Source organism: Chanos chanos, chromosome 2 (genome assembly GCF_902362185.1).
Source record: "Chanos chanos chromosome 2, fChaCha1.1, whole genome shotgun sequence".
Taxonomy (NCBI): domain Eukaryota; kingdom Metazoa; phylum Chordata; class Actinopteri; order Gonorynchiformes; family Chanidae; genus Chanos; species Chanos chanos.
This window is the reverse complement of record NC_044496.1, coordinates 44,591,435-44,646,635: the sequence shown is the minus strand read 5'-3', so window position 1 is coordinate 44,646,635 and position 55,201 is coordinate 44,591,435. Positions and strand designations below refer to the sequence as shown.

The 55,201-nt window shown below is 40.4% G+C and overlaps 3 protein-coding genes across 3 annotated transcripts; 1 reads left to right on the top strand and 2 right to left on the bottom strand.

The window, feature by feature from the left end:
- Nucleotides 1–26,450: 26,450 nt before the first annotated feature.
- Nucleotides 26,451–42,331, top strand: stx18 (syntaxin 18). Its single transcript, XM_030765070.1, has 11 exons — nt 26,451–26,629; nt 35,122–35,189; nt 36,463–36,578; nt 36,784–36,861; nt 38,510–38,576; nt 38,717–38,808; nt 38,946–39,028; nt 39,709–39,767; nt 40,901–40,970; nt 41,113–41,193; nt 41,349–42,331. The coding sequence occupies exons 1-11, from the start codon at nt 26,477–26,479 to the stop codon at nt 41,442–41,444; spliced, it is 963 nt and encodes a 320-aa protein (XP_030620930.1). The 5' UTR covers nt 26,451–26,476; the 3' UTR covers nt 41,445–42,331.
- A 1,915-nt stretch (nt 42,332–44,246) lies between these two features.
- On the bottom strand, nt 44,247–48,369 carry LOC115806050 (neuronal vesicle trafficking-associated protein 1-like). Its single transcript, XM_030766778.1, has 4 exons — nt 48,241–48,369; nt 47,705–47,821; nt 44,834–44,944; nt 44,247–44,447 (listed from the first exon to the last, which is right to left on the bottom strand). The coding sequence occupies exons 1-4, from the start codon at nt 48,367–48,369 to the stop codon at nt 44,247–44,249; spliced, it is 558 nt and encodes a 185-aa protein (XP_030622638.1).
- Nucleotides 48,370–50,527: 2,158 nt separating this feature from the next.
- On the bottom strand, nt 50,528–54,303 carry zbtb49 (zinc finger and BTB domain containing 49). Its single transcript, XM_030765373.1, has 8 exons — nt 54,152–54,303; nt 52,840–53,945; nt 52,582–52,628; nt 52,412–52,485; nt 51,914–51,996; nt 51,537–51,698; nt 50,975–51,228; nt 50,528–50,824 (listed from the first exon to the last, which is right to left on the bottom strand). The coding sequence occupies exons 1-8, from the start codon at nt 54,301–54,303 to the stop codon at nt 50,528–50,530; spliced, it is 2,175 nt and encodes a 724-aa protein (XP_030621233.1).
- Between the last annotated feature and the right edge of the window lie 898 nt (nt 54,304–55,201).

Sequence of the window (55,201 nt, the reverse complement as noted above, 5' to 3'; positions counted from 1 at the left end):
GTAATCTCCCAGTACCACCATGGTACTGGTCCTCCAGTGATGGTGAATTCATTACACTTGTTTTTGGCATTACTGGAGGTTTACGTGACAAGATTATACCTATGATGAATTTGGGAAACTGGCCCGTGCATCTAATACGTAATTCCCAAACGAATTTGGCTCTTATATCATCAGTCAGGCCTAATATTATGTGAGAAAACCTAATGGCAGCAGCAACAACAACAACAACAGAAGCAGCAGCAGCAGCAACAACAACAGCAGCAACAGATTACAGAAATAAAACCTGAACTATGATGATAATAATTTTACATGACAACAGACAGCTGCCAAACTGATGATATGCTGAAGGTCATTTGAAAGTGTTCAGTACCGTTCGATTAGGCCTTAACCCTTAGCTGTTTGCCTTTATGTAGTGCCAGTATCATTAATAAATGACTGTAATGTGCAAGTACTGAAACTTCTCTGTGACATCTTATAGACTGTTTGCATGGAATATTGTCATGACTGTGATGATTTTGATGTGTAGAGTCATTTCACTCAGTGTGCGTGTGTGTGTGTGTGTGTGTGTGTGTGTGTGTGTGTGTTGTGTGGTCATGAGAACTCTGGGCTGTCTGAACTCTGCTCTTTCAAATAATCCTGGTCACACATTCATTTGGCCAATACAACACAAACACTCAAGGTTCCACCCTCCAATCTGTTAAAGATCTTTACTCTTTACCAGACTCCACTAGCAGCACTGTTTACCCCCCATAAAGCAGTGGATTTAGAGGAGGATTACATGCTTGCCCTAATAATAACTTTAAACATATGAAGAGAGTTCTTTCCAACAGAGCTATCAGACTTTAGATGGCTCAAGTCACCTCCTCTGAGAAGAACAGGTCTTTCATGTACCTTGAAGTTCATTTGTTTTGTAACGTAACCAGTAATTATTTAGATCACCTGTGAATGTAAAGACTAATATAGAGATTGCTACTGATGTTTATCTCACCTCTAAAGATACATTTTCTCATTCACTGATGTGTATCTCCTTCCCAAAAATACATAGAGTTACAACACAAACAAGAACCTGTTTTCCTTTCTGTAGTTTGTTTCAATATCTAATCTGATTGGAGAAAGGCATATTGTAGTTTTACCTCATCTAAGAAAAACATCTCCTCCCACACTCTGTCACCTGAGACAACATTGCAAATTAACTCTCAGATCTCGACTGGTTCACTCAGAGCGCCAGGGGTGTGTTTTAACCTAAAATGAAAGCCAACTAAAAGCAGAAATATTTCTGTATCATAAGACAACTCTGCTGTGAATGTTTCACATGGAGTTGTGTGTCACCATTGGAGCTCAGGTTTTAATATTTAGAACCAGAGAACATCGCTCACGATGGTCACGTTCTGCCCGGCTGTCTTTGGTACCTCGATTTGGTCTCAGGAATGCAAAAAAAAAAAAAAAAGAGAGAGCGAGAGAGAGAGAGAGAGAGAGAGAGAGAGAGAGAGAGAGAGAAACTATTATCCCATCTGATTTGAGTTCACTTCTCTTAAGTGCTGTTGTGATGTTTGAAATTGTGTCTGACTGTGGTGTGTTTGTCTGCCTGTCTGTGTCTCTGTCGGTGTCTTTTATTATTGTGTCTGCTTGTATTCAGGGCTGTCAGATAATTGGGGCTGTAATGAATGTTTGGGTGGAGGGTGGGAGAGGGTTTGGGAAATGTATGACCACATTGAGAAATGTAATGGTTGGGTAAGCAGGATCCTAAGGTACAATCAAGGAACACACACACATACACATAGACACAGACACAGACGCAAACACACACACACACACACGTACACACACAGGCACACACACACACACACACACACACACACACACACCACACACACACCACACACACATGCATATGCACGCACACAAAAACATCAGTTGTATGTCTCATCGATACCATTTTCATCAGTGTGTCCCTTGGCTTTGGAGCAAGTTATAGATAAAACTTGTGACAATATGTTTCATACATGTTATTTTTCCCTTTACATTATAGTTGTCAGAACATCTTATTTATCCTGCCAAAAAAAAAAAGTACGAGACACTCAGTCTAAGAGTACTGCGGAAATTAACAGCAGTAGGGTTAAAAGTGCTGTGGATTGAGTTTTCCCCGTGAGAGAGATGAAACAGCAGCAGTGGAATTTAAAGAATATGTCAGAAATGTTGGCCTCTCTTTAAGGCTGTCATGACTCTTAATGAGTCTCTAATGATAGCTTTGATGTGGTTTGAAGTGCATGTCAAATTTGGGTGCGCCCACGTACATGCTTGAGAAATCAATCTATCTAAACCCAATTAATCAAGAAAAGGAAAGGTGAAATGGATGGACATTTTTCAGTCCTATAAAATAGCTATGTTATTTTTAAGCCATTACATCTATGCAATAATGATGCAGTGTGCAATATAAGGTGTGTGTGTGTGTGCGTGTGTGTGTGTGTGTGTTTGTGTGTGTGTGTGTGAGAGAGAGAGAGAGAGAGAGAGAGAGAGAGAAAGAAAGAGAGAGAGAGAAGGACAGACAGACAGAGAGAGAATGAGAGTATGGGACATAGGGTGTGGATGTGTGAATATATGAATATCCTGTTTCTGTAAATGTGTGTGTGTGTGTGTGTAAGGCTGACATGTGTGAACATACAGTATATGTGTTTGAGTATGTGTAAATGCCCTGCGGTCTTTTCCAGCATAAACCTGCCCAGGTGAGACACAGTGGCACCAGGTTTGCTGTATCGCTGCAGGGGTAACAGCTTCTTACCCAGCCCAGTGCAGACACAGTACACATGCACCGAGTCTCTCTCTCTCTCTCTCTCTCTCTCTCTCTCTTTCTCTCTCTCTCTCTTTCTCCCTCTCCCTCTCTCTCTCTCTCTCTCTCTCTCTTTCTCTCACTCTCTCTCTCTCTTTCTCTCTGTCTCTCTCTCTCTTTCTCCTTCTCTCTCTCTCTCTCTCTCTCTCTCTCTCTCCCACTCTAACACACCTAGTTGTAAGGCCAGTTACTCTACTGTCATTGTTAAGATAAATTCCTGACTCATTTACAAAATGGATCACAACGTTGTTGGGAGTGTGTTTGATGAATTAAAATTATGCAAGAGGTAACACAATCAAAACGCAAAATACATGTGAAAGAAAGAGACACATGTTTGTTACAGACACATTTACCACTATCTGATTGTGCATTCTCTTCGTACATTTACCCCCCCCCCCCCCTCCCGGCAGACTGTTGCCGCCTCACTAGTTGCATTGTGGTTTGGTGATGGGATGAGTTTGTATGTGTGTGTATTGTGGTGTGCTGTGGATCGTGTGTAGCAGGAGAATGAGTGAGCTCTGTTCGTGTACCTCTCAGAGAAAGTCATTCCCCATCAGAGATGATGTGGACTTGTTTGTTTTCTGTGTGAACATTCCTGACATCTTTGCTGTTTAATCATCTTTCTGAGGCAAAGTTACACTTACAGTATACTTACAGACATCACACACGGTCCTAGAAACAGACGCACAAATATATACCCTTACGTCACACCCCTTCAAACAGCCGTTGTCAGTTTTCAAGTATTTGCTGATGTTTGTGTGTGTACTCAAGTGCTAAGTGTGTGTTTTAGGACACGGCCACACGTAAGACAACACACAAACGCACACGCGCATGTGCCACACACACACGCACACACATGCACGCACATATTGTCATGCCCCTGTTAAACAAATGAACAACTCACTCCAGCAAACACTGGCAAATCGTTTCTGTGTGCCTTTATGTATGTTTGTGCGTGTAATTCACTATTGATAAACGTCAATTAAAGACTGATATGCAAAGGCTTTTCTTGGTTTTCTGGTCAATCACACTGTTAATGAGCAGTTTGATTACAGTTTGCTGATGAACTGAAAAAGTTAGTCATTTTGGGTGTTGTGTTCTTCATCAGTAGGTTCTGTGTGAATGTCTGCAAATGTGTGTGTGTGTGTGTTTATGTGTGTATGGTATGTACTTGGTGGGCTTGTGTTAAGTTATCTACAGTTTAAAACTTGTGTCAGATCTATTTAGCTGTTATGAAGAAAACATGTATCCCCCCAGCTCAGTAACCTTTCCCCTGTGTGAGTTCAGCGGTTCTTGTCCTTAAACTGTTTACACAGTTTCATTTGGGCAGATTTGTTTGTTTGTTTTAGAGGTTTTCCATTGTAAAGTGGCTGAACGTTGAGCCTTGATCAAAAGCTCTGGCGGACTGATTTGCTCTTTAGAACTTCATGAATCAGCGGTTATGGGAAAAGCCACATGGAAGATTCATTCTCTCTCTCTCTTTCTCTCTCTCTCCTTCTCTCGCTCTCTCCCTGCTTGTCTGTCTATCTCTCTCTTTCTCTCTCTCTCTCTGTTTGTTGGTTGTGTGATGAGACAGAGTGAGTACATAAACAGACCTGAATCATCGGGGATGGGATGTGTTATCGCCCCCCTGTGTCTGGCTCTAGTATGGCAAAGAATGAGTTCATCAGAGAGAGGAGCAAAGCCTAAATGCTCAGACACAGTCTTCAGTACACAGTGTTCTGTCTGTCTATCTATCTATCTATCTATCTATCTATCTATCTATCTATCTATCTATCTATCTATCTATCTATCTATCTATCTCTGTACATGCCTGTCGCATTGTCTGTTTGTCTATATATGATATAGATTATGTTATATTTTATAATATAATGAGCAAAAATTCAAATGGATCCTGATCATGCATTTTGTTTGTTTTGCTCTCTGTGTGTGTGTGTGTGTGTGTGTGTGTGTGTGTGTGTGTGTGTGTGTGATCATGCCTGTGAGTAACACATTTCCTGTGTTCCCTTTCTTCTTTTACTCCTCCATCTGGGTATTTACTTCCTCTCTCCTTTTGGTTTTTGTGCTGTTTTTTCGTGAGCGGCTGAAGTTGTAAACCTCAAAAAGAATGCGGTCCTGTCGTTACAGCGCCTGAATCAGAGCTCAGTGTACCATCATTACCCTAAACCTGCGTGCCATGCTCCTATTACCCATCATGCCTCTCTTTCCCACAGGCAAAGCCACCAGATTAAACTATTAGTGGACGTCATGTTATTAATTAACTCTATGAGTATGCATTGTGCCTGCTGTTGTAAGGTGGAAATCCACACAGTAATACACACATAAATAAAAACATACACACACATCCGTTTACTTTCATGATACCATCCACATATTAGTTATGTTACGGTAAATAAATATAATTGTGCGCATGTGCATCTATGTGTTTGTGAGTGTGTTTGAATGGCTTTAACCATATGTATAGATATGGATTTGGATGCATTTTGGTGTAGACTTACTTTTGCTTTTAGTATTAAAGTAATAATCCACCATTATGGTAATGTAATGAATTTGGAACAAGAGTAGACGGTTGGCCTGTGAAGGGTAAGCCAAGCTGGCTGTGTTGCCTGAGGAAATGTTGGCCATTGTTTTAAACTCTGGATGGAAAATTCAAAAATCATGATGCCCATGGGTGCAAAACAGTTAGAATGCTTGGATACCAACCAGAGAGAATATTCCGTTACTATGTATTTAAAACACACACACACACACACACACACACACACACACACAAGAAAGACAAAACAAAAAACAGCGAAGGGTGAAACCAAGATAATTATAACCTCAAATAAGCGGAGCGTTTTCACAACACAGATATTTACTGTTATTCCTCTTTTCACCTAATTTAACTTAAGCCTCAAAAAATTACTGAGGCTGAACAGAAAATGTTTACATTTGTGGCCTAGCGTTCCTATTTTGCTTTGTCTGTCGTTCCGATGTGTATTGAAATATTAGACAAAAGAATTAAACAAAAGAAATGAGTAAAATACAGTAAGGCTGGCATTGGAACCATTCCACAGGGATGTTGGTCAATGCTGATGCGACAGCATCCATCCAGTGATTCTCTTTTGGGAAGAGGTCTGGGAACTGTGTAAACCTCCCAAGTAAAGAGAACTGACTGTCATGTTACGGTAATCATTCTCACATAAAAATGTGCTTTGTGAAAAAGAGCATTACGCATTATACTGTACCCCTGAAAATGGCCTCACTGAAGCCACAAAGGGATACACCTGGTCAGTACCAATGTAAAGAAATGATACGGTGTTCAGACATTGCTCATTTGGCATTAGTGGACCTAAAAGGTTTCACCGGGAAATCATTGCCCATACCGTAACATAAGCGCTGTGATCCTGCCCGTTCTGTAGACAGGAGGCTAGGAAGTCACGCTGCTAACACAAAATCCTTAGTCATCAACATCACAGCAGGAGCTGGCTTTTTGTTTGGAGCAGGTGATGTTTTCCCGCTCCTCAGTCGGCCTAGCTTTGGCTGATTGCGTGCCCATTGTAAGCTGGGAATGGATTCTCATGTGACTTTCTGGTACTATAAACTGTCTGTGAGAAGAGCTGGCAAGTGTTTTGGAATATGAGTCGTCATTCTGCATACCAAAGTTGCATTGTTTGCCTATTTGTGCCCCACCTGTTAGCTTGGACAAATTTTGATGTTCTCCTTTGATGTGTTACACCAGTGAAGTGTTTTAGCCTGCAGGACTGCCCTGACTGATGTTCTTTTTTCTTTTGAATGGGGTGATGCGTGTTACGAACTGGTCTTTCTGTGTATATACGTTTATCCAATGTGTGAACAGCTCCAGTCTAATGAATCTTCAGGATCACACAGTGACTGAAAGTATTTTAAAACCTCTGACTGGAGGAAACACTGTGTGTAGCCGTTTTCACATATGCACTATGGGCTATGTCTGCAGAATCAGTTTCGCAAGTTGCCCTTTCACACGTGAAGCACACAACAGGAGACTGTCGGTGTCAGACGCATTCTCACCTACTCGAAATACTCCGTTTGGGCGAGGGGTGGCACCTGTGTAGAACGTGCAGGAGGCAGGACATGACGCAAACACTATGCTGCAAAAATTACAACCCATCGAACTTTGGGGTCAGCCCTTACCAACAGAAGTTCCCGAATCTCGTCGTTTCCCCAGTTAGACGTGTTTGTTGCTGACTTCGTGTAAATGACCCTTCTTCTTTACCTCGGATATTTGTATTCTTCCGGTTTCACACCAGTCGCATGTGAGAAACGGCATCAACACGCCCACTTGCTCGCTGTGCATTCTCTGGACTATATTCTGCTCTATTTGCACATGGACTCAATCGAACGTACAGCGACCTTTGCACCGGGGGCTGGTACAATAAAGTCCGTTTAGGACCCGATCCGACTGATTCAGACATTTGCGTTCACACATACAGCCCCTCCGGTTAGAGTCTAGATTATTTTAGGGTTGCTGTGCATGTGTGAAAGGGGCTTGTGTGTGCGTGTTTGTGTGATACACATTCCTCAGAGACAGAGTCAGAGACATAGTCAGAATCACAGTCAGTCAGAGAGAGTGTGTATGCATACTTCTATGGGTTATTTCTCTTCTATTAGGAGGTCTACTACTTACTCTGAGTTAACTTAGCTGGGTTAGTCACTAAACCACTTACTTGGAATACCTGCCCAGGACATGCAACAAATGTTTAAAAACAAACAATTGCATGTAAAGGGAGGAACACATCAAATCAAATGAAGCATCTGGTGATGCATGGGATACACTTGAAAGCAGAGCGATATTTCTGCAAAAGAATTGCCAAAGTTTGAAGCTAGAGTTTGTAGAATACGAAGAATTCCGACTCAAAATTTATTTCACTGTTATTAGTACTGTAACTGTTGTTTAGTGTTAAATTATTGTCGCTGGGTTAGGTTTTATTTATTATGTGAATTTGTTATGCAAACTTGTGTTTTCTATTTATCTATATTTATCTATTTAAGGTGTTAAGTTAATATATTGTTCAATTAGAATTTCAAATATGCCTTAGAAATAAAAAAAGGCCATTCTTTAATGTTGTCAATCTTTGTTTTGTGCCTTTTTTTTTTTGAGTATCGGTTCAGGCACCACTTAAGCAATGGCACCATTTTAAAAGTATCATTTTAGAACCGGTATCAGAAAAAACCCAAACGATACCCAAACCTACTCACAACGTCCCCACAGCACACCTTCAGTCAGTGTCGAAATAGAAAGTATGTGTGTAAAATTGGACAAAACTGGTCCCCACAAGGGACTTTAACATGGTATGTGTCATGTCCCCATAAAGCCTGCTTTATTCAAGATGCGTGAATGTAGACAGAGCATGGCTGGGCAGGAAGAATTATTTTACTATGAATTTGATTTTTTTTCTTTGAAGTCTGGTGCATGTTGGCATGCATCTCATCTTAGAGATTTTGTCTGAACAAGTGGTCAATTTATTTGCATATTTTGCAGTGTTTACATCTAACTGACCATTTGTTTTTTTATACTTTCATATTTTAAAATATTGTGATTATAAAATATGCTTACAGATGACCAGCTTTGCAGCTAATACCATGGCAGTAGAAGACTCCCATCCTTCCCTCCTGTCAAAGAGTCAGATGGATGATGCTACTGGTCCAAACAACACTCATCAACAAGTACATTCATGTTCATCACTTCAGATTTAATTCTACAGTCTCTCTTTGTTTTATTTGTGTGTGTGTGTGTGTGTGTGTGTGTGTGTGTATTTGAAGCAATTAAAAGGAGGAAGGAAGTTTACTGTTATGGTAATCTAGTGTGAATCACTACACCAAACAGTTTAATGTAATGCATCTAGAAGGTTAGTGGTAGTGGGATATTTGGGCAGATTTTAATCTTCAAATGTTTTTTTTTTCTTGGTTAATTATCACTCCATTCTGGATCCTCATGACGTCCCCACAGCACACCCTCAGTCAGTGTCTGAATAGAAACTATTAACTACTACAAGAAACTAGCAATAAGTGGCAAAAAGAAAATAACAAAAATTCATAGTGTACTGAAGTGGGATTGTGCTTAGACCTGCAGTCAACAATTATTTTCATTATCAATTATTCAGTGAATTATATTCTTAAATGATAAATCATTTGATCTTTAATATACCAGAGAACAGTGAAAAATGTGCATCACTTTTTCTTTGAGCCCAAAATGATATCATCAGATGTCTTTTTTTGTCAAACCACCTGTCCAAAACCCAAAAATATTCAATTTATTATAATGTAAACAGCATAACAAAAGCAAATTCTCACACTTACAAAACTTGAAAAAAGTCAATTTAGTTAAACATCAGCCTAATGTCATCATAGAGTGTCTCCTAGCTGGATTCAACCTATGGTCAGTGAGCAATTTCTAGAAACAGGGGACATAAACATAAATAGGCATGGGTCATTGAAAGTGTTTGAATTTATATATTATGTGCAAGAATAGAAATTGAAATTCTTTTGATTTTTTTTTTTACTTAATGTTAGTAAATAGGCTACGCTCTGGTGTCTGCATGTTTGTCTCTCGCCGTCTGTGTGTCCTTGTTTCACGCGCCACCTGCCTCAAGAAAGTGCGACGGTCACGTGCGTGTATGAGTGACTGAAGTCGAATGATGCACGGTGAACAGCAGCAAGCAAGCAGGAAAGCTAACGTAACAGTAATTAACCTTGATCCATGTCTCAAACCATGCTGTGTTGGGTCCTTGAATTTGAGGAAGTTGGGCCTGGAAAGTCCTTGAAAGGTCCTTGAATTTGATGTTTAAGAAGGTGTGGGAACCCTATCCAAAGGTGAATTCTTTACAAATTTCTAATGTCTGCTCTTTTTGTAGATGTACTGTCAGTGTACAAATTAAACTAAAAACGGCCCAGTGATCATTTCAGTCCAAGTGGCAGAATGCACAAATCAGTTTTTGAATGACAATGTAATTCTATTCATAGGTAGAGTGTAAATCATTTTAATTGTACCGTTCATGCTGGAATACTGATACAGAATTCAGAAGTTTGGATTGGATTTCCAGCACACACTCTTCCTTATCCTTTCAATTCCAAATTTGTTTTTCTGACCACTTTAAGGTAAAGCTACCCAGCAGAAGAAAATACCCTGGCAGCAGACAGAGGTGTAGGCGGTGGAAAGGCACATGAATCGATTCATCACATCTTGTATTATACCAGCAAAAAGTGACTGTGAGAGATGTTTAAAGGCTGAACCAGAAGCTCTTAAGAACCGGGACTGGCAGAACCTGAAATTCTACGTTTATACCCGCATTATGGCCTACAAAAGGAAATTGCAATGTAAATAGTGTGAAGATTACCAACTCTCTGGTATGGCAGTTTTTGTTTACATTCACATGTCTCAGCAACTCACACTGTATATGTCTGTTCAGTAGGTCTACTGAACATGTTGAATTTATTTCCCACATTTTAAAAAACATTTGAACATTTTTGCATTATATTGTTTTGTTTTGAAGTGCCAATAATAGCCACAAGGAAACATATGTCATAGGAGACATATGTGAAAGTTGTGTTTCTATTTACATATAGGAGATTGATTGTTTTTGAGTTCATTTGACTTTGTTTGTTGAGTTCATTTGCAAAGCTGAACTCATTAAAAGTTTAATTCTGCAATTTCAATGTGAGTTTAATGTCGTGAAGTTCAATTAGTAGTTAGTAGTAGTTTTAGTGTAGTGGGAATGAGTGTAAGATGATTTAGTAGTTGTTAGCTAATGCTGGATGGTTGACTGTGGTTGAAAATATTTAAAATAATAGTTGTGATTGTGTGAGAATTAAAGAAAGAATAGCTGCAACAGTGGAAAGTAAAAGGGTTTACAGGTTTGACTTTGTGGGTGTGATATGGGTTGGAAAATACCCAGACAATAATCCACTAATCTTTCAATCCTTTTTATGTGAATAGAGATAGCCTTTCACTGCTTCATCTATTTATATTCACTTTAGTCACACTGATATTCCTGTCAAACCTAGGAATATCAATGTCATGTATATCATAAATGAATATCATAAATTCTCCTATGTTGTGAAGATGACTATATGCACAGCACTTGGTGTTCTATGCAAGAGTGATCCATTTGCAGGCCTCATGCTACATTTCTACATTATCTATGATCAATTAAGCTAAACTTAATTTCAGAATTTGAACTGTTGTTGATGTACTACTACTACTACTGTATCTTTTAATTCTGCTTAGCTGTAGATTCAACCTTTTCACAATAATCTGAGGATTTACTTGATATAGATGCATGTCATTTGTCAGTAGTAATACACTTATTGTTGTTGCAGTGTCCCCACTACTCAAATGGGAATTTGTGTGAATTATGCGAATAAAATGTAAATGAGGTCCCCATCAGCCATGTTCACTTGATTTTTGATAGGTCCCCATTTTGTATGGTCAAATCATTACTTCATCAATTCAGATATTTGAAGTTGTGTATAAGCTAATAATGCTATGGGTAGTCTTCCTAATTTTTTAATACCTCTAGAATCTTTAGAAAGGCTGGGCCCCACAGGTGTTGATCAGAAAGTTGGTCCCCATCCAACATGGAAACCAGTATGTGCATGTGTGTGTGTGTGTGTATGTGTGTGTGTGTGTCACACAGTGTGAAAGTACTGGCATTGACCTGTTCCCACTGATTTTATATGAAGTTTAATATTTTCCCTATACTGTTCAACCCGAAAAGGCATGTGTGGAATTTCCAGGGTTATTTAAGAAGGACATGAAAGGCTCTCTTATTCGGATTATATTTTCCCACCTGTTTATGATTTAACAACATATTCTAGGATAAGTGACCACAGAGGTGGGCGTTTCTGTGTGTGTGTGTGTCTGCGTGTCTGTGTATGAATTTCCAGTGAGATTCACAGGGGTTTTTGTGAAGCTCTTTCCAGTCAAACAGAATGTCTATCAGAATGTCTTCCTCATCCTCATTACATGCTGAGTAAGGGAGCAGGACTACAGGAGGTGTTAAGGGGAATTCAAGAGTTCTCTTTTGCTCTTTTAATGTTTATTGGATTAGATGAATTTGATTAAATAAAAAAAAAATGGAAATAATATTTTTATGAGCTGCATTAAATGGGGAACAGCTTTCAACAGTTTAAATTCACATTAACAATAAATTTATTGATCAGGGCTGCATTAATGATATGTATAGTTATTATTGATGTATTACTGAGACATTTACTGTTTAACGATACTGTGATGATACATTTTCAGCAAGAAAGGGATTGTAGTCTAGTTTCCTCATTTAGCATTAATTAAACTATACAGTGTCTTCAGTCCAGATGGAGAGAATCCATACACTCTCTTTTTCCAATGAAATTCTTATTTTCAAGAACAGGAAACATTTGAAAGGTGCAGTGTCCTTGAGCCGAATCCTTGGATTAAATTTAATCTCAACACTGCTACTTGAATGTCACACTCTAAGGTAATAGCTAAGGATGATCTGCAACATATTTAAAGCTTGCAACCGTGATGATTTTGATGTGTAGAGTTATCTCACTTTGTGTGTGTGTGTGTGTGTGTGTGTGTGTTTGTCTGTCTATCTGTCCTTCAATGCAGGCCCGTGTACAAGAAAATGGAGTCTCGAAAATTTAGAACAAGTTCAAATATCTTAAAGCTGTAATTAAAAAGTTATAACTGTGAATTCTTGAGGTTTTTTTTGTTTTGTTTTGTTTTATAAAATTTGTTTCTGTTAAATTTTCTGACTTATCCCAACTTATCTGCAGTGTACCCCCTGTGTGCTTTTTAATTGAACTTGCTATGGTATTTTGACATCCATTTGTTCCAGAAAAAGCCTCATCATCACTTCAAACAGTAGCTAATTTTTCTCCTCTCCACAAAAGGCTCAGGAGTTAATATCTTTCCATCTGAGTCTCTTCAGTCTTAACTGATTCAATCCCTTTGTCTGTACATGATGAAAGCGGCTAAACTAGGCCTACCACAATATCATCTATCAGCTGAAATTCTGAGGTCAGTTAAAGCCTCCAAACATTCCTCCTTAATCTGAACACAACAGGGTTTTAGAAGGAAACAACACTTTCAGTCAGGCTTTGATGAGACAAGAGGCTGTTCATGGAACGGAGGGAGTGGTTGATATTTACTCTGCTCAGGATGAAGAAGCTGACAGGCTGAGATAATGTCAATCTTCATGGGTAGTGTGTGGTAATCTCAGAGTTACTCCTCTTGAGCTATAATACTGCAGTTTTACACTGATCACTCTTGGCTTTGTCTCTCTCTTTGAGAATGTTCAACAGTTGTAATGCAAATACACTTATACTGTTAGCAACCTGATTGAGTTGTAGTTCTGAGATATAGTCATGTATTCTGTGAGCGCTTACACTTTGGAATAATATGAAGCCATTCACATTGGCTGTTTAGTCAGTCTCATCTCAGCAGGGTGTTTTTCTCCCTCTTTATCATTATAAAAAGGGTTCTTACAGAGAAGTGTATGTTTCCAAAGAGAACATGTCATTTCTCAGCATGTTTTCGCAACAGGCTGAGTCATAGTGTTATTTTCCTGCCCCTGTTTGTGCATGTGTGTGTGTGTGTGTGTGTGTGTGTGCTGGGGGGGAGGGGGGATCTAATGAAATGCCTCATAATAAGTGTTTTTTTTACCTCTGCAGCTCTTCAGCTCTGCCTGTTTTCTGTGTTTCTCTAAGAGAGTCCTGTCTGAGGAGAACAAGAAACCAGAAAGGTTAACTCTATTACTCTCATCAAGCATAGCGCACAGAGCAATGATGGACTTGAGTGTGTGAATGTGTGCGCGCGCGTGTGTGTGTGTGTGTGTGCATGTACGTGTGTGTGTGTGTATGTGTATGTGTGTGTGTGTCGGTGAGTGTGTGTGTGATGTAAATCTAAACAGAACTGGATCTCTGAAGTAATTATTAGGGTTTGCTTTCTTCTCTGAGGTGAGCTAATCCAAGGGGCCCATGCTTTTAAACTGTTACACACACTCACAAAGAGATTATGCTCATTATGGTTCACACCTTCAATTCCTCAGAGAGAGAGAGGGGGGGGGGCAGTTACCCACACACACACACACACACACACAGACAGGCACACATTTTTATGCAAGTACACACATTTGTATGTAGTTTTGACAAAAAAAAAAGAAAGAATTTGGAGTTGCCATACAATATCTATACTGTGCTTAAGTATTACATTGAACTAAATCTGAATGCACTGTGTGTGTGTGTGTGTGTGTGTGTGTGTGTGTGTGTGTGTTCTGAGTGTCTTTAAAAGAATGCTTATTATCTCTCTTTTATTACTCTCCTATTACTGCCAATTAATTACTTCTCACAGCACTGCTAAAGGAAATACCAATTCCAACTGCCAGCTACTGCAGAGCAGCAGGCAGATGGAACTACTACACAGAGACAACTTCAAAACTCCAAAACCGTATACATTCAACTGACACCGACTGTCCGAAAGACTCTCAAAGACATGCCACAGGAGGAATTAAAAATGGTGTAAAATCAGAAAGGATGACCTAGGAAAGGTTGATCTGTTGCTTATTTCTTCAACATTGTGGTCATACAGCAATTGTTCATATGCACATATTTTGATAGCTCGAATGATTTTTTATCACAGAATTTGAAAATTCTGTGAATTGTGTTCTAGCCATATATGGCTTGAAAAGAATATATGAGGCCAATGTCGGTTGAAATCCTGTCCTATATATTAGTGTTGCTTCCATCTACCAGCATGCTCTCTCTCTCTCTCTCTCTCTCTCCCTCTCTCTTTTGTTTTCACTTGCTTTCTGATTATGTCACTATTGACTCAATATTGATGTGCATGAAATGTTTAGTATGAAATGTTTTCTGAAAAAGGTATATACTGCATGTCTGGAGATGATCCAGAATTTGATGTTTGGTATAATACAATGAAACTGATTTAGTACTGCCAGTACCTCTCTCTCACACTCTGTCTCTCTGTCTCTCTGTCTCTCTCTCTCTCTCTCTCTCTCTCTCTCTCTCTCTCTCTGTCTGTCTGTCATCCATTCAGAAGAGACAGTTCCCAAAGACATTGTCTCCTTCCTTTTTTCCTCTCCACCCTTCTTTTCTCCTGAATTTCTTCTTTTCTTTCTCTCTCTCTGTCCCTCCCCCCCTGCTGGGCTGTTTTGAGTGTCAGTTAATTACACAGCGTTTTACTCTGTCGTTTACCAGTCAAAGAGTCATCTCTCTATCCTCCTCCCTCTTTTATCCCCCCCTCTCTTCCCTCCCTCTGTCAGTGTCCACAGCTCACAATACTCTGAATTTGGATGAGTCTCTCCCTGGCGTTCCTAATTGCCTTTAGAGATGGTTGATAGCAGGGGCACTTTGAAGTGAAAATCTCTCCTAATGAGAGGGCTCAGGACAAGGCAGAGCTGGTGGGATGGGGGGGGGGGGGGGGCGGTGTGGTCGAGTATCGTAGACTGAGTACAGGGAGGGGCTGGGGTAGGAGGAGAGGAGAAGAGAGGTGTGGGAGCTCTTGGAGATGGTGGTGTGAGACAGGGGTCCGAGACAAGCTCCCAGCGGGAAACTCCTCCATCCATCTTCCAACTCAAGCCTGAGGCGCCTGCCGCTGAGCGTCGTAAACTGTGCATTCTCTCTCTCTCTCTCTCTCTCTCTCTCTCTCTCTCTCTTTCTCTCTCCCTAAAAGTATTCACATAGCTTACATTCTTTACATTGGTGTTAATCTATACAGTAGAGAGAGGAACTGAAGGAGAACTCATTTATATGCAAAGAGAATTTCTTTCTTATTTTTATGGACTTCTGTCTTCTCCGTGTCCATTCTTTATCCATTTATCTCTGCCATTGGTCACACATCAGTAAAGTGGATAAGTGTGTCCGTTCAGCTTCTGGGGCATGTGTAGACTCTAAACATTTAAACATAAGAAAGAAACAATGTAGCAGTAGAAGAGTTATTGTTGTTAAGCTCAGTAAGGTTTTATTCAAATCTGAACCAAATCAAGACTTCACTACATGTTCCCTATGCAGGATCTAAAATCCTAACCACAGACTCCCACCAAATAAATCATTATTTTTCACAAAACAGTTTGAATAAAACTGTAATTAGAATTGATGAGCAATTCCAGCTTTCACCGTGAAACGTAGTTCTAACTTAATTTGCACTGACAAACTGATCAACTTAACAACCACCCAGTAATCATAATCAGAAAAATACTTTCCAGCTTGTAGGGTAGAATTAAGCCAGCTCTTATGTACGCTTTTTGCTGTGTTAATATAACAAGGACGCAAAGAAACTGAATTATTTCATACAAAATGCTATAATTAATTGTGACGTGAAAATCATTATGCGAAAATAATCAGAATCAAGCACTGAGTAGTGCCGTGGAAGAACTGAATACAATTTAAACTGTTAATCTCACATTTACATTTAGATTTATGCATTCGGAAGATGCTTTTAGCCATAGTGACTTTCAAGACAGGCAGAATACAAACCAAGCATGTAACCATTAAGGAGCTGTCTGTGGCATAAGTTCTGCTGCTTAGTTCAGTATTAGACCATGTACAAATGCAAGAAAAATCGAAGGAAGTTGAGTCTTCATTCAGCCATTGATCTTGAGGCGTGTATATGAACTCTGTCAGTCCCGTATGTGTGCATATGCTCTTGGATGAATAAAGCAACAGGCTTGTTTGATGCTACATTCCTCTTTAACAGTCGACTAATTGTCAGTAGCCTTTATCAAAGGCAAAACTAGCCCTCAAGAAATCAGGTGACATATTTTTTCTTTCCTGGATCACATCATGAGCAAAATAAGGTCTGGCAGCCAACCTCAAGGCAGGAGACATATAAAACAGTGACCTTTATTTGAGTTGGTTTTATCTGTATCTTTCTTTTTGTTTTGATTCGCACTTACACCTAGACAGTGATTTAAACAGAGACATATTGATCGAGGTGCAGGGCAGTGTATGCGATGTAATCACATCACTTTAGATGAGAGTGGGGTCTGCTTTGTGCTCTGACATAAGTTTGACAGCTGCACATTAGAGGACAATGCTGATACTCAGTGCAGTAAAAGAATAATCTCCTTAATCATCTCTCTTTCATCTCTATCAGTCTGGGCGTTTGCCTAGAATTAATGACCTGGCAAAGTTAAGGAGTAGATTGAGACCAGTTTCAGTTCTGACAGGCCAGTTAACTGTCTTAACTGGTTTTATCAGCATCCAATCAGTTACTGTGATCTTCACTGGAGGCTTTTATCTCTGACTCAAACCTGTAGTGTTTCAACGCAGTCAGGCTCCCGAAAGGCACTCACCTCCCAGGACAATGAAACGAAGGCTGTGAAATTTCAGTGACAAAGGGAGGGCATTCAGAAGGTATTTATAACCCCAAAGACTGTACTCCATTAAACCCTAACATTAGCACAGTTTGGAAGGCACTTGATGCTAACAGAGAGGAGACTCATAAAGTAAGCATGAGAAAAACTCAGTTTCTCTCTCTCTTTTGCTCTCTCTCTCTCTCTTGCTCTGTCTGTGTGTGTGTGTACGTGTGTGTGTGTTTTGACAGAAAAGAAGAAGCAAGAGAGGGAGAACTCACATGGAATTCATCTAATCTATGTCTCTCTATATAAAAGACAAAAAAGCACTCATCAGCAGTACACATAAACAAGCACTTCATTTCCAAATGAAAGAGACTGCCATGGAGCTAATTTCCCTTTAAGTGTCTTCATTATAGGGGATTAATTGTGGTTGGTTTGTCTAAAGCCACCAAACTGTACTGTTTATTGAAAAAATGGTAGTGCCCGAGTTTGTTAGTTCTCTTTATGCGAGCAATCTTCAGAGAAAAGATTCACTGCAACCACATCAAATATATAAAAAAGTATTGGTCACAAACCCACATGTCCAGTGACAAGTTGGTATTATAAAAAGATTAAAGAAAGACATTTCCATAGATGCTCTGTCTTAAAGTAATGACATGCTTTAACTCCACATCTTTAGATCAGTTTCTCAGAACTCTTTTATCTCCTTCTTACTGTCTTCTTGCTCTGTTTTGGGAATGTCAGTCCCTGCTGGCCAGTCATCCTGTCCTTTGTCTGGTCTGGTATGTGTGTGTGTGTGTGTGTACCCGTGGGATTGTGCAGACCAAATGTGCCCATGAGGATATAAATATCTTATAAAGTGGGGACCTAGAGAGGATCTGTGGAATTTTTTTTAACCTACCATTGTCACTGTTCAACCAAAAAGTACCAAAATGTTTCTTTGTTTTTGGTTCTGGTTAGGGCTCTTATACTTACAGTAAAATGCAAGTCAGTGGAAAGTCCCTACTAGGATATAAAGAAAGTGTGTGTGTGTGTGTGTGTGTCCTTTCAGCATGGCTCTCAGAGCTCATCAGCTAATGAGGACAAGCTGCAGTCAAGTTAAGCTCTGCCACTCCACAAAACATCCTTCAGGATCCTACCCTTTAGACAGGGAGATTCGAGAAAACTAGAGAAAATACAAGAAAATACTATTCAACATCACCCCATTCATCTCCAATACACTAACCTCAATGCTTCTCTCTGTGTTTCACCCTAATTTTTAGATTCATTTATCCAATAAATGCCTCAGCTAAGCGTTTTGGTTTTTGGGGAATGCGATTTGGGCTGGAGAGGAAACTGTGTTTTTTCCATGGCAGTTGGATCAATATGGAATGGAGTTTCTGCTGACTTGAGAGGCCTAAACAAGTGAGAAGAGAGAGAGAGAAAGAGAGAAAGAAAGAGGGAGAGAGAGAGAGACGGGGAAAGATTTGGTATGACAGCTGGGAGGCGTGTTGCTCGACCTGTCTGTCACGCTTAAGAACACGCTTCAGAACACACTCCATGCTGGATTTCCGGCCACAGAGCCATGTCTCGCCCTTACTGATTATTTTCTGGTTGATGGTTTGGCTCATTTTGTGTCATTTCACTCAAACCGTAACCTATCATTAGCTGGTCTGGAGTCAGACGCCCATTTGGTGGAAGAAAGCAACTACTATGTGTGGAGATTCAGTCTGAAATCTCAGGTGTCACTTAATCACCGGCATATTCAGTCCTTACCCTTCATACATCTTAGACCATTACTAACCTTGTCTGAAAATCCAACGCTGAGTTGTGGTTTTGTTTTTTATTCGTGGTTGTATGAATAGTGTTCGGGTTGTGAATTAGGGCACTGCTATTGTGGGAAAATGCAGAGTCAATCTGCTCTCCAAATTTAAATCTTAACTAATGATACTGATTTTCTCATGACGCACAGGCAGGTTAATGAGGAGGCAGTCAGTCAGCTTTTTAGGCAAACACCAGAAACATGTGAAGACTATGGCCAAACTTAAAAGTAAGGTACACCAATTTGTCATTTTTTTCACCACAATGGCTTTAAGCAACTCTGTAAATGGAAGGTTTGATCCATTCCATTGACCTTTATTAAACTGATGCAGAGAATAAAACAAACATGAGAAGGGTCATTAATGCTCTCGTATTGAGAAACATATTTTCATGAAAATATAAATGGCGCATTTTGTAATGTGTCTATGAGGTAGGTATTTCCAATAGGTGAGGTTGCTGTTTCCAGATAAATTAAGTTGTTTTGCTCCAAGAGAAATGAACACTGTGGGACTGTCATTGTTCTTTCTATTTTGTTTAACCACAAATTTTCTAGAAGTTTCTATGAGGGACATGGTGAGAGAGAGAGACGAAAAAAGAGATGAAATGAGGAAATGAGTTTGAATAAAACACACATAATAGAAAAAGGAACAGTTGAAAAGATGTACATGAGCTAGTGGTTTCCCATGATTCCATTCTCAATTCTCTTGATGCCCCCACCAATGCACACACACGTTTGCGCGCGCACGCACGCACACACATACACACACACACACACACACACACACACACACACACACACAATTTTCCTCTATGGCCCCAAAATGCTTGGATGTATGAAAGAAAAAGGCCTCATGGTAAAATTGAATAAACCATCTTCCAAGGTTGAATGATTGTAATTACGTGTAATTGGGTGGTTAGTGGCGAGGTCATTTCCTCCTGTAGATGCAGCGTGTACATGTAAAATCCCTCCTGGCTTTGTTCTCCGGCTGAGCTGGGATACTGTCTTTGTTAACTGCTGTGACAAAGGGGTTTCAGACTCCATTTGGCAGGGGCAAAGCAGTCTGATTTGTCCCAAGATGAGTTTCCCTTGAACTAGCAACACATGGATTCACTCTGGCTTCTCTCTGTCCTTCCAAATCTTTCCTGAAACCAATTGTTTCATGATTTAGCCTCTAACCAAGTCTAAGCACAACTGAAACAGTTAAAGTATGTGTTGGTCTTGTGTGCGTATTAAAAAAAAAAGAAAAAAGGTCAAATACTGTTATTATGTAGTTATTACATAGTCATAATTGTGTAATTGTATAATGTAATTTAATTTATGTAAATGTAACTCACTCAAATATTTGTCTGTCATGTGTTCAAAGTTATGCGGAGTTTTCCATTTTCTGACATCACATGCCCCATTGCCTTTGGGACAAATTCATGCAAATTTATTAAACTGCTCAGTTGTTGCACATGGCCATATTTTCCCTCTACTCAGGGACTGAGCAAGAAAGACCGAGAGAGAGAGCGAGAAAGACCGAGAGAGAGAGAGAGGGAGAGAGAGAGAGAGAGAGAGAGAGAGAGAGAGAGAGAGTTTGTACTTGGACGAGTAGATCAAAGATTTGATTCACAGCCAGTTCCATAATCCCAAATGTACATGTTTATTCTCCCTCTCTTCAGAAGCTCTGAACTTCCCTTATACATGGCTGCCAGGGGCAACAACTTGTCAATCAAATGAGCTCATACAGGGAAAACCTGCCCTGGGCTCTGTGTTTTCCTCTGACAAATATAAGTGCACTTAATTGAGGTAATCATTTCATACTTTAACAAGTTTCTTTTTATGTATTTTCCAAATTTTATCAAAGGAAAAAATGTCCTCCTCTATGTTTTCTCCAATGAGGTAATGGAGGTATTTCAAACTACATAGTTTCAAGCATATATATCATTGTATTAAACTGCATGATGTAAAGTCTGTCATTTTAAAGGCTGAGCAAAGTGAAGTGTTTTGTTTATTTGTTTGTTTGTTTGTTTGTTTGTTTGTTTTGCTGTAAGTTCACTAATCAAGTTAGCCCAAATTTATATGCAAAGAATGCAGTGACTTGGTATTTATTGGCTACATAACTGAAACATTATGTCAATGTATATCAGTTCATGTGACAGATGAAGGATGACTACACAGGCTGTCAATTCACTGGACTAATATGGATTTTGACAACATGGATCAGAAAGCAGTAAAATTATATTCAAACACTGTTTTTTATCTTCACCGATAAAGCTTCTTAATTCCAACATAATCTGAGGTCCAAACTCTCTTTTGCGCTTTTGAGACTGTCATTAAAGGCATGGTCTGTTGCAGAGAGAAGAGGAGGCATTGTAAAAGTCAGATGGGTGCTTTGAGATGATTGCCTGATGAAAGCTGTAATTTTGAAGCTGCCTCTGCAGACTTCAAAGCCTTAAATGTCATATTATACTGGAATGCAAAAAGGAAATCATGCAAAAAATAAAATGCCATTCTTTTCACTTCAATTACACTGCAGATCTCCTTTCATTTGAAGAGTCAATTTTTTTTGTTATGTCTCCACTCCATGTTAATATTTCCTTTTTTCTTTTTTTTTTTTTAAACGAAGAGTTACAAATTGGTTTTACTCAGCCTTGAAGTCCCAAGGACAAACATAGTTCCAAAACTGACCAAAAATGATCTTACACTAAACCCATGGAAACCACAATTCATGCTAGCAATTAATTGTGGTCTTTTAAGTCAAAAGACATAGTTGACATGCATCTGTAGTTAAATGAATTTGAATTAAAAGTTTAAAACTTTCAAAGAAACGTTTTAATTTTTCTGTTTTATTCTCACCAATGGATATGGTTTTTAAATAAAAATTCTACAAAAGTCTGTAAATAAATGAATAAAATGATATTTATGGCCTAGTAAAATTTGACTGTCCTCTTGCTAAGTATTATTTCTGTTTGTTTGTTCCAAAGGCACTAAACAGAAACTACCTCAACGGCAAAGTAAAAAAAAAAAAAAAATGGAGAAATCAGAAACAGAAACATAAGTTAATCCATAAACAGTGCAGGCTTTCTGCCTGTAGCTTAGTGACAAGACTCCCAGACTCTCCCTTAATCTAACATCAAAACTTAATATCATAAAACACACAACCATGGAAAATCTAACTGGAGATTATGCCGTTTCAGAGTCTCAATTAACCTATAGCAATGAAAAACAGACTCTCTGTATTATGACCAGAGCGTACGTTGTGCTTGGCCCTGTCGTTTTTCCATGCTGAATTTGAGCATGTTTTTTGCTGTTTATATATTCTTGTTGTGTTCCGTTTGTATTGTGTCTGACATTAATTTCTGAATATGAATGCCAAAAACATGTCAGGATAGTAAAAAAACACAGAAGCAATAAGAAAATATCAGTCAACATATACATGACAGATGCAAACTCATTTATTCCCTGAATGTGTCATCAGTGCAGACACTAACATGTGCACACAGACAAGAACATAAATACACATACATACCCACAAACACACAGACATGTGTGGTAGCAAGCTTTTGAATCTTTTCACTTAGGATACTTTTAGTCATTACGACTATTACCACCAGCCAACTATCTCACTGCTGATAGTAAATAAAGGAGGAAAGTACACACTCAGTTTCTAGCATTTTCAACACAGTAGTAAACATCTGCATTTAATGAATTCTTCAAAATGAAAGATCAGAATAGGCTTATGATTTAAAGAGTAACAAACATATACATAATCCATGCTGAACTGATATCCTTGTGCAGTAATTATTTCAAAAATAACTGTAGTAAAGATAAGCTGTGGTGAGGTCCCATTGTAATCCAGTTCTGTAGGCTACTGAGCTGCAGGCTGGAAGGAGAGGACAGAGGCAGTATCCACAGATAGGATCAGTTATTCTAAGAGAGAGAGACAGGACAAAAGAGAGCTCTGTAGATAGAAAAGTCTAGACAGAAAGTGCTGTTTTTGGCCAAACAGAAGAAACATGGTGAAAGTAAAGATTAAAGATCTCTTTTCACACATTCAAGAGCCGATGCCCACAGGAGACAGGACAACGTGCTTAACCTGTCGGAAAACGAAGAGCCAGCCAGAGGCATGCTGTCAAGCCTCTTATCAAAGAGAGAGAGATGGAACTTTCTTCTCTGGCTTTCTTCTCATTCATTTGACCATTTTCTTATCAGCAAGCTAATTGGAGGTGTTTGAACAAACAGGAACCCGGAAACATTAGAAACTATGATTTTACACAGTTTGAAGTGTTAGGAAGTTCTCAGTGAAACGCATCTCTCTCACTTTCTTTCTCTCCCTCCCCATTACTATCAAACTGACTTTCCATCATGGCATTCCCAATACCAGTCAAACCCGCCGTACCCCGAACCCATGAAAGGAGCTTCTCTTCTGCCAGGCGCGGAACCGTCTGAGGTGGTTGGGAGCTGAAGCAGTGGAAGAGGAGAGGAGCGAGTCACACTATTCACCGGCGACAGAATTTGGCACAACACCGCCAAAGGAAATGAGGAAACCACGGAGCGAATAACGAGTCTTTATTCCGCGTAGCCCCACCCTGGCTGTATACTGCCCGTAAACGCAAGCCTCAGAGACTTCAAATGCTTTTCTTTATAAGAAATATTTTGTACAAATTACTGCATTTGTCTAGACAGGACATTATTTTTTTTTAACGTATTTTGGCAACATCAGAATGTGGTTTTTACATGTGGCCAGTGTTGATGTCTTAAATGTGTAAGTTAGCGCATGGCTTTTAAAACATTTACAGTACCCAATATACATGTATTTAAAAATGAAAGACATACATCAACCAAAGCAATTAAGCAAAAAAATTTCCCACAGCTGTCGAGCTTCACATTTACAGCATGCCAAACCATCAATTACCAAACGTGCCCGGGGCATAAACAGCTCAGTTTCATCACATTCAACACACTGTCTTTCTGTCTCACACACACACATACACACGCTCGCACGCGCTCGAGAAGAGAATCTTAGAGCTGTACTCACTCAGATCTTTTTCTTTCCTTTTTGGAATGTCAAGTAGCTCAACAAGTTTATTCCTCGTGTTCTCATTGTTCAAGTGACAAAGAAAGACCGTGCTAGTTGTGCTTTAAGCTCTACGTTCCCGTTTCCCACTGTTTACAATCTTTAATTGAGTGTTTGATGGCTCTTTGACTTTCAGTGGGATGGAAATGGATCCTGAATGTTGCTGTGTTGTAACTCCATGAGCCAGATTTCCTTTCAGACATGACAGAGTATGTCGGCCACTTCATAAACTTGTGAGGTCAGAGGTCAACCCTGACTCAAAGTGAGGATTAGTCACAGTGCCAGTGGCAAACTGAGAAGTGAGTCTGACTGAGCTCCAGTCAGACTGAGTCTTTTTAAAACTTTTGAATACACTTTCTCACACCCAAACACAAACACAAATTACTAGCTCACAAGTTTAGCAATCTTCTATTTAATCACGACTACAACTTGACTTCTGTACGAGCAACATACTTGCTATATCATCTGCCTTTTACTGAAACCAGATTCCTTTTGAAAATGTACTTTCATTCAGGGAAAGTTTTAATATGTATCAGTGAATTGGATGTTTCAATTGTTGTTATGCAAATTTGCAGTATTTAACATCCAGGCTAACAGGTAGTATACAAACCTACAAGATTCTTTTTAAAAACAAAAACATATGCCCGATAATTAATAGACTGTGGTGTGAGTTCTGTTTTCTCATAGTCGGCGGGTTATAGCACGTTTGAAAGGAGAATAAATCTGATAACATGAACCCCAGCAGAGTTAGTGGGCTGATCTCTCATAGTGGGAGTGGAGAAGGCCCTGAGGGCAGACTCAGAGGCCAGATAAGAAAGACATCAAACAGTCTCTGAATAATTACCTCCCCCACTGAGCATGAAGTTCCATATCTAAAGCTCAGATAATTTCCCTTCTCTCTCTCTCTCCCTCTCTCTCTCTATCCCTCTCTCTCTCTTTGTGTGTGTGTCTCTATGTCTCTATTTGTCACAATAACCTTTAAACCCACCAGAGCAACTACTCTGAAATCCAAGAGCTAACTTTTTGTAACAATCATTTATTCTATTTGAATTTATGAATGTTGGAAAAATTTAACTTAAGGGACAAATACACACAAACACATATCATTTCAATGTTCTGTCTGTTTTGATACAGGTTTAGTTACATCAAGCATTCAGCAGCTGCTTCTACAATGACAAGACTAGTAATACTCATAGCAATATTGTATTTTTTAAAAATGTTTTTTAAGGCATGATTTTCTTAGGTGAAACGACTGGAGTCACTGACCTATGAACTCTGATAATGAGCACAGAACAGGTATCCTGAAACCAGGCAAAGGGAATTTAGCTGTCTAACAAGCTCTTTGTGATTCATGTCAGTAATCCCCATTTTACTGATGGACATAAATATATACCTTCAGATGCCTCTGTGGTATTTCGCTGCTTAAACCCTACCATTAACGGACTACAAACTATTGATTCCGCTGACTTCTACATGACGCATTGCCGCTGTGTGCTCTAAATTAAGGGATAAGTCGGTCAGACCCCTGTCGGTAAATCCCCTTCATAAAAGTTTCCAAGCGTAGAGCTGTGCTGTCAGACCTGGAATCAGAGCTTCCCAGCCTTTCAGTGCTGATAAACAGATGTGAACTTCATACAGGTTCTCCTGCTGCACCTTGACTACGGTGATTTATAGATGATAAATACTCACTCACACATACTTAACACTCTTAGTCAAACTGCCCGGCCATAAAAATGAAAAGGTATCAAGTCATTAATGACGGCTTATGCCAGGTTTGTGCTGGATGACCTCAGGTTGCCCTTAAATGAGTATGAAAGATCCACCACTGAAATTACTACCGGGGTCTCAGCTGTATAATGACACTGATGATGAATATTATCTGGTCAGGGTAGCTATGGGAATTTTAATGACAGGTTTCTGATGATGAGTCATAAAGAAGTAGGTTAAATACAGTGCCATGGTGACAACCTGTCTGTTCATGAAAGCCTGACTTATTGTAGATCTTTCCCATTGTAAAACAAAAGAAGAGAAAGGAACGAAAAACAGAGAAGAACTTAAACGAACAGCAGGGGAACGGACACCAATAATTAATCTGTGCACTGTTTTATCATGATGTTGTAGATCATTATTAAATGAAAATGCAAACATCCAGAGATATAATCTACTTAAAATACTCTAATTTCAGAAAATAACTTTCTTAAATAAAAAAGAGCCCTCTGGACCAAGTACAAACAAATTACCAGAGCAAATTGAAAAAAAAAAAAAAAAAAAAAAAGGAAAGAAAGGTTCTGTTGTACTAAACGACAATTTTGTAATTATGAAAAAATTGAAGTTCGTGTGTCCGGGAGCTGCAATACCTCCAGTCTCCACTGGGCCAGTCTTCTCTGTGGTCGCAGGAGAGTGACGCAGCCAATGGTGACGTGTCTGTTTGTTGACAGCTGCACGTTTGCGACGGTGTTAAGTTATTCGAAATGGCTGTTGATATTACTCTATTATTTAAAGCCAGCGTTAAAACAGTTAAAACACGAAACAAAGCTATAGGTGTCGGATTCGACTCCACGAAAGACGACATTTTGAAAAGGAACAGGCCAAAGAATGGTTTTTCTATCAAAGCCAAGGAAGTGGTGAGTATCTGCATTTTAGCTTTCATGTTAAGAAAGTCTCCCTCAAGAACCAAATGCCTAGTATATGCCTCTTCCGTTTTCACAAAATAAACTACATTTCAGCTTTTGCTTTTATTCTAACTGAAGAGATATGACTGTCTCGCTATTCAGGGGAAGTTTTCATTAGCTTAAGCACTAGTATTTTCCACTTAGCATAACTTCCCTGATTAATTGCAGCTAATTGATGTGCCAACTGAACAAACAGTATTGTTGTATATATAAAATTTGCCCAACGACTTTCAGTCTATTGCTCTTTATTTAAATGTACACATTCATACATACATATATACATAAGTAAGTTCATTTACCCTACGATGAGGTTGGCTAGCTCTGCTCACTAGGTTAGTGAATGTTTCCGTTTTCATTCTTAACGTGCGTGGCTGCGCGGTTCATGCGCAGTTTCAGTGAATACTCGAGTGAACATAGTGAATACACACATGAAGTTCATCACGGTGTCCAAATAGCGTCCTGTTAATTTAAGGAGTCTGACTGGACATAGATAAACGTTCTGTGCTGAATGATTGGTCCAGACAACTTATTTGTGAAGCTAGCATAAAAGGTAGTGGGGTTACTTTTTCTCCATATAACATGTTGTATTAGTTCGTAACTTTTTTGTAACTTTTACTGTAGCATAAGAAATGATAATGCTCCTTAACTTGTGAAGTCTCATCTAGGGATGTGTTCTCAGCCTCATCTAAATGATCAGATGAAACACTGCCCTACTTTCTCTATGCATAATTCTAAACATGAGGATTTAAAAGCATTTTTTTCTTTAGAGTTAAAAAAAAAGGTTTTGTTGCATTTGGGCAAATTTTACACTGAAGTATCACATCTGTACGTGCTGCGAGTGAGGAGAAAGCAGGAGGCGAGTGGGGTGCCAGATAGAGGAGTAGCCCCTTTCTGCCGGAGCGAGGACAGCCTGTGTGGTGGGTCAGTGACCCTAAGGCTGTTTGACCTCAAGACCCATTTCATCCCTCTAAAGTAAATCAGTCAGTCCATTGCCCCGTTGTACCCCAAAGGAAATCAAATAACCATGGATCTGGAGTGTGCTCAGCTTAGGCATAGGGTTTTACTATGATCTTATGCAAAGACATACAAGTTAGAAACTTTTTATTTTCTCTTTTGCTTGGTGAAGAGCTGCTCCAGAATAAGTCAAATTAACAGGATGCTTCAATATCTGTGTTTGCTCTCTGTCTCAAAAGGCATCAAATAAAAAGTAATTGTGCATGTCTCCTCTCTGCTCTCACATTATTTGACAGCATACATATCTGATGGGTTGTTCAGAGGTTTTTATGATTGAATGCAATTACTCAACACATGCTACATGTATGTGTGTGTGTGTGTGAGTGTGTGTTAGCCTAATAAGAGATTGTGGAGGTGGTGGTGTTAGCAGTGTGGATGTAGAATAGAGGTAACAGGGGTCTGGTCTGTGACAGCCTGGGTTGGCTGAGAGTTATCTTAACACAAGCTCAGACTTTGCCTGTTGTTGGCTGAGGGTTGGCCTTCTGTCGGCACTGCATAGGGCACTGTTGTATTAGTGTTAGTCCAGCGAGAACTTGGCTCTTGTTTAAGCACAGACTGAGCTGCCTTTAGACTCATACTGCATTCTGTCTGTCTGTCTGTCTGTCTGTCTGTCTCTCTCTCCCCCCTCCTTTTCTGTCTATACAATTTTTGTATGTGTGTGTGTGTGTGTCGCCCCTCCTCCTCTGAAACTATGATTCCATAAACATGCTACAATAACATTTTCTTTCAGCTTTCTAACAATTTCTTTCAGAAAGCTGATCCTCCCCTGAGTCCGTGATTAAAGGTAGAGGATCAGAAAAGAGAGAATATTGCATTAGAGCCCAGTACCAGCATTGGATGTGGAGTGTGTGTGTGTGTGTGTGTGTGTGCGGGTACGAGTCCTAATGCCCTACAGATGTTTTTGGGGGCTGCTGAGAGTTGCCTGTCTCCTCCTTCCTAACCACGCCATTCCCCACAGCCCCACGTTCTGTGACGCTCCACCAGATAGATAAAAAAAAACAGAGAAAGGAAAATAAACATAATGTAGTATGTGTTCTCTTCAGTCCCAATGAATGTTTTTTCTTCTGGTAGAAAGCCTCCACATGTGTCTGTGAGACTAAATCCTAGAGGGGCTTTGATTGACTCGCCGGAGGGGGAACGTCGCACTGGCGCTCCTGGCCCGGTCGGAGGAATCTTTTCGCTTAGACGAGAGTTCGTCAGAACTGCTGTGATCTCGGTTTCACCGCTCCCCCGCTCCGTTTCGAAGCGAAAAGAGGCCCGTTTGAAATTGTTAAATTGCATGGAGAGGTAACGTTTGGCATGTGATCTGGGCCCGGCTAAATTGGGTGGGTTTGACAGTGTTTTCTTTGAATGCTTCAGAAGTGCTGCGATCAGTCAGAACTGGAGACTGATACAGTACAAATACACTAAAAAGAGCTGGCAGGGGGTTCCTTCGGCTCCGAATTTTGAAATGTAAACGAGCATGCTGTTTTTTTTCCCCCTCTCTCTTTCTCTGGCTGGCCTTTTTGCTGCGTTCTCCACACCAAGACTCATTTCCTCTGGCCATTACCTAGGCAGTGAACTGTTGAAGTGCTTGACTTTTTGAAACAGCAAATTTTGTACGGTTCAACTAAACCCAACACTCAACAAATTTCAACAGTTTGACTTTGATTTGGGTGCCCAAAACAGTCTAATAGAAAGTTAGGGTGTTGAGGTAAGGCCTGGTAGATTAAGAACATTGACTTCCTCTCATGAATGAAAAATAAATTACAAAACCAACAAAACTGATTGAATTATAAATGTCTGTTGTTCTGATGAAGGAACAACTGGAAAATAGTGACCTCGTGAGTCAGCAGACTGCCAGAAAGGATGGATGAAAGAGGAGATGAAAATTTCTCTCTCCCTCCCCTCTTCTACTCTGATCTGTTCATCTTCAAACCAATGATATGTGTTTAATACTGTTTTGTTGCTGACCGCAGATCAGTGTCTCTGTCCTGCAGTCTAAATAGAACACTCAGTCCTATCTCTGGTGTCTGGACCTACACTGACCACATACTGAAAACGTTATAAGGTATTGCCAGCTTAGAGGCTATGGTATTCCTCTCCTCTTCTCCATAAACAGCTCTGTGTGTGTGTGTGAGAACAGCAGACGCTTTTTCTTTTTTTGTCTTCTCATGTGACAAGTAGTGGCAGAGGAGATGATTCTTTCTCTTGTGTGTGTGTGCGTGTGCGTGTGTGCGCTTTTTTTTTTTTCCCATTTTCTCCTCCTCTTTGGCAGAGCACTTTGTGGATCACCTTGGTTTTTAATAGAAACCGCAGTGAGCCCAAGAGTATAAGAGGTTTAACCCAATATTATTATTTATTGAGCTGTGGTGGTGGTTTTTTCTTTTCCTCAAACGTACATCACTCAGAACTGAGTCACCATTTCATGTTCATCAGCACTTCACACTGTAACAGGAGCTTAGGGTCCTCATGAATTCCCCCATTCTCTCTGTGTATTAATACGTGTGTGTGTGTGTGTGTGTGTGTTTTATAGGTTATATGTTTACTACGTTTTGTTATCCTTGAGCTAGTTGTCATTTCAGTTTTCATGAGGTCTTCTGCTCGTACAGTTATATTTCATGGTCATTTCTGTGACGGAGTCATTCTGTAATCACTGTATAGTTGAGGTCATAATTTCCTGAAACTGAGAAAGTCAAATATCAGGCCACAGCATATAAGGAAACTCAAAACCGTTCTTTTGTGGGGCCAGAGAGTCAGAACATGAGCCCAAAACACAGTTCAGGCTTTTATAACATTAGCATGGCCCTTCATACAGAGTCATCACAAGCTTATGTTTGAACATCTTTAGAACAAAAGAAACTTCAAAATCTTTCAGCCTAAATAAACAGCGCGACTGACAGCGGAGATGCTGAGACGCTGAGTCTGTGGGTCTCACGCAAGAGAAAAAAAAAAAAAATTCAAACAAGCTTCTCTCTGCGCCGCTAAATAGATACAGATGAAATAAACAAACAGTGACATGTCTTATTTAGCCATAACCATCAGGGACTCTATAAAAGTATCTGAAAACAAAGACAGCCAAGGTTCGGCATCCTAGAGGCTACGCGAGAGGCATTATTTTAGAAACCCACGCAAAATTCTCACAGAATTGCCACAGAATTCCCCAGGAACAAAGAGCCTGAGATGGGCGATGTCTGGGGGAGTGTGCCCTGGCACGCAAAACAAGCACATAATGGAGGCTTTTTGCAAATTGAAAGGCCATATAAGAAAGAGATACATATTTGTAGAGATTTTGAAAGCTTTCTTGGACCCCTCTTCCTCACCACATAATGATCCTACGGCCTGTTATTTTCATGGTTGTTGGTAAACAACGTCAGCAAACAAGAGGACGAACATATTGTAAATGTCATTTTTTTTAGTATAATTTGTAGTTTTGTCCTTTTCTGAAAATGCAGCATTTGTATCATGTCAGCAGACCCTCTTGGCTATTTTGTAGATGTAATCAGTCTTAAACCTTGTTATATTTTAGATTAAGCACAGGCAAAGCTTAGCCCACTTGTTGCTGTTTGTTTGTTTGGCAAATTTGAGGAAAGTCTTTCTCTCTGATCACATTCCCTCTACACTTAGGAGAACACATCAGCCTTTCTTTCTCTCTGCCTCTCCCTCTCTCTCTCTCTCTCTCTCTCTATCTCACATGTACCCTACACACACTAAATCACTCACTTCCTCTCTTTTTCAAGTTGCTCTGAGCAGAATGTTGTAGGTGGACCCTCTGAAAAGTTGACAAAATTTCTCTCTGTCTTTCTCTCTCTCTCACACACACACACATACACAGAGATGTTTTCTGTTGGAGTGTGTTTCTCCATTGAGGCTACCCAGATGAATTTGGTTGTAGGTGTACACATTGTCTAATATATATTGTCTTTATTCTAACTGATGTGTATTGGAAGCAGCAGGTGAAGTCAAACTTTATTTAATACAGTGTGGCTGACTTGTGTCTGTGTTTCACTGGGCCTGTGCTATGTGAAAGTATGTATTTCTCTGTCCACTTTCTGTGTTTGTACACAGAAACATTCAAAACACAACAAAAAGTACCTGATTTTCTTCACATTACTCAATGTTTGAGCTGTAAGGACGTGTGTGTGTGTGTGTGTGTGTGTGTGTGTGTGTGTGGGAGGGGGGGTTGTGTCAGTCTCTGTCTTTTTGTCTGGTTTTAAATGGTTTTGTTGCTGAAAAACAAACTTCAGAACTCTGAAGAGTAAAGTGCAGAATTGAATTTGTACTTGTCTGTGAATGTTCAGAACTGAAGACAGGGATAGAACTGAGCACCGGCATTGTGTGTAAGAGAAAAGTCTAGCAGCAGACTCAGCCCTGGAAAATCCCACACAACGCCTACCCAATATTACTGAGCTTCTCATATCTTCATGATAGAAGATGGAGTAATACAGATAAAAGAAAGAACATTCACTTGGAAGGACTGTTTTATTAATGTGGATGCTGAGGTAGTCTGCTGGAGTTGCTCTTGCTTTTTTTTCCACTTTTTTTCTTTCTTTTTTTTTTTTTTTTTGTCCTTAGCATCACTAAACTGATAAGAGATTTTTTTTAATTGCTCAAAATACCATAAATGAGTGTATTTGATGGTCATTTGACGTTCTAGAACAAAATATATGCTATAATATTTTCTAGCAAATGAACAGTTCAACAAAATTAAAATGTCTTTGAATTTTTTCTCGCACAAATCAGTCTGTAACCAAACCAATAGCACATTATGTCTGGAATGGATTTTGAGAACAGGAATGTTTAGAGATGTTTAATTTGCATGAGCTATTTTCTGGCAACGTTAATACAAACTGAAAGTAATTTATTTTGGGTGTATATCCCTCCTTTAAGAGGAGTTAAAAGAAAGACAACAGAAAGGCAGCCACAACATGTTTCTGCTGTGTTCCTGTCAGAGCCTGGAACCAGACTCCGGGGGAGAACGTCTAGTGAAAGAAGTCAAAATGACCCAAACCTCGGCCGCTGCCGATCATTATCACGTTACCCTGGTTACCTGATTGGAGCTAAAATAAGGAGCCAACAGCCGTGACTACTCAAAGCCCCCTGAAGCTTTTCATTTCATAATAACCCCTTTGCGCACTGTTTGTGGTGTGTGTGTGTGTGTGTGTGTCTCTAAAGTGGGGGTCTCTGATGATGAGATTATACACAGCCAGGCAGACTGTCTCCTTCAGTGCCGACACATGCACACAGACACACATGTACACACGTGCGCACACACACACACACACACACACACACACTAGTGAGCCCTGTCTCATTGTGTAGGTATTACTCTCTCTTTAGAGTCTTAAATTACAAGAGCAATTGATCCCTCTGACCTCACGCAAAGCCCCCACACCCGCCGTGGGAATCAGAGACCTAACATACACACTCAGGAGGAAAACACACCAGCATCTCTCTCTCTCTCGCTCTCTCTCTCTCTCTTATACATCTCTGTGAGTTTACTGCCCCCTGTTGGTACCTAGAGGAACTGTAAAAGGAGTGGGAGAGAGTATAGTAATTGCTCTGTTTGTAGATCTGGTCAGTGTTCAGTGATAGAAAATGCTAATGTGTACCTTTGCTTGGCGTCCTCCTCCCTCTCTTCAGTTCTCTACAGACCACTATTGGATTGTGTGTGGGGGGTGGGGGCGTCGGGGGTTCCCCCCCTTAGATTTGAGTTCATTTTATTCGCCATCCATATGTACAAACAAACTGCATTGTGTACAATACATTTAGTTAAACACTTTGTGACAGCACGCAGAAATTGTGTGAATGTAAACTTTTTTTCCGAAATGTCAGAGATTTTGGTTTTGAAAACAGTAATTGTTCAGTTGTGTTGTGAGGTCAAAGACAAGGCATTTGAACTTGACAAATTTAGAAGACAAAAGTCATGACACTCAAGGAAATATCTGTTTTAATTCCACGCCCGCACCTCTGATCAGGTTTAGAAAGACATTTCATTTTGATGCCTGCTGTTAAAGTAAAGACTGCCATGAAATAGCCATTGCCAGCTGTAATTCATTTTCAGAAAGCATTTAAATTTAAATGAGAGATAAGGATAAGGAAAGGGGAAAATTCAGTCAAAGAATAAAGAAAATAACTTTGTAGATTTTTTTGTTTAAAATGATGTGCATTTCTTGATTCAGTTAAAAGGCATTCTCCATTGAAGAACTTCAGTTCTCTGGGAGTAGGTTTGTGTTCATTGTCATCGTCTGAGAGAATTTGCAGACTTCTCCTGCTGACGTTTTGCGACCCCTGAGGTATAGGAGCGTTTGATTGCTTAAAACCCCTCCTGACAAAAATAAGTGCTGTGAACAACGATTAACATCTAACCTCAGTAATTGTATTATTTCAAGAGCTGCCTCAACACCCCCTGGACGATTAGTAGTTCTTAAGATGTGAAGTCATGGACCACTTTTATTCATTTTTACCTCATGTTTATTTTAATGTGGCAAGAGAAAGAAGTATAAGCAAATTCCTGTGACTTGTTTATTTTCAAGGGCAATTTCATCCCTGAAAGACTTGTCACCTTTCACTATCCACACATCACACACACACACACACACACACACACACACACACATCTCTCTTGCTCCTTCTCTGTCTGCTGTCGGTATTTTTGGAGTCACTATTAGACGATTGAGCCCTGGGTCATATTTTACAACTACAGCAATTAGGTAATTATGGTCATTAAAGAGTGGAGGACAGTGCAGTTACTTTACTGAAATAATCCTGCCAGTCTCATGCTTCTGTCACAGTCAAACTCATTCTGTCATCTCTCAATCCTTCACTTGTCTGTTCCTACCACCCCCCCACTACTTCTTCTGCTGATTTTCTCCACAGGGTAGTGTGTGTATGTATGTGTGTGTGTATGTGTGTGTGAGTGAGTGAGTGTGCACAATATTTGCTCAAAATTACAGGGACAAATATTGACATGGTCTGAGCTTCCTATGTGCATTTACACTCATATTTTGTCTTTGCATGTTGATCATGAGTTTTAAAAAACGACCCAGTGAAAGGCCCTTTTTTGGGCAAATTCTGTGCATCTAGGAAAAATGATTATTTTTATTTGAATAAGAAGCAGTGTGTATAATTGGTCCTGTTTGTATTTTATGGGTAATATATTTAAAATAGCATTTTAAACAGGAATATCATCAATGCTCTTTTATGGCTAATGTACTGAAAATGGCATTTTAAATGGGAATATCATTAATGCCCTTTTATGGCTAATGTATTTAAAATGGCATTTTAAAGGGGAATATCATGAATGTTCTTTTTGCATCAAAAAGTTTTTTGAGCCAGGGCTGTTTGATGCAGTTCAGCTCACTGTCACCACACAGACACAAACTGTTAGAGTATTTTATAAACTGCTACATATTTCATACGTTCTTCATACGTGTTTTTTCTTTTGTCAGATTTCAAACATTACGAAATTGAAGGACTTCTTACTACAGCACAGAAAGGACTACGTGAACGCTGGCAGGTAGGCCTCATCGTGACCTTTGACCCCACAATGACAGGTGTGTTACCAAAAATGTGTTATTAGCATAGTATAGTGGCGTTAAATCTCCTGTCTGCTGAGAACCCACAATGAGCTGTGATATTTCTAAGACATTTCATGTGACAGTCAATAATAAAAAGTCTAGATGACCAATGAATGCATATGTTATCTATTTTTCATGTTCAGTATTTTTTATATGAAGGAAACAATCCTCAGGGTTATACGATGACACTGGCATTAAGCTTGTGTCTTTGTGATCAGGTGAATGAGAAACTAATGTGCTCAGAGTGAAGCATGGATTGATCAGGGTATCCTTAAAAAGGATGGAAATGTCATGTTTTGCTGTCAGAAAGATTCAGCTGTCAGATATCCTGTCTCAGTGGAATGATTCACTAACCCTGACCCTGAGTCTCACTCATTTAAAAAAGACAAAAACAAAGAAACACTCTGAGTGGTTATGAAAACCGGTTTTCACATGATGACGGAGGTGTGGGATTTGAGAACGTTGTAAATGTGTGTGTGTGTGTGTGTGTGTGTGTGTGTGTGTGTGTGTGTTTGTGTGATCCTCAGAGCTCTGACACAGAGCAATAACACTGAACCACACACAGAAACCAGTGACACAGATGTAGTGAAGATGACTGTTATAAATTCAGTCATTTCAGTTCTGAGACTGTGTGTAAAGATTTACTTAAGTACCACCTCCTGTCTCCTAAATTGTGATTGGTGGAGATGGGGCAAGGGGTGGGGTTTTGGCAGGAGATCAGTAGTAATGAGCGTGGTCTTTCTGGGCAGAAAGGCTTTGTCTGATTGGTTGGAGGAGTTATGCCAAAACTGCCAGAGACTAAATCTCTCCCCAGGAATAAAATTTGACTTACAATGTTATGTCTGTAACATTGAAGAGTAATGAGAAATTGGCTCAGTGGTCAGATAAGTGTGTATAGTACTGACACAAAAGTACAAGAAACTTAACAGTTTTTCTGTGAGAAACTGTACTTGAAAAGTATTAGAGAAGAAGGATTGGTAAAATGTTCTGTTAATGACTTTGGTTGTTTTAAGTTCCAAATAGATTGTGAAATGACTGTTTACTTTTCACTTTCATTCAGTGAACACAGGATCGCAAAGCCAAATCACTGCATTGCAGTACGTTCTCTGCAGTTCCTCCTTAGAGCAGTAGGGGGAGACTGCCCCTCAACTGTTGACTGTTTATTAACTCTGTGTGTGTGTGTGTGTGTGTGTGTGTGTGTGTGTGTTTCAGTTTAATATCATCAGATCTGACTCGAATGACAGACAGTGAGAGAGACCAAATTGATCAGGATGCTCAGATCTTCATGAGAACCTGCTCAGATGCCATCAGACAGCTCCGCACAGAGGGTACAAGACTCACACACACACACACACACACACACACTTCTGTAGACTACCAGACACCCAAAATACATACAGTGATCACATTTCACCACTTACAATATATACATGTATACTAAGATATCAGAGATTTCAGTCTGCATCAGTGCTCAATAAGATTAGTCTGAAATCGTGTGTGTGTGTGTGTGTGTGTGTGTGCGTGTGCGAGCAGCTGAGAAGCAGGTGATCTCCGCTCAGATGAAAGAGCACAGAGGAGCTGTCTTGGATCTTATAGAAGTCTATCTGAAAGGTAAGTTACACTAGCTTTTAGTACTGACACACACACATATCCTTAATGAACATGAGCTGTTCTGAAATGAAATATTAGTAAAGAGTTTTTAATGAGTAAATTCCGCTGGAATTCATTGAAAACAAAAGTTTGTTTGCTAATTCATTGACCAAAGAGTTAGATTTTAGTGTGTTTTTTATTGTGAACTTCGTATCTTCACCTGTAACCACTGAACACAGCAGTACCACTCAACCTGTTACCACTGATCACACCTACAACTCTCCCATCTCTTACCTCCTCCCACACCAACAACTCTCCCATCTCTTACCTTCTCCCACACCTACAACTGTCCCATCTCTTACCTCCTCCCACACCTACAACTCTCCCATCTCTTACCTCCTCCCGCTCCAACAACTCTCCCATCTCTTACCTCCTCCCGCTCCAACAACTCTCCCATCTCTTACCTCCTCCCACACCAACAACTCTCCCATCTCTTACCTCCTCCCACACCTACAACTCTCCCATCTCTTATCTCCTCCCACACCAACAACTCTCCCATCTCTTACCTCCTCCCACACCAACAACTCTCCCATCTCTTACCTCCTCCCACACCTACAACTCTCCCATCTCTTACCTCCTCCCACACCAACAACTCTCCCATCTCTTACCTCCTCCCACACCAACAACTCTCCCATCTCTTACCTCCTCCCACACCTACAACTCTCCCATCTCTTACCTCCTCCCACACCAACAACTCTCCCATCTCTTACCTCCTCCCACACCAACAACTCTCCCATCTCTTACCTCCTCCCACTCCAACAACTCTCCCATCTCTTACCTCCTCCCACACCTACAACTCTCCCATCTCTTACCTCCTCCCACACCAACAACTCTCCCATCTCTTACCTCCTCCCACACCAACAACTCTCCCATCTCTTACCTCCTCCCACACCTATAACTCTCCCATCTCTTACCTCCTCCCACTCCAACAACTCTCCCATCTCTTACCTCCTCCCACACCAACAACTCTCCCATCTCTTACCTCCTCCCACACCTATAACTCTCCCATCTCTTACCTCCTCCCACTCCAACAACTCTCCCATCTCTTACCTCCTCCCACACCAACAACTCTCCCATCTCTTACCTCCTCCCACACCTATAACTCTCCCATCTCTTACCTCCTCCCACTCCAACAACTCTCCCATCTCTTACCTCCTCCCACACCAACAACTCTCCCATCTCTTACCTCCTCCCACACCTATAACTCTCCCATCTCTTACCTCCTCCCACACCTATAACTCTCCCATCTCTTACCTCCTCCCACACCTACAACTCTCCCATCTCTTACCTCCTCCCACACCAACAACTCTCCCATCTCTTACCTCCTCCCACACCTACAACTCTCCCATCTCTTACCTCCTCCCACACCAACAACTCTCCCATCTCTTACCTCCTCCCACACCAACAACTCTCCCATCTCTTACCTCCTCTCACACCAACAACTCTCCCATCTCTTATCTCCTCCCACACCTACACTGCATCATCCTTCAAGTCCTTGCAAGACGTGTTCAGTTTTTAAAAATAACCGACTGTCTCTGTGCCTCTCTCTCCTTTGTTGCTGTGTGTGTGTGTGTGTGTGTTCATTTGTGCTCATGTGTTTCTTTTGCAGCTGTGTGTAAGTTGTACTCAGAGCAGAGAGCAATACGGGTGAAAAGAGTGGTGGACAAGAAAAGATTGTGAGTTTAAACACTTTACTACATTGTAAATGTAAATGCAGCTTTTTTGTTTGTGATCGGCTCTTTTATTATGTGATAATAGCTGTATTTGTAAGCTGCAAATAGACTCAGAGTGTGTGTGTGTGTGTGTGTGTTTGTAGGTCAAGGCTTGAGCCTGAACACCACAGTAAAGTGGAGAAGGGGCCTCAGAATGAACAGACAGAAGAGAAAGCCGTGAAGGAGGAGAGCAATGGTAATGAAGAGGAAAAAAAATCCTGATAGGATTTCTAATACAAACCTGACCCTGAATCCTGACCATGTTACTGTGTTGTGCTTGTGTGCACATGTGTGGGTGCATGCGCACGTGTTTGTGTGTTGTCGTCATTTTAGAAAAACCTGTTCCTGAGCGAAGTGTTGACCTGTGGGAGGACAGTAGGATCGAGGATGAGCTGTCTCCTGAGGAAATCCAGATGGTACAATGCACACACACACACACACTCAGTCCTACAGAAGGTGTCTTCTAGAGGTCCAGAGATCCAGATGGCAGAAAGAGCCATAGACACTACACTTAGGTGTTACAACTACACTTGACATCACACGCACAAACACACACACATACAGGTGCACACTGCTTCAGAAAGTAGAGCAACACACAATCCCAGTATACGGTTTTAAACTGTCCATAAGAGCAAGAAGGACTGTGACACTCATTGGTTCTATTTCAGCTTTCATTGGTTGGTTGGTAGAAATTTGAGTCCTTGATGCAGTTTTTAACAGCTGTGTATGTAAAACTTCTGCAATTAAAATAAAATGCTTAATGCTGTCGGTTTTTTGAACCCCAGTGCCCCGGAGGGTGTGCATTTCAGTGTTACTGCACAAATAGAGATACAGTTCAAGGTTATCCCTGTACCTGTGCATTTCTGGATCATATTGCATTGAATATAAAGTGCTATTTTTTCTTTAGAAATGCAGATGACAGAAGGGGCTGTGGCCACTACACTGTTACTTCTACACAAAAGATCTCACAGAACCAGAACTAACCATCCTTTATGAATCTCCCAGTAGCTTGGTTTGGTTGAACAAATGTAAGAAGTCGTCTTTGCGCAGTGCTTGCGGTTTCTGTGTGATGACTGTGTGTGTGTGTGTATTTCAGTTTGAACAGGAGAACCAGAGGTTGGTGAGTGAGATGAGCAGCCTGGTGGATGAAGTCAGGTCAGTTGTCTACCTCACCACCCTTTACATGCTCACTTTTAACCCAGTTAACCCAGTTTACATCAGATTAGATTAGATTAGATTCAACTTTATTGTCATTGTGCAGAGTACAAGCACAAAGCCAATGAAATGTAGTTAGCATCTAACCAGAAGTCCAAAAGAATAGTATTATTTACAGATAAGTGGAGGTACAAATAAGTACTACAGCATAAGTGACGCTATATCTTACAGTATGTACAGTGTTATTGACCGTGTAGAGCAACACATATAGATTATTATATATGTATAATATATTAAACATGCTATAGTATGGCTTCACTGTAGCACAGGTTCACTAAGCTTTAGTCTTTTCATCATTATGTCTTTACCTCACAACAACTCCCTAAGTAGGAGTTTGACAGAGTCCGCTGTCTCTGATCACATTTGATATTTGGCTTTTTTAAAACCATAAATTCTGTCCTAACAGGAGTTGAGAGAGCCCAATCAATCAAAGCATTTTAATCAGTGTACTGGGTTTGGTTTGGCTTAATGGGTGTGTTTTTTGTGGTCCTGCACTATTAATAAATCTATCAGCAATGTTCCGGTCCATTCTCTCTCGCTTTGCCTTATTTACAGTCTGCTGTTGCTAGGATACACTTACACAAGTGGGCAGTAGTGAAATCAAAAGGCCCTCTCTGTTTTCGCAACCTTGATTATCTCTAAGAGCACAGGGGGGAAAGAGAGAGAGAGAGAGAGATAAAAGCATTTGTTTAGCTGTAAACCTCTTTCATTACCTGAGATTTATTGTTTAGTGTTACTGAGAGAATGATGGGATGTGTCTTTGGAGAATCACAGCTAACCTTAACTGTCATCAGTAGGCACGTGTCTGTTAACTGTCATCATATGAATCTTGAGTAGAACTTCATATGACTTCATGTATCATATCAATGATACCGTAACCTTAGGTAGAATTTCACTGGCTCTCATATACAAATTAAACAGATGTTTATGTACTTTGTTTATGTCAATATACTTTGATGAAACCCATTGCTCTGTCACACCTGTTTGTGACCTACAGGTGTATGTCTTGTTGGTTGCGGTGTTGTGGTAGAAGGAGTCGGTGACTGACTGTTGCGTGTCTGTGTCTCTCTCAGGCACATTGAGGGGAAGGTGGTGGAGATCTCTCGGCTGCAGGAGATTTTTGCTGAGAAGGTTCTTCAGCAGGTCAGTCGCCATCTCACATATCAACACGACTACTTATGAATCATTGTAATTTTTATTTTTCTCTGAAACACAGACATTACACCGTCCCTGGCTGCAGTAATGTGTGTTGTTCGTAATGTGTTTTCCTCTTTATTTCTTTTAGGAAACAGAGATTGATAATATCCACCAGCTTGTTGTGGGTGCCACAGAAAATGTTAAAGAGGGAAATGAGGACATCAGAGAGGTCATTTCAGTAAACATTTACAGGCAGAAATATATTATAATAATGATGTTTCACTATTGTCTTGATAAAAAAAAAATGTATTACTTTATGTTTGTTGTTACATAGTAATTTCAATAAGCTGTTTACCTGGACATGTTTTTTTTCCCATCTTTTAGGCCATTAAAAACAATGCTGGATTCCGTGTCTGGATTCTCTTCTTCCTGGTCATGTGCTCCTTCTCTCTTCTGTTCCTGGACTGGTATGACAGCTAACGGAGGGAGAAAGATGGTCACGTGACAGGAAGTGACATTAAACTGACCCAGAGTTCTGAAAACTTACAGTGAAACAGACCATGGAAACGTTCAGTGACAGTGCTCCGCTCCACTCTTGAACAAACGACTGCACTTAGAGAAAATTGCTTCAGTGCTGTAACATCAGCATGTGCTTCTGCCCCTGTCCAGATCAGCCACCACTACTGCAAACCAAACCAACAAACACTCTCAAAAGGATGTGATTGATAAGGTGAATCCTGAAGATTGTCTCCGTGCTCCAATGAAATCGCAAGATATGATATACAATATGTCTGTTAAAATGTCAATTAAAATTTCTTATTCACTTGTAATAACATCACCAGTATCACAAAAATCAGGAACTCAGAGTTGAGACATGATTCGAATAAAATCAGTTTCTACAGTCTAATTATACACAAATTCTATGTCTATGCTGAATAAATCCTGATATTATCGTTTTTAATTACACTAATACAGGATGAAGATTACATACTATCTTAAATGGCACTGATGAACTAAAATGGCTTGTGGTTATAGTAACATTGCATCAATGTTTTAGAATGTCTTTGCTATTTTTAACTGTTAACTTTTGACATTTCCCTCACCGTTTTGCCCTTTAGCTCAGATCTGTTATGTTGAATTTCTGATTTTGGGCTTAGAACGTTATCACAAATTATTAGGATCCTGCAGCTAAAGCTGCTCTACCATGTTCTGAGAGCTACCTCTGTTACGCAACCGGGTGTCAGGTCATGTCTCCATGGCAACCGGTTCTGGTTGAATCTACCCTGAGTTCTGTTCTGCATGTGTTTTCAGAGTCACCACTGTTTGTGAGATAAAGCACAGCACATGGGCCAGCCACACGCAGACTTATGTTTAAAGAAAATAAATGAAATAAAATAAATGAAATAAAACATACAAATACGCTTCCTTACCAACGTGCTTCTTTCCACATTCACTGATTTCAGTTATCCATGCTTCTGACTCACAGTAACACATATCTGTTTGTGTGGATTAACCTAGTTTCAATACTGCCCCAGAAAGCAGCTCATTGCCCATATTCATACAGACGGACAGATAGACAGACAGATTGAGGTGTGAGTTGTTGTGGGTCCTGATGCACACTGAGGTTTATTGATAGCATGTTGTTCAGTCACTCACACACAGCTCTGAAATACTCAGTACATTCAGACAAGACAGTGGAGTGAAATATGGACGTTTTAATAGAGAAGTTTATACATTTAAATTTCACTGGACTACATTTTTTCAGCATTGATCCCAAAATACATTACATCTGTTTATCATGTGAATGAATAATTTCAATTCTAAAGTTATGCTATGGGTTTTGCTCATTTAAACAACAGACATCAGAAATCAACGAGGCAAGAAAACCCAGCTGAAGTCATCTTATTTTTTTGACATTCAAATAGAACTGTTATTTTCCTCACACAGGTTTTGCTCTTTGAGTACAGTGTTACAGTATCAGAGCTGTACAGATACAGACAGAATGGTTTGTGTCAATCTCTCAGTCAGTATTTTACACCCTTAAGGGGTTTGAATGGGCCCAGAGTAGTCTGAGCCCCTTCAGTAGTGAGAGGAGACACCACAAAGGGTATTTTATTAAGGGTGCTTTATGGAGGTTTGGAACACAGCCCAGAGTTTGAGTGACAGGCAGCAGTGTTCAGCACTGGGACACACAAGCTGCCTAAGTGATAAAACATAAAACACTGAAAAAATAAGACTATTTTATATATATATATATATATATATTTGTTTTTTTTCTTTTTCTTTTTTCTTTTTAGACAGAGCAACAGGCCAACAACCAAGAGCAACAGAGGACAGTCTTGCAATCAGTCAACAAGTCTTAAAATGGCTCTCCTCATGATACATACATTCAAATTCATATAGAGACATGTTGGGGTTTAGAGGATCATCTGAGCTGTACAATGGCTTCTTGCAAAGTGTATGATGGCTTCTGTTGGCATGTATGAGTCTTAAGCCTAGAGAACAGTCATACGCATATGTGTAAAATGGACTGCTCTACTCTCTAAGTTATAAAATACCATAGCAGGTGCCTAAAACAGACATGCGTGCATGTGTGTGTGTGTATGTGTGTGTGTTTTATTAAACTAGCTTTGTTCTGACAGTGAGTTAACATTCTGAATATGACTGTGGAAAGCACCTTTTAGATGTGTTTTTACACCTTGAGTAAATCTTTAAAGAAACTGTGTGTGTGTATATGTGTGTGCGTGTGTGCGTGTGTGTGTGAATGTTATCACACTATATCAGCTTCAGTTCTGAATTAGTGGTTGGTGTATGTGTGGGTGTGAGTGTGTTTTTGAATGTTATCACACTATATCAGCTTCAGTTCTGAATTAGTGGTTGGTGTATGTGTGTGTGTGTGTGTGTGTGTGTGTGTGTGTGAACGTTATCACATTATACCAACTCCGGTTCTGAATTGGTGGTTGGTGTATGTGAGCTTATATATCAGGTTCAAGGTTGAGGTGGCACGTGTGTGTCTGCTAATATGCATATGTCAGTATATGTTACAGAGAGAGGGAGTGTGTGTTATAGAGAATTTACAAAGAAACAGGGAGAGTGTAGCTGTGTCTGTGTGGGCATTTGTAATATTGTGTTTATTACGTATGCATGTAAGAAGAGGACAAAAGAAACGCACAGAGATGAGGTTGTGTAGTTTTACAGCTGTATGTTTGTGTGTGTGTGTGTGTGTGTGTGTTTATGTGTATGTTTATGTGTGTATGTGTGTGTGTTAATCATAGTTCCTCTTCAGGCCAGTTTCTGTGTAGTCTCAGTCTCCTGTTGAGAGACTTTCTCCTCAGAAAGGACACTCATCCATGGAGAAATGGAGCGAGTGATGGTCTGCTTGGCCACATTGTAGTGGTTAATAATGGTGAAGAGACGGCCTCGCCCGGCAGGACCCTGGGGGGGGTAGTAACTGTACACCCCCGCAGGCATGCAGCGGTTTTGCTACAGAGAGAGGGGAAGAAAAAAAGGAAAAACACTAGTGTGATAAGGTGCACAAAACTGCAAATATAAAAATAAAGAATTCACCTGAAACAATTTTTTTTAGCATTTTTACAGAAATGGTAAGGGATAACAACTGAATTTTGATTTGTTTTTAAAAAAATAAAGCATAAAATAGATATTCACTTCAATAATATAAGCTGTCACAGTAAATGTTTCTGAAAGAAAATACCAAAACATGAACATTCGTTCAATTCACTGTAGAATGCAGCTTGTGAAGAAGATGCGGGACTTGACCCAACAGTACACAAATGTAAGGGGGAAAAAAGTATATGCATGTGTTAAAAGCAGTGAGAAAACACAGTGGACCAGTTTTAAAAAGCTCTCACCGTGTACATGAATCCATCAGGACACGGCTGCTCATACTGGTACACCTTATAGACCACCAAGAAAACCACACACACCAGAAATGCCAGAGCACAAATCACCAACAGGGTAACCTGCAAACAGCAATAAATATGAAAGAAAAAGGAGAAAGAACAATATGAAAGTGTCTCAATTCATGACTTTGTGAATTTCACTGACGGAGTATTCCTATAAAGCTCTGTGTGAGTCTTTTTATTCAGTACGTCTAGTCGGCGTTTGATCAAGGCAGCTAACATTGCACTTCTTTGATTTATCCCAACTCAAAACAAGCAACTATGACAGTTACAGACTCCAAGTGCTGTTAAGATTCATTGATATTTGGAAAAGAGTTTCTCAACAGTGATATGCTCTACTAAGTGATTCTTTAAAGAAGGGAAAAGAATCAAGCAAATATGTCTTCAGGCACATAACCCTTTCTCTGGCTGTCTTTTGATATTACTTTGGGCTGAATGGGTGGGGGTTGCTGGTGGAGTAATGAAAAACGTGAGAGATTAAAGAGGAACATGTTGTTTCTCTCTTCTCTTGCTAGTGTTGGCTAAAAACATTTGTTGCAGCGGGTGACCCCTGGAGCGCTGCCCACATACAGTAGCATCCTGCAGATCAGTGTTCCTAAACACATTTACAAACATCTTTCATAAATTAAACACCGCAGAGCATTGACTGCACACTGAATTTATGACTGAATTTCTTTCATTCTGCTGTAAACTGGGAAAGATGATCCGGGACTGGTACACAGGTTGATATCATCGGTTAAAAAAGAGGTTTTTCTCTTTCAGACTTTTCTCTCTAAAACATCTTACCTTTGCTAATGAAGTCATTCGAGTCAATCTAATGTCCGTTCATGAACATTCCAGCATATGAAATAATGAGGACATGAAGACTTCTGATGGCAAATGTCCAGATAATTACATTAACCGAAATTTCAATTTACATTAAACAAAAGTTTCAGATCATTTTTTAAAGATCTTAGAGCAGCTCTATAGATGCAGGGGATGCAGTAATAGCTAACTTTCTGTGTGCTAACATGAGCATCCATATCTCTCTAAACAATGGGGGCATATGGGATCCATATCTACTTTGTTCATTTTTTAGCTTTCTCGTTGAACTGTTGAACCTGTGCTAACAAGAAGAGGCACATTCATGTGGCACATGGCTATATTGCTGTGGGATGTGTCTGGTGTTGTTCTGTGCTCTCAGAGTTCTTAGGCTAAATGTTTCCAAAAGGTTTCCATTAAGGCCAGTGGAATGCCAGAACTCTGACAGAGAGCATGCAGAGAGGAATGGAAGTGTTTTCAGCAGTATAATGGCATCATTTTTCTCTCTGATAGGCCCATCTGCTAGGGGACAGACGCTGCCATATGCCAGGGACTGAGATTTAGCTGCAGGCAGTACAAAATGTCTGTAGTTTGATGTTAAAAGGACAAAATGAGGTGGTTAAACATCAACCTTTTGTGTTCCATTTTGTGCTACAGATCGCACAGAGGAATAAGTTGTTCTGACAATCATCCTCTGTTGCCCTGGGAGATGAGGGGAGGGGCCTGAGTCCCTGGTGTCACATTCAGATTTATTCCAGAACATTCTGAGAAAAGGTTCTTTAGAGCTCTGATTGTGGTTCCAGAGCATTCTACAACAATGATAAATGCAGACTCTGAGGAGCTCAACCCAGAATGTTCAGTGTTTGCAGAAAGAAACTGGTGACACCCTACCATGCTGCAATCATTTTAAACATAATCAGTATCTGAATAGCGCATGTGTTAATGAGAGGGTAAGGCACAGAGTGAGAAGGAGGGAGAGATAAACAGAGAAAGGCAGAGAGAGATGGAGATGGAAAGAAAGAGAAACACATAAACAAGGGGCGTGAGTGAGACAGTCTTCAATATCCTCCACATCTCCCGTGAGACAGATCTCTCCTCCTCAAGCATTGACTCATTTGGTTACCTAGCAACGGTGCATTGCCACTGAACTGTGTGAGTTCACACACTCAGTGAAGAGCAACCTAGCTCTGATTGGACTAGTATTCACCCCAAACCCATACATGCACACATACAGTCACCCTGGAACACCCCTCAACCTGAACAGTTCCACTGTTGCCCTGACATGCACAGCCTTAGTAACCTGTCATACTAACACACACAGCCACACACACCTAAACACAGTAACACCGTCACCCTAACACACTCCTGAACACAGAGGGCACTTGTCATCTTAAAACATACATATCCTTAGCACATTTAACGTTAGCACACCATACACACACCCATATTCACAGTCGCCTAAGACAAACATATGTAAATACAATCACGCTGCCATTCTAATATTTACATCCAAACACAAAACTGAACATTATCACACTGTGATCCTCTGACACACACACAAACACATATCTAAACAGAAATCGGTCACACTTTTGCGCTTATGCACATACTTGAAGTCACACTCTCACCCAAACAGAGAACAGTCACACTTTCACCTTAATTCACAAACAGCTGAACAGACGAGAGGCGCAATGTCAACTTAACATGCTCTGAAACTTAAATACTCCCCTGATGGGAAAATGAACACAAACATAGTTTTACATTTCAGTCCAAATGGTCAAAGTAAATGATGGTCAGCATAACAGGTAAAAATCTAGCAGAGCTTATGAATGAATCAATCAATCAACGAATGAATGAATGAATGGATGAATCAACCAACCAACCAACAAATGAATGAATTAATCAACCAGTCAATGAATCAGTCAGCCTACTATAATATTGTTCCAATCAATGAAAAGGAATCTGAATTTCATGAAAATGAATCTAACATGGATTTGATGAAAAACATCTGAGACTTACTTTCAGGCGCTCAGATACTCCTTCGATGATGCTGATGGTGAACTCAGCAATTTTAGGAGAGCGAAATTTTCCCTTCTTCTTCTGTCCGTCATATTCTGTTTTGGTCTTAACCACCACCTATTTAAAAAAAAAAAATCAAGTCAACATGTGTGAGTAAACAGAACTCTGCTGAAGTGCAGTGCTGGTTTGGTTTCATTATTTAATTGTATATAATGTGCCAAAAATCTAGATGACAGTTTAAACTGGTAAATTAAAACTACAAATAACACTTTAATTTAAAGAATAACATATTTATTAAACTTTGGACATTTTAAAATTATTTCTTAATTATTAGACTGTGTTGTGTAAGGTGAGAAATACACCACCATGCTTGGTGGAGGTGCAATGATTGATGGAGCAAGAAATGGTGGAGTGTGAATTATGCATGGGGCAGCACGCATCGCCTCTTGGGAAAAGACTGAAATTGGTCAAACGGGCAAAGCCCAACGTATACTGATTATCTCCTTACATAAACCGAACATAAAAAAATCCCTCACCTTGTCCGGTGGAGGAAACTGCAACTGATTTACATCCAGCGGTGTAATAAGTGGAATGGTGTCGAACCCATCCTCCGTGGCGGGTTTGGCGTTGTTTTTCTCCCCAAAATTGTTTCCCAGTTTCACCATTTTACGTGACGCGAATACGGTCCTTGTGGTTTGAAAACAAGACGCGTATTTTGATTGATTATTCTCTTTACGAACAATCAAATGGCAGGTTGATAAACCTACGTGATTACGTGCGAGCTAAATGTAAATACATCGGCTCATATGGCTAGAGAGGATTATGCCTTCACTCTCTCCACGCTTTGTCAAACGCATATCATTTAAACTGCTTTGTTACATAAATATACATATAGTAAGTGAAACAGCAGTTTCATTTAAAGTATTAATCTATTAGTCCTCCCATACAATCAATAACCTGTCCATATCCTGTTTATTTTACTGGTCACTGTTGTTTATCGTCTCCTGGCACAAAGCGCAAATGTTACGCTAATTCGTACCAACCTTTAAAATCGTAAGCAGTACTTACCTCCCTGATACGTCCAAATGAAATACCTCCGATCACTCTGTCCCCACTCGGTCGGTTAAGACGGGACTTAAAATACTTGACGTGTTTTAAATGGATAAAGTCGCTGTTTTGTCCCCGTCTCTCTCTCTCTCTCTCCACGGACCAAGGTATGACGCAGCCGATTTAATGAGAGGGATGCTGCGGCTTGATGTAGGTGCTGTTGCCGTTCCTGGACACGCAGAGAGAGGCACACACACACACACACATATACACAAAAGCCTCTGCCGCTGCTGCGCGCGTACGAGAGGGAGGGATGCTCGAAACGCTGCTGCTTGCCTGTGATATAACGCGCGCGTGTAATATTATGACAGACTATCCCAAGACAAGGTGGATGGAGAGCGGGTTCAAAAAGGATAAGGAAACAAGACGCCTGCAAAGATTAAGAATGGAATTAAGACTGTCGGGTTGCACTATAAACAAATGAATGCATATTTACAAATTATTTCCACGAAAGGACAAAAGCTGGGTTTAAAAAAGATGTTCCACAAGAAATATTTGTATGAATTACAACTAAATGTTTCTTGGTGTGGGGTCATGTGACACATTTAAAAGTAATGAATTACACAGTTGGGCTAATTGACCAACTGGCACTCAGAGCGTTACTATCAACTCTGCGTGATAATAACATGAAATGATACTAATGGTCCCACAATAATTTAATATAAGTTGTTATGTATTTAATTGTACTTTAAAGATGTTTGATCCTTATTTGTTCCCTTTATGCCATGTGTGTTCATGTGCTATTCCTTTTTAATATTCCATTAATAGGATTCTACCAATAAAATGATTGTTCATGACAATGCCACCTCTATATCAAGTCTGATCACTATTGGTTATAGAGCATTAGTTTACATATGATCCATGTTTAAGACAATGTCATATAGACAAAATTTTGAGAAAAAACATACTGAATATGTTCATGAGTATCAAACCTTTTCCCCTCTCTCAGGTCACCAGCATTGAGTGAGTGCCCTGATTAGTTTAAGAGCAATTTTACTAATTATCCCATTTCCCGCCTGTTCCTAAGATACGGAGGTCACAGAGGAGTCTGAGGAAGAGGCAGAGCTAGAGAGACAGATAGCAAGAAAGAGAGAGAGAGAGAGAGAGAGAGAGAGAGAGAGAAGGAAAGGGGACAATCTGACAGTCTAGAGTAAAGAAAACACAGTGAATTCAAATGACTTGTAATAGCTGAATGTATGAGCAGACTACAGATGAAAGATCAATGATAACATTTTTGCTTTGTGTGCTGTGCTGCAGGTATAAGCCACACTGAAGAGACTGTCAAGAAGAAAAAAAAACTTGTAAATAAAATAAGTAACTGGCTTTTCAACCCTTCAGTTCAAGAAATCCTACAAGCTTTTTGTTCCTTACATGCCACTGACTGGCTGAAATGTCCACACACACTTGTTTCCTAGGTAGAAATAAATCCTTAAAAGAAAGATTTGTTGAGGTATTTTACTGCCTGTGGCAGCTGACTTATTTATTGGAACAAGCCAAATACAGGTTTCCACTATCACACCCAGAGGAATATCCCATCTAGAGGACCATCTTGAGGTGAAAACACTCGGTAAAAAAAACTGGAACCTTTCTTTTAATTGCACGTAACGCTAACAATCAGTAGGAGCGTGGGATTCAGACTGCCCCACACACAAAGAATATCTATGTATTAGAGAGAAACAGTCTGTTCCTCTCTCTCTCTCTGGTTCTCTGTCTCTGTCATTGCTCTATCTCACTGTCGCTCTGTAGGGTCTTCATGGCCAACCCCCACAGAGTCCCACTGGAGCAGAATGTTCCCTCTCCGCTCCTGTAGGTGGCACCACCGTTGGTGCGGTTGGCCAGAGGGAGTCCACAGTGTCCGTCTGTTTGGGTGGGGAGTGGGAGGGGGCTTCTGGAAGCAGGGTGGAATTTGTCCCCAACTGAGTTCTCCTGGGCACAGGAGCTGAAGTGGACAGCTGGGGGGTGCAAAGGGTGTTTGGGCATTTTGAGAAGGTCTGGAGCAGGAGATCTGTCCGTCTGTGAGGAGAGGAGGTGGTGAGGAACAATAGAGCGCAGCTCTGAGAGAGAAGAGGAGGAGGAGGAGGAGGAGGAGGAGGAGGAGGAGGAGGCAGGGGGGTTAGGAAGACTTTGTATGTTGGAGGGAGCGTCTGCAGGAGGCCTGCTGACCCCTGGGGTGGACAGGAGTTGTGCAGGCTGCCCTGGAGGCATGGGGGTTTTACTGTGGGGGGTTGGTGGTGGTTCCTCTGGGCTGTTGTCTGCATTGTCGGGGTCTGTTAGAGGTTTGCAGTGAGAACTGCGATGTCTGCGCAGGACTGCTGTACGTGTGAAGCTCTTTCCGCACCTGTCACAGGCGTATGGCCTTTCACCTGTGTGGGAACGCACGTGCCGCTGCAGGTCACCTGAGCCAGCAAACGATTTACCTGCCGAAGCGCGCGCACACACACACACACACACACACACAAACACACCACTTCTATTATAGACCAGATGCATTCAGATAGAACTCATTGTAATCATACTCGGTCCTGGTCAGAGTTTTACTGTCTTCACCTATTCAAGTTTTCAACTTGAATTTACATATGAGTCATCAGTTACAACAGCACAAATTGTTCATTACAAATATTCAGTGAGAGCATAACTGAAAATAGAAATAATTCTTCATTATTTGATACAGGTACAGTTTTAAACCAATCAGATGTGAGCAGGCAAGAGGGGAAGAGAAAATTACCACAGGTCTGGCAAGAGTAGGGCTTCTCTCCTGTGTGTCTCATCTTATGTTTGAGCAGTTTTCTGTGCATATTAAAGGATTTGCCACACTGGTCACACGTAAATTCTTTATCTGTCGTGTGCGTTTTTTTGTGCTCTTTCAAGTTGCTGAAGTTTGTGAATCCTGAGGACAAACAGAGATGAAGTATAATACAATATGAGGCAGAAAGAATGGTTAAATGTCATGTCATGACAAAGTGTAACATTCCATCTTACAAAGTACAGTTGCTGAATATCAAGAACCGGTCAAGATTTCTCCTGAGCTGCTAACGTTTGTTTACAGGTGAGTTCCATTTGTTTGTTTGTGCTCTCTAAAGTCATGTTGTATTTTCTACTCACCCCGTCCACAGATGTCACAAAGGTGAGGTCGAGCTCCAGAGTGGATAATAATGTGACGTTGGACATCCCCCGATGCAGCAAAACTGTCAACAATCACAACTCAGTTAGTCTTATGCTGTCTTTAATACAACTACAACTACATAATCTAAAGAGCAAATCTGGCATTAACATCACTTCAGTCTAAGCACTGGTCCTGTTCCCATACTCCTCAGAGGTTTCATTTCCATGTCAACTGTTATGATATACCAGATACTAATAAGATTTTAAGTGAAGCTGTGATAATATCTCTTGAAATATGTTCTTGAAAAATGTTCTTTACAAATTAATTGAGCAGAGGCGGTCAGTTAGCAGAGCAACAATGCAAACAGTAGATATCCTCTGAAGCCCAGTACACAGACTACAGTTCCACCACTGTAGTGTAGTAACGTTACAGACAGTCCTGCCTTTTGTGTCCACATTCCCTTGCAGAGAGATATCAGAGTGTACAGACACCTGTACCTTTTTCCACAGAGCTCACAGATAAAGGGCTTCTCTCCTGAGTGACGACGCAAATGCGTCTGCAGATTACCAGCCTGTAAACAGATAATGTAATAAACAAGCAGTCTCCTTGTCACCTACTGGGAACATTGAAAGGGGTTGTTTACTGGACGTTCTTATAGTTTACAAACCTGGGAAAAGTTTTTCCCACAAATGTTACACTGGTATGGCTTCTCACCTGATGAGGGACACAAGCAAACAAGTATGTTATGATACTGAGAGAAGTAACAATGAATTTAATTTGATTAACTGTTTTTTCAAGTCTGTAAAACCTAACAGTCATAAATATCTATTATCATCAGAAATACATGAAGTGTGGTCCACAAGAGAGAGATTCTGAACAGAGATTTTAAGCTGATCTCTTCTGGCACTGTAGCGTCCTGACTCACCAGTGTGCGAACGTTTGTGAAGCTCCAGGTTGCTTGGATGTTTAAAGGTCTTTCCACACATTTCACAACAATACTTGTTACTGTTCCCCACGACCTCTGACCTTTCCCTGCCTCCCTGCGGCTCTAGCTCTTCTTGCTCCACCCCCAAGGGGCTGGGTAGGCGAGATTCTGTCCCTGAAACCACTGCCTCTGATTGGTTAGACACCGTGTCCTCCACAGGAGTATCGGTGGGTTGAGCTGGAGGCTCTTCCTGCTGACAAGGATCCTTAACACAGCTGTTGCCCAGTTGGCTGGGCAGTGCTGCCATCTCTTCCAGGGCATTCTGGGACCGCAAGTAGTTGTACTTCTTCAGGTAAACAGTCTTCTTTGGTCTCACAGGGCGTGGCGTTGGTGGGCTTTTCCCACCTGAAGCAGGTGTGCCCATATCAGGAACAGACTGGGCAAAGCTCTGAGAGGCGGGCTCTGACTGGGTGGTATCCCGTGGGACAATGTTCACTGGGCATGCAGGCAGAGGAGGTATGGGACTGGTGTTAGCAGTGTTTGTGTTACAGTGCTCTTCCACCACCAGGGGGCCCTGTCCTGTGCTGCAGGCCTGAGCTGCGCTCTGCTTAAAGTACTGTTTACTGTAAAAATTACGCAGCTTATAACCATGTAAGGGTTGTTTATCAGGCACTGATGGAATACCACTGGCAGCTTCCAGAGTGTTGCTGGTGTATTGTGACCCAACATGAGGCCTTTTGAAGTGGTCAGTATCAGACGGACAGAGAGAGTGTTTCTGGGTGTCTGCGGATGGGCAGTGGAGGTCCACTTCGGGTGCCAGACTGCCTCCCAGCACACAGTCCTGCTCATGGGTCAGAACGGCAGGCAGAGAGAAGGAAGGAGTGTCTGCAGCAGGTACACAAGGTTTCAGGAACTCATTACACATGGTCAGAATGTTGGTGACCTGTAGGCACTGGGCAATGTTAAGCAAAGCTTGAACATTGTCCTGGTTCACTTCCAGATGGGAGGTATACATGTAGTCTAGAATCTGGCCGATACCCCCTACATCCTGGATGCCCAGGTGAAAAACATCATTCTTTTGACCTGGAGAATTCTGGAACAAAGACCTATTAAGAAAGAAAATTTCAACAGCCAGGTGAATATTTTTAAGATTTAACTGAATTTTAAGTACCTCTTCATATAAACCAATCTAACATGCTATTTATTCATTTGTATTTTTTGTTATTTTCAGTTACTTCATTTATTTGTCTGTTCCTTAAAAAATTCAGCTACTTCATTTACTCTTCTCTGTGTTCAATCGTTGTTCAGTCACCTGAAATAAGCACTGAAAGCGGCAAGGACGTTTTTATGCGCTTTAAAACAGACGCCTTTCACCACCAGCATACAGTCACACAACAACCCCTGAATGCGCTGCTCCTGCAGCTGCTGCAGCAGGTACGAGCTGTGACTGTACAAACCGTCCATTTTCATGTCACACATCCCACACTCATCGGCACTGACAAAGAGAGAAGAAATATATGTATAAATATGTGTATACATATTATAATGCATGTGTGTGTGTGTGTGTATACTGTGTAGTATTTGTATAGTCACAAAATAACGCTAATTTCAAAATTAATAACAGTCAATAATCTCTAGTTGTACGACTGGAAAGATCGCACACTGTTACGAAGTAGTAAGGTGCATTATTGTATTACAGCCTTATGCAGACACTCGGTTATGCGTACTTCTTCATGTATTTTGTTTATATTGTATTTTGGCTGGTGTGTGTAATGCAGGTTGCAGATTGTTTCCATATTTTTCTGATACCAAAGAAAATAATATGAGAACGAATAATAACTGAAGGAGAATGCTACTAATAGTAGAAAAGTAACAGCCCTCGAAAATACGTATAATATTCAGTGGTGGTGAGCAATTCATTACGATTCATTCATTTGTAGCGTTTTCTCTTTTCTTTTCTTTTTTTTTTTTTTTTCGTTGAGAGACCAGGCAAGACAAAATTAGACTTGCCCGTGTCAAATCAAAACAGACATTCCAGGTTATAACCGACCTGTACGTACGAGAACCGGCCGACGAACGCAGGGGAACTAAATGTGTTTTTTAAAGAGGTGACAATTATTAAATAAAACGCAAAAGAATATTTACAGGATGACAATTTATGCTCGCTGCTTCCTCGCCTCTTTCATGTGGATGACCCGTCACCAAACACCGCTGCGTCACTTCCTTGAGAGACGTTTGAATGATTCCTACCTATTAGGAATTCGGGTCGTTGTGCGACTTCTTTTAGTTTAATATGCAGATGTTCATAATGCAGTCAAGACTTAGTATTTACATGAAAATAATATGATCTTGAAAATACTGT

What these genes read in the sequence shown, in the direction of transcription:
- stx18 (XM_030765070.1), top strand. Translation starts at nt 26,477, where the DNA reads ATGGCTGTTGATATTACTCTATTATTTAAAGCCAGCGTTAAAACAGTT. An exon ending in CAGACAGCTCCGCACAGAGG is followed by an intron (nt 36,579 to 36,783) that starts GTACAAGACTCA and finishes GTGTGCGAGCAG; the next exon opens with CTGAGAAGCAGGTGATCTCC. An exon ending in GTGGTGGACAAGAAAAGATT is followed by an intron (nt 38,577 to 38,716) that starts GTGAGTTTAAAC and finishes GTGTGTTTGTAG; the next exon opens with GTCAAGGCTTGAGCCTGAAC.
- LOC115806050 (XM_030766778.1), bottom strand. Translation starts at nt 48,369, where the DNA reads ATGGTGAAACTGGGAAACAATTTTGGGGAGAAAAACAACGCCAAACCC. An exon ending in AGTTTCCTCCACCGGACAAG is followed by an intron (nt 47,822 to 48,240) that starts GTGAGGGATTTT and finishes TTTTTTAAATAG; the next exon opens with GTGGTGGTTAAGACCAAAAC. An exon ending in GAGTATCTGAGCGCCTGAAA is followed by an intron (nt 44,945 to 47,704) that starts GTAAGTCTCAGA and finishes TGCTGTTTGCAG; the next exon opens with GTTACCCTGTTGGTGATTTG.
- zbtb49 (XM_030765373.1), bottom strand. Translation starts at nt 54,303, where the DNA reads ATGGACGGTTTGTACAGTCACAGCTCGTACCTGCTGCAGCAGCTGCAG. An exon ending in TCACAAACGTTCGCACACTG is followed by an intron (nt 52,629 to 52,839) that starts GTGAGTCAGGAC and finishes GTCCCTCATCAG; the next exon opens with GTGAGAAGCCATACCAGTGT. An exon ending in GTGGGAAAAACTTTTCCCAG is followed by an intron (nt 52,486 to 52,581) that starts GTTTGTAAACTA and finishes ATCTGTTTACAG; the next exon opens with GCTGGTAATCTGCAGACGCA.